The sequence below is a fragment of the Colias croceus genome, chromosome 25, assembly GCF_905220415.1.
Source record: "Colias croceus chromosome 25, ilColCroc2.1".
In the NCBI taxonomy this organism is placed as follows: domain Eukaryota; kingdom Metazoa; phylum Arthropoda; class Insecta; order Lepidoptera; family Pieridae; genus Colias; species Colias croceus.
Window position 1 is genome coordinate 3,049,728 of NC_059561.1, and position 72,089 is coordinate 3,121,816.

Here is a 72,089-nt window from a genome sequence, read left to right on the forward strand (position 1 = left end):
TGTTCTCTGTATACTATGATGGAGCCTTTAAAACTCGTTTCACGGGGATTTTCAGTGACAATGGATTAAGAATTCATAAAAGGGTCTGTCGGACGTAAACAGGGAAATCTGATAGAAATGAAATGTTCCACTGAGCCTCACCACGTTTTTCACGAGGTAAAGGATTTTATAATGTGGGCGGAGTTTTACATAGATTTGGGAAAACAAGGACATGAATATGCTTAGAATATTATTGGGAAATATTTATATTGAGTCGATAATAAACATCCTAAATTATATTTCATAATTGACATGTTTTTAAAGTATTTATTAGTTTAGGTTTACGCAATTACGTTGCTGGAAATCACCTGTGTTTTTGTTTTGTGTCATTTTTAAATTATATTGAGTAGTAATAGACTCTTTGTAACAACGTGGTTTATTGAATAAAACAATTTGGAAACATTCAACCTTCTTATTTTATTAATTAACTAGCTTTCCGCTTGCGGCTTCGCCCGCTTTGTATAAAACCATATAAAATATATATTAAAACCTTCCTCTTGAATAACTATCTATTAAATATCGCATCAAAATCTGTTGTGTAGTTTTATACATAGGGACATAGAGACTGAGAAAGTGACTTTGTTTTATAATATGCTGTGAAGTAGTAAATATTAAGCCATTATATTACGGAAAATACGCATTTTTCGTGTCTCTAAACAATGTAGTATGCTATTAAAGATAACGAAAGTTAGGTGAATCTCAATAATGCAGCAGTACTGGAATTTCCTGAGCTAGTGTTTGAACTAGCCGAGGTTTGAAATAGTTTTGACAGGTCCCTTGGGTGGGCGAAACTGTTTATCATATTGCAATGATATTGCAGGAAAGTTAGTGAAATTTGAAACGTAGAGGTAACTATTTATTTATTGTATTCGTTATTATATTGGATTAGACATTGATGTATTCTGTCCGAAGCTGATAGAAAATTGCTGTAGTTTTCAATTAATTTCTTATATTACATACTCTTCTACGTTTAATTGTATCGTAAATCCTAGTAATAAGAGAAGAGTCACTTTAATACTCATTTGCATTTGTATTTTTCACTGTTATTTCCAGTTTATTTTATCGCTTTATTTGTAAAAGTTAAATAATTAACAGGACAAAACACAGCTATGTTAAATTTACATTAAGAAATAAAATACAGGTATTCTAAATTTTCATGACGAGTTATAAAGCGTAAATGAAAGCAATATTGTTCTAAAAAATATGAGCTCATCTATTTAAATACACCTAGAATCCATAACAAATGCTGATTGTAAATTAAAATCAGTCTATTGAAGCTAGAAAGCTTAAAAAAGCAATCTATTTCAGTTCATTGTTGGTTCTATACATTCGTTTTCAATATTACTTCTTCAATGAGGTGTAAAATATAAAATGTTTTGTTGTATAATGAAGGAATATTGAATGCTTGTGCTGTTAATTTTTGTAATGTTTTGTTACAATAGTTTTTCTATTTTTATTAGAATTTGAAAATAATAGAACAATGATTACTGTTTATTTGTATGATATAGAATACGATGAATAGAGAATTTTTTAATTGTTGTACCATTGCTGTAAAATATCATTAAAAAAAACAGTATTAAGCGATAGAAATTGTCATTATTATATTATGCATGTTAAGCTTTCGTGGTGAATCAGTTTAGCATATTTGATGAGATTTTATCATTAAGATGAGCGATTTTTTTAAGGAATCACAAATCAGAAAATGAAGTTGAAAGGGAAGTTTTCTAAGACAATATAACGGTGCATTTACATCAATCGAACATAGAGCTGGAGCAAGAGCATTCTTTCGTGATATTTTAGTATACACAAAAACTCGTATTCAGTGTTGTACAGTATTAGATTATTGCGTAGAATCTTTTCGAACGCAATAAGAACAACGAAAGAATTCTCTACGCCTGTTTACACTAAGAATTTGACATAGTGAGGTTAGAATGAGCATTCGCTAAATGTACCGTAATATAACAGACACAAACATAACTTAGTTTTGGGTAAGTTTTTTAATACTCCAAACTTACTTCTGTCCTGAATCGCGTTAAAAACATTAAGGTCCAACAAAGTAAGGGGTCTTATCAAATCTCGATAACTCAATACCCCGGGGAAGGAAGAAAACACCTCTTTACAAACTATTGTTTGCAGTTCCTTGCTATATTAGATTTAGTGTTGACAGGTGTGCCGGTGTGTGCGTTGGATTTAGTAGCTTTTATGTTGTTGTTTACGTTAATGTTTGTATGTTATTTATTTATTAAGTAGAAGATATAACAATAGGAAATACAATTAAGATAATTTAGTAGCAATTTGATTATTCATTGCTGCCTGATAATTGATGACATGTTCGATTATTATTAAAATGTACAACATTGACATATTGAGCATTTATATATTACTAGAGGTCCACCCCCGCTTCGCCCGTGGTACATATTTCGCAATAAAAGGTAGCCTATGTCCTTTCTCGGGTATCAAAATATCTCCATACCAAATTTCATGCAAATTGGTTCAGTAGTTTAGGCGTGATTGAGTAACAGACAGAAAGACAGAGTTACTTTCGCATTTATAATATTAGTATGGATTATTTATTTGTGAAAGGAATAGTGTTGAATTTTTTTATTTTACAGTAAATTAATAATGATATAAGAAAGAAAAATCACTGTTTATAAATATGTGTATGTGATTAAATTAACCATATTTTATTCAATGTTTGAAAATGATTTAGTGATTGAAAAATCAAATTACACTGCCTAAGAATATTCCAAGAATGCCTTATTAAATTTCTTGTCACAAAATCAAGTTTGAGTCTTAATAAAGTTAAATAATATTAACTACCTACAATATATTGATAAGAATTAGAAAAAACAACATAATTACATAACAGAATATAAATGTTAATTTATTTTGTTATAATATTCCGAAGTTAGTACGGGATCAAGATAACAAGTATCTTTCTCTGAAAAAATGTAGGTCGAGATAAATCACATTTAAATATATATTTTTATCAAGGATATATAAATATACTAGCTTACCGCCCGCGGTTTCGCCCGCTTTCTCTTAAACGATTTGAGATTTAAACTACCCTATCTCTCAAGTTGGATCGAACTGCACGTGGTGTGCGAATTTTATTATAATCGGTTAAGTGGTTTAGGAGTCCATTGAGGACAAACATTGTGACACGAGATTTATATATATTAAGATTATTAATTATAAGTATTATATAAATAATAAAAATTATTGATAATCTTTTTGATATTTATATATTTTTAAAGTAGTGTTCTACAAATCATATACTAGTACATAAAAGTGAAGTCCCATGTCCCCGTAGTGGGGTAAGGGGCAGATGCATTATGCATACATCTGTTTCACTGATCGATTTTCATTTTAGGGACAAGTAGGTGATCACTTGATCAGCCTTCTGTGTCCTACCAGACCGAGACATTTTTTTTTCTTCGTCTCCACCGGGAATCGAACCCAGGACCCCTCGGTTCTACGCTCACGCGTCAACCACTGTACCAAGGCGGCGGTATACTAGTACATAGTTGGTGAATAATCGTTAAAAATTGTGAGAATGTAGTTCTTATCTTATCTATGTGAGTATTCTTGCAAAAATTGATGTATTATTTTGGCACAGTCATAAATAATGTTCTGAAGTAAGCTAATAAATTGATAAATCTAAATAAACGAAGTTTTTATTACGCCGAAAGAAATATTAGTAACGAGAATACTGAGATGAAAATATTTATTATTGCTGTAAAAGCAATTGACCAATCATTTTATGATATCTAAGAAACTACTATCACGAATTTAGTCCTAGCTAAATATAAAGGCACTCAAATTAATAGATTCGTGTTAAATATTATTTTATTATTTTATGTTATTCTTATAATTTAAATATTATATTTGTATCTGTTGCCTGTCTTCAGAGAAAATCAAAATGCTTTTGCTGCTTTTTGGATAATAGACAATACTTTTATAGCTAACTAGATTTCCGCCCGCGGCTTCGCCCGCGTTTGTAAAGGAAAACCCGCATAGTTCCTGTTCCCGTGGGATTTCCGGGATAAAAACTATCCTATGTGTTAATCCAAGTTACCCTCTATATGTGTGCTAAATTTCATTGTAATCGGTTCAGTAGTTTTTACGTGAAAGAGTAACAAACATCCATACATCCATACAAACTTTCGCATTTATAATATTAGTAGGATGAAAATGGTTTATTTTATTAATCACATTTTCAGGGCACATGTAGGTAACTAACATTGCATTTTGTCAAATCTATACACATATTATTATGATTTTTTTAATAAATTTTTCCTGTTCAGGATGTCCAGGGGTACAAATGTACAACCTTGTCTACTCTATATTTTCTGATGTTATTATTCTTTTAATTAATCGTGTGCGTAGTAGATAGTATAAAAATGAATGTTATCAATGGAATGAATATTTAAGAAATGTTTGACATTTTATAAACAAGCAACACCGCGCGAGGTTATTAAGCTTTCCCATATTACATATACCTACGCTTATAAACGATTTAGTATTCAATCAAAACTAATAACACTTCCATTCGAAATTAATAGTACAATTTTGTCAATTATATGTTTGTTAACGCACATCTAAGCAATGACACATAGTTACAACTAATATCAATATAATTGATCCGTGGTGTTCAAATAGCAACTTCGATAAGGTACGTGCTTTGAATACCAATCGGTATTGCCTTATCAAAACAAATAGGGGTGTAAAATTTGATTGTGAACCTTTCGTTACTATTCGAACGATGTAACGTTGTTAGGTACTTGCAAATGGTCGGGTTATAGTTTGGATATTTCGAATGCGCCGGATGAATAAATTTGAAAAGATATAAGTAAAAATATGAGGAAACTTGTTAAAATATCTTTTGAAAATGTGTACCGTTTACACTAATTGTGACACGATTGACGAAGTAAAATAATGTATCTATGATTCGTGTACAAGTGAAACTGAAATACGATTTGAAAAAGATCTTAGTTATCCTTAATACTCGTAGGGAATTACAACAAACAGAAAACTAATCCTTTACAACGGTGAGTCCGACTCCGTTCTCGTTCTGGTAATGTCTCGTTCTGGAAGGACACAAAAGGCGGACCACCAACATGTCTGTAAAGAAAAAAATACTGCCCCATACCCCAAAATGGGACACAGGAATTCATTTAATGATATTTATTAACGACTAGCTTTCCGCCCGCGGCTTCGCCCGCGTTTTCAAAGAAAAACCAGCATAGTTTCCGTTCCCGTGGGATTTCCGTGATAAAACTTATTCTATGTGTTAATCCAAGTCACTATCTATATGTGTGCTTAATTTAATTGTAATCGGTTCAGTATTAATTGCGTGAAAGAGTAACAAACACACACATATACATCCTCACAAACTTTCGCATTTATAATATTTGTAGGATACAATCATAACGATATAAAAATACACGATTACAGTCACTTAAAAAATGTACGTTGTATCGTATAAAATATTCCTCAAAAACATAGCGGACAAGCCCAGGGAACAATCCCTCAAGATTTTATTCACTTTATTATCTCGTCCCTGTTTATTGCCTTGGACAAAGTTAAGAATTGCGGGTTTAGTGTTAGTCGAATTTCAGTGCTTTTGTTAGGATTTAACTGGTAAATAAGGACAGTTTTTATTGTTCACACTTTTTGGGTTTCGTAGATGAAAAGGCAACGTTATATTTTGTTATTGTTGTCCACGGATATAATGTGGACATAACTTTTTTAATGAAGTGATTGTAACAAAAATACCGGCCGAATTGATAATCCTCCCTTTTTTGAAGTCGTTTAAAAATGAACAATGCGTTACAAGTTGTATCTAGATTAAAGCGATGAAAATTTCAGACAAGTATAAAAATATGGGACCCTATGTGAATATGTAGATGCTAGTAGGTTTTCCGTTTACTCTTTTTTAACTGTTAACGACTGTTGTTTTATGTTATTGGGCTGGTTGCAGAGCTTGACCGACCATCACCACCGACCGTCAGTCGCGCTTGTCATATGTATGGAAATTCATAAAATCTTTCATAGCTAGACCGACCATACGCACGCGTATTGTCATGCGTATTAGTGTCATCTTCATACATTTTGTTGATGCGTGTCGTCAGGACCGACGGTACGCACTGATGGTCGGTCAAGCTCTGCAACCAGCCTTATACCTTGGGAATCGAAGTAAAGAGCTTTCGACTTAAAGTTGACCGTATGACGTTCATAAACACTATTTTGATTCGCTAAATACAGTTGTAATTACGTTATTTTCAGCTCAGAAACCTTGATATTTTCCTACACAATCAATTTTGTTTAACTCTTAGTGCCCTTACGCACTAGCGGTTAACCGCGGGGGCGGCTAACCGCGCGGTTGGCCGTTTTCCCATTTTAATATGCAACCGCTTATGTTTGTACGCACTAATCATAAAAGCGGTTGCATATTAAAATGGGAAAGCGGCTAACCGCGCGGTTAGCCGCCCCCGCGGTTAACCGCTAGTGCGGAAGGGCACTTAAGTATTATGTAGTTATAAATAATTTTCTTTTGACCTGAAATGCTTAGATAGTAGACTATAATAGTCAGGCTTATTATTGTTAACATAATTTCAGCCAAAAGCAAATATGTAATTATTATATTTTGTAATGAAAATAAATTCTCAGAAACATCTATTAATACTCCACACAAATAAGAAGAGATATCAAAATTCATCCAATGTTTCTGGGAACTGGACATCAAAACATTTCCTATATTAACTCCTAATAAACTAGTAAACAACTTATTAAATTTTATTTTAATTTTCACGGAAATGTATACGAGATGTTGTTTTATGTGCTAAATTATGCTCACCTGTATCCTTCCAAGTGCGATTTTAAATTATAATTTTGATCAATATTTATCTTTATGTATGCTAAATTTCACCATAACTTGTTCAGAAGTTATTGCGTTATTATGACGTCAATATGCATCATGAAGGCATCATGTTATATAAATACCAATACTTTAATATATAAAACTTGTAGAATCAACACTATAAATAGCATGTAATATAATGAGAAAGTTCTTACAAAAAGATAAGTTTTTCTACCTTTTCAAATCTATAAAATCGTATAATCAACACAATAAATAGCGTTTTTCTTACAAAAAAAATACATTTTTGTTATCTTTTCACAATAGAGACTACGCAGTAATCGAATCAACACCATACATAACCTATTTCATAAAGACATTACTAAAGGACCTCTTAAATATGAAACTGTAATGTACTCGGTTGTGTCAATTCTTTATCTGGTAAAATGCAAATTTGTGAGAATGGCCGTGGGACGTTCCAATTGTCTCTAATGACCGTTAAACTCCCATCGCTTACAATTGGAGTTAACGCTGTTTGCATTTCTTTACAAAATGTAATTTTGAACGAAATTGTGTCTCATTTAATGAAGACGTAAGTTTTTGGTATTCTAACCTCGTATTTGAACGTATTTCCTTGTTTATTCAGTTTGTGCATAATTTAATGGTGTATTGGTTGGACGTTTTGGAATAAATAATTTTGAATTGTCGTTTAATTAGAAAGGTCTTATAATAAATACTAGTTGGTACCCGGAGTTTCATCCGCATTGCCTTGTTCCTATTGGTCTTAGCGTGATAATAGGTATATACTCTATAGCCTACCTTAATAAATGGGCTACGTAATACTGAAATACTTTTTAAAATTGGACAAGTAGTTCCTGAGATTAGCGCGTTCAAGCAAGCAAACAAACTCTTCAGCTTCATAGTATATTGATTTTAAATTGGCACGTAACATTACATTCTCAGCTTTTTAAGTCTATGTTTCCTTCGCACATAAAGTAAGGCTAGAAAAAGTTAATTCCACAGAGCAAGTTAGATTAGATTGCCTAACAGTGTGGCTAATAGTAAAGTTATAAGCAGAGCCGTATGGAAACGCCCCGGATATGTTAATTTCCTAGAGAAGTATATCGTGTGCAGTTTAAAATGCATTTTTAAAGGAAAATCGTCTTTATGATGATAACACTATGGATATATTTTCAGTGGAGCTAATTTAAAAGTTTGATTGTATGTTTTATAAAGACGTGTCTGTTATAAAAACGAGGAATTGGAATTATGCTTGATTTATTGCTTAAGTTTTCTGTGTTTTGTTTCAGACTTTGTCTTCAATAATCTAACATGTGGAATATTTGATTAATTAATGAGGCCTTTTAAAATTGAATAGAAGTTTCTAAATAGTTTTTTTTGCTAAAATAAATATTTGACGAATCTGAAGTCGTATAATACCATATAGCCAACCATTTCTTTATAAATCCCCAACGTAACTGTATAAAAAGGTGTAAAAGCCAGTGTGTTAAAAATATTTAAGTAAAAAAATGATATTTGTTTATATTAGCGATTAGTTCTAGCAATTAGATTCTAATATTGTAATGTATATTGACTGAAACTAGAATTAATTAAAAAGAAAAACGCTTTCCAGAATCCAGACCACTTTTCTGTGAAAATGTTTACTTATCTTCTGATGAAAAGACATTGTGACAAATTTCAAATATTTTATATAAAATTGCTCTTAAATCCTTGTTCAGAACAAAAACCAGTAGAAGACGACCTAATCTTCCCTGACACTAAGCTTCTAAGCTAGTAACCTTAACTAATGCTCTCCGGCCATAATGTTGTGTCCTTTCTAACTATGTGTACTTGAAAGTACACCTTTTGTTTATTTACTTAAAGTATCATTTACTTTGGCATCTGAGTCTGGAGTTAAAGTAATTTAAATTTATAGATTTAATTGGTGTAATCAGATACTTTAGTGTTGAACAAAGTTCGTTGCTTTAAAAATTAAATAAACACATTACTGGTTCGAACAAACAAAAACTGAATAGTCATATACGTTAATTCATATTAATCTGGTCCAATAAGTTGAATTTAACCATCAAAATTTGACCATGTTAATCTAAATGCATCCATCTTTTATTCGTAAAATATTTTATAGCTTTCCACGTTGTCTAAATCTAAATAAATTATGAATCACGCTATCCATTCGTAAAAATAGAATGAAAATCGGTATTTGAGTTTATTAACAGACAGAAACGACGGTAGACTTTATTATTAACACGCTTATATTAGCTGCACCTGTTTATTAAGCTATTGCATAGCTTCTATCGCGGGCCTTGAGCGCGGGGACCGAATCGAGAAATTCCGTTACGAAAAAACCTCACGCTCCCCACTCCGACGGGTTCGGAGGTGTGGCTTGAAGGCATGCTATGCAAAAGCTTTACCGCGGCAGTCCCCGAGTGCCACTCGACTTTTTTTTGTATGTTGGTATGTTTGTATGTAACCGATTTATACGTAGTCCATTTTGACCACATTTTGACATAAAGGATAGATGACGTTGCAAGAGCTTCATGAGCTTAATAATGCGTGTCGTTTAGTTGTTTTTTAACTGAATTAATTATTTTATAATACATACTAGAAGCCAGAACTAATTACCCAACAATATTGTAAATACAATAGTTTCGCATTTCATTAGATTAGCGTCACGTCCGTAATTGCAATCAAAGCAAATACAGTTTCCAATGAGCTCTAATTAGCACGTGTGCAAACATGGAACATGTTCACATGTCACAAGGGAATATTTGAATTTCAATGAACAATTCGAAGGACACGTGGAAGGCTATTTGTATTGATTCTATGAATTAATTAAGGGATTTAATGTATGGGGAATTGTGTTTTAATTGTGATGACGATTGATGACTTATATATTATGTGAATGAAATCCCAATTTGGGTGCGCTTAAATCGGGAAAATTTATTTTTATCCTGATTTAAGCTTTAGTTTACTTAACAAGCTTTTGGTTTACTAAGATTTAAGCTTTTAGTTTACTAACAAGCTTTTAGTTTACTAAACAAGCTTTTAGTTTACAAAGCTTTTAGTTTACTAAGATTCAAGCTTTTAGTTTACTAAGATTTAAGCTTTTAGTTTATTAAGCTTTTAGTTTACTAAGAAGCTTTTAGTAAAGATTTAAGCTTTTAGGTTACTAACAAGCTTTTAGTTTACTAACAAGCTTTTAGTTTACTAACAAGCTTTTAGTTAACTAACAAGCTTTTAGTTTATTAAGATTCAAACTTTTAGTTTATGAACAAGCTTTTAGTTTATTAAAAAGCTTTTCGTTTTCTAAGCTTTTAGTTTACTAACAAGCTTTTAGTTTATTAAGATTCAAACTTTTAGTTTATGAACAAGCTTTTAGTTTACTAAAAAGCTTTTCGTTTTCTAAGCTTTTAGTTTACTAACAAGCCAGATGATCTACATAGTTCATCATCATCATCATCATTAACAGCCCATGTTTGTCCACTGCTGGACATAGGCCTCAGTCATGGCACGCTATTGAGCCATTTAGTTAGTATGGTAACAAGAATAACAACATTTAAAAAGGAAAAAAATTACTTCACAGATAACTTTTTGAAAGCTCTACCTATCTATAATTGTCCTAAATTGGGTCGAGTTTACTATTAGAATATTAATTATTGTATATTGAAATTTAGGTATAATATTATGTTCTTAAATTTATTGTTTAAACTTTAATATACATTCATTATAAATGAGAGAGTTTATTGACAAAATATTTTCAAAACGTGGGTATCGAACTAACTTGCTTCGTCGCAATCTGGTCGTCAAGTATTTTCCATTATACAATAGATGTCTTCAATACATTAAAAACTTATTTATAGAACAAACAAATTACACAAAAATATACCTCTAAAGCCTGAAAGATATTTAAGTGAATACTAAAAGAAACATTCATAGCTGTTTCCAGAAACTTGAAGCAAACTTCGCTTACTTAAAATTCATGAAGACATTTTTCTTCAACAAAGGAACGGAATACAAGAACTAAAATGGGTTCAATTATCATTAATATTCGATTAATTCATTCATTGTGGAAAATGTTCACTGTTAATTTAATTATGTGACATTGTAATTATTTTCTCTACTCTCTTGAACTTAGCCTTAAATGGGTGCCACTTATATTTTTTTATTGTTAACTAATAACTAGCCTTGTGACTAGCCTGCATAATAGGATAGTTAACAATAAAAAAATGTAAGTGGCATGTTATAATTTTAAGTTTCTATCGCGGGCTTTGAGCGCGGGGACCGAATCGAGAAATTCCGTAACGAAAAACTCACGCTCCGACGGGCGGAGGTGTGGCTTGAAGGCATAGCATGCAATAGCTTTACCGCGGCTGGCAGTCCCCGAGTGCCACACGCCGTTTTTTTTATTATGTTATAATTTTTGCGAACTAGACGGAAAACTATTAATGTTAATTTTAATTTATATGTTAGGAACTTGGTTAGGAACAAGAAATTTGGAATAAATGTCAACTAAACTAGACTGACAGGAACATTAGAAACCTTGTTGGAAAGTCATGGAAAGTCAACTAAACAAGACTGACAGCAAAGTCAAATCAAATGAGCATAATTACATAATTTATATTATTTTTTGAAGAATTTTCTTTTCCTATTTACTTTAAATAATATTTAAATGTATAAACTGATGAAATCAAAGTTGTAACGAATGCATTTTAACTCAGTCGCTGAAATTATTCGAAGTGATATTAAAGTTAATATATTTTTGGAGGACGAAAAGAAAAAACATTATGATGATAGAAATAAATCGAAAGAAGATAATAAAGAACCGCTTACAAGTAAAGATGTTCACGGTGAAGAAACTGAAAGTAAAGAGGTTAAAAATAAAGAAGAACGTACAGAAGTCCAGGTTAAAGAAAGTCCTTTCAAAGATGGAATATTTGAAATAGATGTTGAAAAAGGCTTACCTGGTAGAGATGGAAAGAAATCAAAGAGAGACCAGCGGAGACAACAGACAACGTGGGTTCAATTCAATACAGGTAATTTCTTTTTCATATGTCAACACATAAAGCGGAATATCACTACATAGTATAAAACAAAGTCGCTTTCTCTGTCCCTATGTCCCTTTGTATGCTTAAATCTTTAAAATAGCGCAACGGATTTTAATACGGTTTTTTTAAATATATAGTGATTCAAGAGGAAGGTTTTAATATAAAATTCATTAGGTTTTAAGACAAAGCAGGCGAAGCCGTGGGTGAAAAGCTAGTACATAATATAATAAAGAATTTTTTTTTATAAATATTACCCACGAAGTAATGGCATGGAGAGAAACAAAGAGATAGGTATACAATATGGATTTTGAGATACCTAGGCGCTTAGATTACAAAATAAAAGACAGATGGAGCGTTGCCGAACTAAACCGAATGATTTATCGTCATTTTCAATAAAGCTATGTGTGCTGTCATTTCGCCGCTGCACTGTACGTACACGGTGCTTCTGTGTGCGTGTAATGTTACCGGATATAGAAAAATTTCCCAAATTTTTCCCCGACTACAGAAAAAAGAGGGTTATGTTTTTCGAGTTTATGTATGTATTTGTTGCAATCATCTGAATATTATGTTAGTGGCGCGTAGGCTATATACATAAATTAGTAGTCAAGTTTTAATTTTTATTTTAATATAATTTCGGGTTTATGATATTTTTTTTGTAATATTGTAAAAATTATTTTATTATATAAAGTACCTGCCTACTAAAGTTATATATGGACAAAATAATCACATAAAAAAAGTTTCAATATTAACTATAATAATTATATTATTTTTTATTTTTCAAAATATATGAATGCGAATAGCGATAGTTTTTGGTCGAGAATACGGGACATTTTATTTTCATCATGGAGTTCACATAAATTAAATCGCTAGCGAAAACGACTATGACGTTTTTAAGCTTTATAAAAGTAACAAAATAATGTATTATGCTTATTAAAATAATCTAATTATGATCATGAACCTTTAGTGCACTATACAAATAATCACATTCACGATCGAAAATTAATCCAACAGCATTACCCTGAAGATCTTTTAACCAATTTACCGTTTTACCAATAAAAATGGCAAATTCATTTTCAAAATACTGGCAACATACGTTGAAGTTTTGTATTCCTTCATATCTGTAAAATTATTATTCGTATAAAGAAATAAATCAGCCAAATAATCTACAGAAAACCTGTGAAAAGATGTTTCAATTTTTTTTTTGGTTTCGGGAACAAATTTTACAGCGTTTTATTATCACAAGACTGCATTTTTTTACTAAAATTGCAATCCCTTTTTGACGTATTACATGACACTATATGCGCTATAGCACTGGTGCAGCGACGTATTTGCTTTTGATTTCGTATTTTCTTTGACAAGGGCGACGGGCGGTTGTCATGCTCCATCTGTACTTTATTTTGTAATCTAAGCCTAGGCGTCTAACTAATGTTTTAGACATACGGTGTAAAACGAAGAATATAAAACATATTCAGAAATTATTTATCTCTACCTTGCTTTCTGGTTTTCCATTTCCAGAAACTACAAATTTCGTATTCAATTATGAAAGAATTTTTTACCTATTTTCGCTTAAACGAATGCTATGTCCACTGAGTAATATAATAAATAAATAAATAAATAAATAAATATTATAGGACATTATTACACAAATCGACCTAGTCCCACAGTAAGCTCAATTAAGGCTTGTGTTGTGGGTACTAGGCGACGATAAATATAATATTTAATAAATACATATATAGATAATAACACCCAGACCCAAGAACAAATAATTGAGTTCATCACACAAATATTTGCCCTGACCGGGGATCGAACCCGGGACCGTCGGCTCAGTAGGCAGTTACTTTACCACTGCGCCAACCGCGTCGTCGAATAAAATGGAATAAAAATACACAAGATATTTATTAATTATGAATTATATGTACAAGAATTGAGTAAATTAAATTCATATTTATTTAATCAATTTGCTCGTAAAGGGATGAATTTCATTTCGTAAATTAAATCAAGTTGTGTTAATAATAATCAATTTGTTCAACTGTTAGAACAAAGAGCTCTCTAGTCTCTAGTGTACAAACAGACGAAATTAGGCTTTGACAGTATATAATTAGTTTTCCAATGGTCTGGTTCAAATTCATATTACAGGAAGGTTCACTCGTGGGTAAAAAGTCTTTGTACTAATCTTGACTAATAACTTAAAAATACTTTAAAAAGTTTATAAAATAACAGAAAATTTAACAAAATTGTTTTCTATTAATTCTGTTTTTATTATTATTTTTGTTTTCTAAGGCGAAGAACCGACTTCTCTAAATAGAACATCCGCGTCTTAATTGATTGTTTACTGTTGAATTATTCACGTTTTTTGCTTTTTCATAGATATTTCTTAATATTTTCCAACCGTTGATACACTAGTGTAATCTTAGAGCGAAAATAGACTAAATTGAATTGTATTTCTTGTACTATTCTTTTAGACCATACTTATAAATCTTTAGAAGAACCAGTATACTTAAAAATATGGTAAGGTATTAAATTGCCTGAGAGGGGTCGTTAATAGCTGCGTTTACCTTACACTAGCCAATGGATACATAGTATCTTACTAATCGTCTTTCAGGGTACGGTGGATATGGAGGCGGTGGAGGCGCTGGAGGGGGGTACGAAGGTCACGGCGCGCCGCTACACTACGACCCGACCAGTCGGAACTATTTCGTCAAATTTGTGTTCACTATTGTACTCATTATGCTGTGTATCACCGCTGCTTTCACCGCTTTTGTATTGGCTACGTTAGTTTTTTTCTTGGTTTTCTGCACCTGTTATGTTTAATTGGCCTCTTTACGTTGGGCAACGTTGGCCCAACAAATGATCGTCGATGTTTGCTGCCACTACCGCGATTATGCAAAAACAACGATCATAGACATGCCCTCTACACTATCGTGATTGCCTCTACTCACCCAACTCTGTCCATTGTTAAAAAGGCCTATTATATTTATTTTATAGCAACTTGCCGCTATGCCTGCAGTTCTTACAAAATTAATATCGATGACCATAATTATTATTGAGCTATTAGCAATCCTATTATCCTTATCAATGGCTTTATCTATCCTTTAAAGTCTGCACAGTTATGTTTTGTTATCGCTTCTTGCTTTACGTTAGTCGCTCTAGAAATGATATTTATTAAGTTACTAGCGGTCCGCCCCGGCTTCGCCCGTGGTACATGTTTACGTTTTCTCTACATAAGATCCATCCTCGTACTTCAAGAAATATATTAAAAAAAGAATCATCGAAATCGGTTCAGCCGTTCTCGAGTTATGCGCTTACCAACACATTTTGCGATTCATTTTTATATATAAAGATATTGTATACTTTCAGGCCAGATATAAAACAAACGTTTCGGCAGTACAATTTGTTTTTCCTTATATTGGCAATGTAAGTGAATTTTTTAACTGTTTTTGTAGACAACAAAATTTATTTACGTTATAATTTGTTGCGTTTTTGCCTAATAATTTATAAGAGAAATATTAAATGTATCTAGTTATCATGTAACTGTTATATCTATCAATTCATAAAACAATATTTATTTTCAGCAACAGATAAATATAAGTACAGGTTCAATCATCTTTTATACAACTAGCTTTTGGCCCGCGTCTTCGCCCGCATTTTCAAAGGAAAGTCGCATGGTTCCCGTTCCCGTGGGATTCCCGGGATAAAACCTATCCTATGCGTTAATCCAAGTTACCCTCTATATGTGTGCTAAATTTCATTAAAATCGGTATAGTAGTTTATGAAAACCATACATACATACAAACCTTTCCTCTTTATAATACATATTAGTATAGAAGTATAGATTACGTTATACCTATTTATCTTTTACAAAAAAAAAATGTCTGCTTTCTATGAGCTCTGAAATTAAATTACTGACTACTTAATTCATGAGCGAAAAGCTATTGCTATTTTTTATATAAATATAATATAAATAATTTTATGTAATCCATACTAATATTATAAATGCGAAAGTAACTCTGTCTGTCTGTCTGTTACTCAATCACGCCTTAACTACTGAACCAATTTGCATGAAATTTGGTATAGAGATATTTTGATACCCGAGAAAGGACATAAGAATTTTATCCCGGAAATCCTACGGGAACGGGTTTTTCTTTGAAAACGTTGGCGAAGCCGCGGGCGGAAAGCTAGTAATTAATAATTATATTGAATTGTTTCAGGTGTATTGTAATACCTTTAAACTACGTAATGTTCTGCAGCGAATGTGCCAGACGACCACCTTGTAACTTCGTATGCCTTATGTTTGCGGTAAATTGAATTTTAGTTTATTTACAATAAAAATCGATTTTTTTTCGAAATTTTTGTCGCGCATAAAAATTTCAACAGCCAGTATATCTTCCCACTGATGACCAGCGCACGAGCCTCCTATACCCTCATAGGCCATAAATGCCGCATTCATATACGTACATCAAATGTTGAACAAATTTGATTACAATATCTTCAATAAAACAGGTAGGTACCCCAGAATGTATAGAGCAGAAAGACTATAAGAAATATGATTGCTGGGAAGGGATCAAGGTGGCCGAGTGATTAGGCAATGCGGTACGGCCATAGATCCGGGCTTAAATCCTGCCTTGTGATCAAATAACGAAAATCATTCCAAGGAATAATTCTTTATTTTACTAAAGACACGTGCTTTATTCTTTATTTTATTAAAGTCTCTATGGTTTATTTTATTAAGGGCCGATTTTTCAAAGCTTGGATAAAAATTATCCATCCAATAAAGTATTACATTATTCGACGAATAAGTTTTAACCAAGGATTGAAAAATCAGCCCTTAATTTGTCCTTTTCAGGTCCTAGGTATGAGTATACTAGTAGCTGCGATCACATGTCGGTATAGAACGAACATCGTACTCTACGCTGTAATAACTACGGTGGTCGTTGTTGCTGTGTGCGTGATTCTGGCTTGCACTAGTGTGAGTGTAAACGTTGTTGGCTAGTTGGTCATTTAATGTATTAAATATAAATGCATGTGTTTTTAAATTGATGATAGATGCCGGGACTAAGAAAGAGTTAACATTATTTTTGTGTTGTGTGTTAGAATTTTCACCATAAAATATTTTCATTTAATCCAAGACCTCATCGAGTTATTTGTTGCAATCTCGAAGTCTTGAAGTCTTTACCACCCTATTTAAAATTGTTTATCAAATAAAGAATCGTATAAACGTGTAAATGTTATGCACGGAATTAATGAAATAAATGATATAGTGATCTATCAACGCACAGCCCAAAGCTCTGGATGTATCGGGCTGAAATTTGGCATGCAGGTAGATGTTAGGACGGGATTCTTGCGGGAACGGGAAAAAAAGGGGGTGCACGTACAAAGTCGTGGGCGGAAGCTAGTAATATAATAAAACACAAGATAAACCAAAAGTATCCAATAATCACTTTTTCAGTTCGACTTCACAGCCTGGTATCTATACGTGGTAGCTATCGTGGTAGCGTTTGCTGTTGTATCGACGATCATATCTGTCACGATGTTGGTTATGAATATACGGTATAAGCCCTTGCATATTGGCCTACTCTTCGCGGGGGCGATACTTAATGTTATTGTAAGTTATTAATAAAGAAATGATGATAATTAATTATTTATTGGCCCCATAATAAATTACATGCTTTTGACCCAGGTTTCATATTAAAATAAATAGTAAATTATGATAAACTGTTAACCAGAAACATACGTCACCTATCAATAGATACCAATATAGAAAGTTTCGTGGTAAACATTTGTTTAGTAATAAAGTTGAATCGACATGGTGAGGAGTTGCTATCAACATGTTGCTGGCAATACTGTATGTTGTATAGTTAACGCATTTCAATATGCAACAGCGTCAACAATACAAAGTTTTCAGCAGCAATGTTCATCAACTTGTTGCTCAACAAATGTTTATGAAAACTTACTTACGCTTTACAATTAAGTAAATTGTTAATTTTTATGTGCTACTTTAATCAGCACAGCAATTAGAGATGATATAGCTATTATGGCCTATAGCATTCCTCGATAAATGGGCTATCTAACAACGAAATAATTTTTTAAATCTGACCAGTAGTTTCCGAGATTAGCGCGTTCAAACAAACAACTCTTCCCCTTCATAATATTAGTATAGATTGTCTCGCAGATTACCAAAAACAAAATAGCAAACTTCTTTTCATAGACAATAACGCTCACGAAATAAACTCATTCGTTTGTATCGGCACAAAAGCGTCCCTAGTGTATTCCCTATGTATTTATCCAGTCAATTTCTTGCAGGTGTTAATAATGGAGTTGCAAATGATCCTCGGAGGAGGGAGGATAGAGATTGGGGAGAATGATTACACGCTGGCTGCGTATATGTTGTACACGAGTATTATTGATATTTTCCTTAAAATTGTTCAGATAATGGGCTTGATGGATGAGTGAAATTATATAATGGAATGTGGATGGTGTTTTATTTTTTCCTTCCTAGTGATAGTAAAAATTATGAATACGGTATAGTTATTAGGAATATTTATATTATGAATGAATTGTTGTACCTACATGGAAAGTCTACAGTGTTCTAAACCTATGGAATATTCTCCGGGTAATAAATTATATATGAAAGTTGCATTATCTATATTAAATACCTCTGTTTCATGCCACGCAAAGCTGTAAGATATGTCTCTTCTGTCTGATGATAATAAATATGTTAAACAATATATTATATATATAAACCGGTCTTTTAACCAGGAACAAAATTATGAAGGCCACCTACTTTTTAAAAGTAATATTATTTTCTCCCTAAAAATATTGCAAGTGATCTGTCATCATTCGAAAATAATTTTCCACTTTGTCACAACCGTTTCGCCGGGGTTGGTCCGGCCTTGGGGGAAGTCACGTACGAGAGTAGAGGTCCGATGGAATGTTAATTTTATTGGTCCACTAGCTTTCTGCCCGCGGCTTTGCCTGCATAGTCAAAGGAAATTCCCATGGGAATGAGATTTCATTAAATATTAAGGATGTGAATTGATATTCGTGGTAAAAAGAAGGCTATGTCAAAAAATCAGATCGATGCGTAAAATAACGCAATAATAATAGGAACGCATCGACAATATATTAATAAAAAAGATGTCAATTAAATTTTATTGACAGAATAATCAAACTCAGAGAATTTATATTATTTGTCAATTTTTCTACCCATTTAATGAAATAAATTTTCACTATATTTCTGGTTTATATTGATTAAATAACACCTAATGAATTTAAAAGCAGTTGCTGAAATAAGGCAGAGTGAATTTAAAGTCAATATATTAGAGAAAGAAAAAAGTCATGAAACTGATAAACCAAAAGAAAGTAAACCTATTACAAGTAAAGATGTTGAAAATGATGAAGATCTTAAAGAAGAACAGTTTGAGGAAGTAAATGGTGATGAAGAAAAAGAAGAAAGAGCGGTTAAAAAGGGTGTACGTGATAAAGATAGTGGGAAGAAATTAAAGGGGGAAAAGCAAAGTCAACAGATAACTTGGGTGCAATTTGGTACAGGTAAATCTATTACAAAATTTGATACGTATTGTAAATAGTAATCTGTGCTTCCAATATATTTATAATTTAATTAAATTGGCAAAGTTAGGAATATTACCCATTTTATTATAAGTACCTATACTAATATTTTAAAGCTGAAGAGTTTGTTTGTTTTTTTTTTTTTTAATTTGAACGCGCTAATCTCAGGAACTGCTGGTCCGATTTGAAAAATTATTTCGGTGTTAGATAGCCCATTTATAGAGGAAGGCTGTATATTATTATCACCCTAAGGCCAACAGGAGCGGAGCAATGCGGGTAAAATCGCAGGGCACAGCTAGTTAGAAATATTTAGCAATATGGCTGTAAACAGTTTATTTTTAATTAGTATAATAGGACAAACTGCTTCGTACCGGTTTGTTTTATTCGTGACTATTATTGGGTTCCTTTCTGTAATTTCTCTTGGTTGCAGGATTTGGTGGCTACAATAGTGGTTACGATGAGAGAGGTTCACGGTTCTATTACGAATCAGACAGAAATGATTATTTAAAATATCCCCTGATAATCGTCGCTGTTTTACTGTGTTTAAATATTGGTTATTTGTCATATATCGTCAATTCGTTAGTATTTTTTATTGGTAACAATTTTTTTTTACTTTCAATGTTTTACTTAATTCAATCTTGATTCATAATAACGCTCAATAATTGTCCGAAGCAAAGGTCTGCATACGCGTATATGAGGCAGAGTTTTGTAAAGAGCTATACAATCGACTTTGAACATTACTATCAAGAAATAGGGTATAAATTTTAATGAATATTGAATTTGATATTTTTGGTTTTAAGGCATTCAAATGCTTTATTATCAATGAATATTGACAAACTTTTGATATATTATGGGCATAATTACAGAGAAGAGAGTAGAGCAAAACGACTGAATCAATAAAAGTTTATTTAATACCTGCATAAATTGACTTTTTCAATTTTTTTCAGAAACCATATACGGGAACCACTTATAGAATTAGATTTTTACATGTATTTCTTTATTGGACTGTAAGTGTATAACTGATAATTGTTATAAATAATATCTATTTAATAAGGAAACTTTTTTCTAACTATGATTATTATTTATCTTCTAATAAAATTGTTTTTATAAAAATGAAATAAAACAGCAGGTCTTTTTTCTTGTTGATTACTTTCTCAAAGTCACAATCCAATCACAAAGTCAAATCACATTTCATTTATTAATATGGAAATTGCGTTTATTTATAATATAAATGTATAACGGCTTTGAAATTCCCTTATTTACCTTAGTTAGTAATAAAGTTAACGATTAATAATATTTTTTTTGCTAAAATACATTTTAATTGAAATAAGAAAATGTAAACAAAAACAAAAGAAAGATTCTTCTTTCAACTGACTTAAAAAAAGGAGGAGGTTCACAATTTGGTATTGTTACTACTCTACTCTGATCCGATATTGATGTTTTTTATTATTTGAAAGCAAGTGCCTAGTCTAGTCTCCATTTAAATTTTGTCCAGTTCTAACAATTTTAAGGAAGTTTATGTTTCTGTTAAAAATTATTATATTTCAATTGTTGATATGATTCTCAACTATTGATTGATTTCAGACTGCTCCTCGTACCACCAAACTGTATTATGTTCTGCAGCGATTGTTTTACACGGGTTCCTTTTCATTATTTATTTTTAGCCATGGCGGTAAATATTATTTATGTTTCTTTTATTGTACAATATACTTTATTTTTTTACAATTATATTGAATGGAAAGCGAAAAAAAATTGGCAAGGTCTGACGTAAATTAAAGTTCATACTTATATTTCAATTTCTGTGAAATTCAAACACAGCCATACAGTTTTGTCTCTAATTTTGGTATAAAACTTTTAGTTTAAAGAAAGGATAATATTATGTGAAAGAAATGCAGATTTTTGAGAGGATTTTTTTCTCTGTAGGAAAAATTTCAGTTTGACTATATAAAGCAGTTAATATTTTTAAAATATATTAGTATTTTTAATAGTGTTAAATAAAAATGATGACCGCCTCCTTGGTACAGTGGTTGACACATGAGCATAACACCGAGGGGTCTTGGGTTCGATTCCCGGTTGACAAAGAAAAAAAAATGTCTCGGTCTGGCAGGACATGGAAGGCTGATCACCTACAGACTTGTCCCTAAAGAAAAATAAAAGAAAAAAGAAGGCAAAAAAAGAAGGCTGATCACCTACAGACTTGTCCCTGAAGAAAATCGATCAGTGAAACAGATGTATAATGCATCTGTCCCTTACCCCACAAGGGGACATGGGACTTCACCATATAAAAAAACTGCTACAATACTTATAAAAGCAATCGAAAACGAAACTCAGAATAAGCAATGAATTAATAATAAGAATAAATAACTTTGACGAAGAAACGTGGGTTTCAAACTATTTTTTGTTTTGAATTTTAATTCTTTTATTAAGCACATCTTGAATTTGATTTACATTATGTATTGACTTATTCCAATTTATCCACTCTATGACGGAACTTTACCTTAAAATAAATTTAAGCTTAGAAATTTATTGTTTTTAAATCGTAGGAAAGTCAAAACATGTACATTGAATATTTTTTAAAAGAATACTTGAAGCGTGATCTACAATTGATGTCGAAGCTTTTTTTTTTTTTTTTTTTTTTAATGTCAGAGCAAGCAAAGGAGCAGGTGGGCCACCTGATGTTAAGTGGTCACCACCGCCCATAAACACTTGTAACACAAGAAGTGTTACAGGTGCTTTGCCGGCCTTTAATGGACAAATACGCTCTTTTCTTGAAGGCCCCAATGTCGTAGTTGTTCGGGAACACCGCAGGTGGCAGATCGTTCCACAGTTTCACCGTACGCGGAAGGAAGTTGCGGGTGAAGCGGACAGTGGTGGAGCGCCAACCATCCAGATGGTGCAGATGGAACTGGTTTTTACGGCGTGAGGTCCGGTGGTGGAACTGTGCGGCTGGTAAAAGGTGGAACAATTCCTCAGAGCACTCCCCATAGTAGATTCTGTACAGTATACACAGAGACGCAACGTCTCTCCGCACTGACAGTGGATCGAGCCTATCGGAAAGCCTACGGTCATCGACAATTCGAGCTGCTCGACGTTGGATGCGGTCAAGAGGAAGGAGTTGATACTGTGGGGCTCCGGCCCAGAGATGAGAACAGTACTCCATATGCGGTCGCACCTGAGCCTTGTACAGCTGAAGTCGGTGGGCCGGCTTGAAGTACTGTCTCGATCTACTGAGCACACCAAGTTTTTTCGAGGCTAGTTTAGCCTTCGCTTCCAAATGACTGCGGAATTGAACGTCACTCGAGATTTCAACTCCGAGGATTCCGATTTTCGGCGATATACTAAGGGGAGTACTCTTAAACCGAGGTTCTACGACAAATGGGGTCTTTTTAGCGGTGAACGCGCAAACCTGTGTCTTTAGGGGATTGAACTCGACAAGATTAAGTTCGCCCCAATCCGAGACTTCTTGGAGAGAAGACTCGACTTCAGACACAAGTTTGTTTCGACTCTCATTGAGGCTTTCCTTTGAGGTGTTTGCACGGCCGGGATAAAGAGCATCCCCCGTACTGTCGTCTGCATAGCAATGAATGTTACTGATTTGTAACAAATCATTGATATGCAGAAGAAACAGTGTAGGAGATAGCACGCAGCCTTGTGGGACACCAGCGTTCACATGAAGAGGCTTAGAGCAAGAACCGTCGATAACGACCTTAATGCTCCTCTCTTCCAGGAAGCTGGCAACCCAATCGCATAACCTCGCAGGAAGTCCGAAAGATGGTAATTTCGCTAGAAGTGCCTTGTGCCAGACCCGATCGAAGGCTTTCGCTACATCCAAACTTACAGCCAATGCCTCCCCTTTACTCTCAACCGCCTCCGCCCATCTGTGAGTGAGGTACACCAAAAGATCACCAGTCGAGCGACCACTACGGAAACCGTATTGCCGGTCGCTTAACAGCTGGCTCTCCTCCAGATACCTCATGAGCTGGCTGTTAATAATGGATTCCATTATTTTGGAGAGTAAAGAAGTGATGGCGATCGGTCTGTAGTTAGACGGATTTGAGCGATCGCCTTTTTTAGGGATTGGGTGGACAAGAGCAGTCTTCCACGAATTCGGAACAATGCCTTTGGCGTAAGAGAGCCGAAAAAGACGGGTTACAACCGGTGCCAACTCAGGAGCACATGTCCTAAGCACAATAGGGGAGACTCCATCCGGCCCTGTCGACTTATGGATGTCAAGGGAAAAGAGAGCGTTTCGAACGGCACGTTGTGTGAAACGTATATTCGCCATTGAATGGTTGCACCGCGGGATGGTCGGCGGTGTCTTTCCCCTGTCATCAAGCGTCGAGTTCCTAGCAAAGAGAGCGCCCAAGAGTTCGGCTTTCTCTTTAGCGGAATGGGCCAGAGAGTCTTCGTCCTTGTGCAAAGGTGGAAAGGATGAACGACAGAAGTTACCTTGGATGGCCTTGGCGAGGGACCAAAACGCCCTTGTTCCCGAAGGAAGTCGCGTTAGTCTATCGCCAAGTGCACCAATATAACTAGATTTAGCCCTAGCGATTTCTCTTTTGTAGGATCTGGAGGCAAAGTTGTACTTCTTCCTGATGAGACCAACGCTTGGATCGCGACACGCCGTTGCTGCAACCCAGGCTTGAAAAAGTTCCTGTTTCTGGCGAGACGCCATGTTACAGGAACGTCCAAACCAAGGCTTGGATTTGCCACCGACGGGCACAACAGAGTATGGCACAAATAGTTCCATACCCTGCAGTACCACGTCAGTGATAGACTCAGCACAAGCGTTGGGATCCTCCGAGGAGAAGCAAACATGCCCCCATGGGTAGGAAGCGAAAAAACCACGCATTCCGTCCCAGTCTGCCGACTTGTAGTGCCACACACGGCGTCGAGCTGCAGGTGTCTGCTGTTTCGAACCCGTAAGTGGCACCATACTCCGTATCAGGCAATGGTCTGATGACCCCAGTGGGGCCACGATGGAGACCTGATAGTTCTCGGGATGTGTGGTCAGCAGAAGATCCAGAAGAGAGGGAGTATGGGCCTCCACATCCGGTATTCGCGTAGGCGATGAGACCAGCTGTGTTAGGCCATAGGCTAGAGCGAAATCGTGCACAGTTCGTCCCGCGTGGTCAGTTGTACGCGACCCAAGCCATTCAACGTGGTGGGCATTGAAATCGCCTAAAACCACAAGCTCCGCAGAAGGGAACTGTACAAGCAAAGTGTCGATCATCTCTTGGATGTGCTCAAATAAACGGTCGGTACCAGTATTCCCGCTGTGGGATCTGTACAGGCAAGCATAGACGCGAGGGTGGTCGCCGCAGTCAATATGCAGCCAGATAATGGACAGATCCTCACCTTCAAGGGTGCCAAGACGTCGACAACAGATATCTTCCCTAACGTATGCGCATACCCCGGCACGCGGTGCAAAAGTATGCTCCAGCTTAAAACCAGGGTATGTGAGATAAGATACGTCGGCCGGAGTTGATATCTGAGTCTCAGTCAGGAAGAGCAAGGCCGGCTTAGCCGTCTCAAGATGGTAGTGGACGGCGTTTAAATTAGTGTGCAGCCCCCGGATGTTACAAAAGTCCACCGTGAGAGTGGAGGGGGGTGATTTTCTTCGCTTGCTCTGCGAACCCCTTGGCACATGACCGAGCGGAATTATGCCCGCCCCAGAATACGACGGGCTGCCACAGCGCAGGCGCTGCGGGAGGGATTCTCCTGCACCGTAGGTGCCGGTACCCTCCTGGGGTATTCTGCCTGATAACACCGCGTTCATATTTGGGGGTTGTTTTTGGGTCTCCGGACCCCTCACTCACCGTACGAAACACGGTAGCATACTGTTAATATGCCACCATTTCACGCCGGTTTTCTGTGAGGGTGTGGTAACTTCCCCGGTGCGAGCTTGACCCATTTCGTGCCGAAGCAATGCTCGACTCCCACTATAAAATATAGTTTTAGAATTTTAGTCTGTTTGTCTGTATGTATGTCCGGGCTAAACTTAAAAAGTACTACATGGATTTACTTCAAATTTTGCATGAATATTACTAACAGGTCGTGTCAACATATAGGTTTTATAGCATCACGCTAAGACAAAAAAGAGCGGAGCAATGCGTGTAAAGCCGCGGAGCACAGCTAGTTTCGTTGATGTAGTGATAGTAATGCAATGTTTCGACTGACCGGTTGGCTTGGTTGGTAGTGACCCTGCCTTCCAAGCCAGAGGTCGTGGGTTCGATTCCCACCCGGGGCAAATGTTCGTGTGGTGAACATAGATGTTTGCTCTGTGTCTGGGTGTTGATTATCTATATAAGTATTTATTTAAAATTATATATATGTATGTTTATCAGCCATCTGGTTACCATAACACAAGCGAAAGCTTAGTATGGGATCAGATCGTGCCGTGTGTGAAAATTGTCCTGAAACATTTATTATTATTTATAATGTTTCAGTTCGTTGGTGCTTGTTTTCTCTCATTCGCATATACCTGCTGGCATTTATCCCTGGTCCCTATGTTCGTTGCCATATCAATCCTCACTGTGGTGGCTGTGTGCACAGCTCTCTCTTTCACTGAGGTGAGTGTAAATAATCTATCTATCAATACTATCTTCTATAATATAAAATGAATCCCAAAATGTGTTGGTAAGCGCATAACTTTACAGCTGAACAGCTGAACCGATTTCTTTAATTCTTTTTTTATTATATTCCTTGAAGTGCGAGGATGGTTCTTATGTAGAGAAAACGTGAATATGTACCACGGGCGAAGCCGGGGCGGACCGCTAGTATTAAATAAAGCTGGAGAGTTTGTTTGTATGTTTTAACGCTCTAATCTCAGAAACTACTGGACCGATTTGAAAAAATTTTTCGGTGTAAGATAGCCCATTCATCGAGGAAGGCTATATATCATAACTAGCTTACCGCCCGCGGCTTCGCCCGCTTTCTCTAAAACGATTTGAAATTTAAACTATCCTATCTCTCAAGTTGGATCGAACTGCACATGGTGTGTGAATTTTATTTTAATCGGTTATGTGGTTTAGGAGTCCATTGAAGACAAACATTGTGACACGAGATTTATATATATTAAGATATATAGCCTCTAGCATCACGCTAAGACCAACAGGAGCGGAGCCATGTGGGTGAGACCGCGGAGCGCAGCTAGTTAGATATATAAAAATGTTTCATTCTGAGGCCTACCTACAGTTCTACACAAAATGACTGTTTCAGAAGAGTTTTAAAAATTTTCATTAATAAAGCCGTTTCGGAGTAGTTTGGTTACACAACTGTGACATGAGAATTTGCCTTATAAGCATTTAGAATATGTATAACACTCTTTATTAACCCAATATAAGAAATTTATATTCAATTGCCTTATCTTTAAAAGCATTTTTCATAGGCACTAGTAATATATATTTTTTTATTATACATTCTTCTTATTTTCAGTTTGACTTTAGACGGTGGTATCTTTACGTGATTGTTATAATAACAGCATTTACTGCGACCTATATTATGATGTATGTATCAAAAAACAGATACAAAATACCATTGAAATCGATTACCTGGACATTGCTGCCCGTTGGTACTGTACTACATGCAATAGTAAGTCATCTATTCAGTATTCTAATACTAATACTAATACTAATTACTAATATATTATAAAGCTGAAGAGTTTGTTTGTTTAAACGCGCTAATCTCAGGAACTACTGGTCCGACTTGAAAAATTCTTTCGGTGAGATAGCCCATTTATCGGGGAAGGCTATAGGATATATATCATTACGATAAGACTAACAGGAGCGGAGTCACGCGGGTGAAACCGCGAAGCGCAGTTTGTTTGTATGGTAACAAACATCTAGACATGAATATAAAACGGTATAACAAAGACTAAACTTCAGTAATGTTAACCATAAAATTGCATAGATTATGGCATTGTATATGTATGTCGCCGTCATATGGTTTAATCTGCTATTTGATTGAATGACTAGCGCGTTCATTGAACGACGACATTCAATTGACACATGGATGACTCGGCCGAGCGTTGATTGAAGCGTCACTCAACGTTCAGGTAATTAGTTATCGGATTGTAACATAGCCTGGATATAACGCTCGGCAAATTGTTGAATGACTAGTGCGTTCATTGAATTACGACATAATGTACTTTTGTCAAACGTCCACTAGAGAACGGTTGTGAGGCAGCTTCATGTGTCTCGTCTTTCAAAAATACGACGAATCTAACTTAACCCACCCCCTTATTCATATCAACGTCTATGCTAAATGAAGTTAAGTCAAGACATTGAACGTTACATTTAACGACTTGACAAGGTGTCATTTAGTCAATCAATTAAATGTCGTCATTCAATGAACGCGCTAGTCATTAAATCAAATTGCAGATTCAACTACATGACTGCGACATATCTATGTTCATATTATTAACGTAGATAATTCTTTACAGATGTTCATATTAGAGTTGCAATTAATCATCGGTGGAGGGAAGATAGTTATGGGTGAAAATGAAGTCGTGTATACTGCATTCCTGCTATACACGGCTCCTGTTGACGTTTTCATTAAAATATTCGAAGTTATTTTTGGGACTGAAGACTGAACGAGTTAAAACGCTGAATTTTTTAATGGTTTATGTGATATATTAATTCTGATAAATCTATATATAAATATATAATGTTAATATAATGAGTTGAAAAGGAAGAGTTGTTTATTTTCATTTTATTAGCGAATAATTCGTATAACTATTTATCTTTCAGGTTATATAGACGCGAATTACCCACTTTAAGCTATATAGGTACACTGTATATTTATTATATAAATTCTTTGTAATATCAATTCGTCTAAACTCGAAACTACGCTACGAATAGAATTGATAGATATGCTTCAACAATGTTTTTTACACCGCTCTATGAAAAATATTTATTCTGATTTGTATGCAAAGCTCCACTTAAATAGGTTGAAGGCTTATTGTAAAACAAATTATATCTGTATTTTTATACAGCTTATGTATGCTGATAAAAGTATAAGATGTTGTGATGTATAACAAAGTAATACAGGTGTAAAATAATATAAAATAATAATAATAGGAACGCATCGACAATATGTTAATAAAAAAGATGTCAATTCATCGTATTGGCAGAATAATCAAACTCAGAGAATCTATATTATTTGTCAATTTTACTTCCAATTTGATGTAACAAATAATAATTATATTCCTGATGTATACTGATTAAATAACACCTAATGAATTTAAAAGCAGTTGCTGAAATAAGGCAGAGTGAATTTACAGTCAATATATTAGAGAACGAAAAATATCATGAAACTGATAAACCAAAAGAAAGCAAACCTATTACAAGTAAAGATGTTGAAAATGATGAAGATCTTAAAGAAGAACAGTTTGAGGAAGTAAATGGTGATGAAGAAAAAGTAGAAAAAGCGGTTAAAAAGGGTGTACGTGATAAGGATAGTGGTAAGAAATTAAAGGGAGAAAAGCAACGTCAACAGATAACTTGGGTGCAATTTGGTACAGGTAAATCTATTACAAAATTTGATACGTATTGTAAATTGTAATCTGTGCTTCCAATATATTTATAATTTAGTTAAATTGGCAAGGTTAGGAATATTGCCCATTTTATTATCAAACCTTCAAACGTATTAAGTACCTATACTAATATTATAAAGCTGAAGAGTTTGTTTGTTTGTATGTGTTTTTTTTAATTTGAACGCGCTAATCTCAGGAACTACTGGTCCGATTTGAAAAATTATTTCGATATTATCACCCTAAGACCAACAGGACGGAGCAATGCGGGTGAAACCGTAGGGCACAGCTAGTTAAAAATATTTAACAATATTGCTGTAAACTGTTTATTTTTAATGGGTATAATAGCTTGCTTCGTACCGGTTTGTTTTATTGACGTGACTATATTTATTGGGCTCCTTTCTGTAATTTATCTTGGTTTCAGGATTTGGTAGCTACGGTAGTGATTACGACGAGAGAGGTTCACGGTTCTATTACGAATCAGATAGAAATGATTATTTAAAATACCCCCTAATAATCGTGGCTGTTTTACTCTGTTTAAATATTGGTTATTTGTTATATATAATCAATTCGTTAGTACTTTTTATTGGTTACCATTTTTATTACATTAAATTTTTAAATTCAATATAGATTCATAATCACGCTCAATAACTGTCCGAAGCTTAACTGTGCCTACGCGTATAACGCGGCAGAGTTTTCTAAAGAGCTAAACAATCGACTTTGAACATTACTTCCACGAAATAGGGTATTAATTTCAATTAATATTAAATTTGATATTTTTACATATTGATACATATAGATATTATTGACAACCTTTTGATAGATAGTTGTGGATCAAGTTGATTTCAGTACTTCAATCTAATATATATATTATAAAGGCGAAAGTTTGTATGGATGTATGGATGTATGGATGTTTGTTACTCTTTCACGTAAAAACTACTGAACCGATTACAATGAAATTTAGCACACATATAGAGGGTAACTTGATTTAACACATAGGATAGTTTTTATCCCGGAAATCCCACGGGAACGGGAACTATGCGGGTTTTCCTTTGCAAACGCGGGCGAAGCCGCGGGCGGAAATCTAGTGGGTAATAAATATTTAAATTATGGGCATAATAGTGTAGAGAATAGAGCAAAACTACTAAATCTATAAAAGTTTATTGAATACCTGTATATATTTGTATAAATCAACTTTTTACTTTTTTTTTCAGAAACTATTTGCGGGAACCACTTATAGAATTAGACTTTTACCTGTATTTCTTTATTGGACTGTAAGTGTATAACTGAATTGTTTTAAGATAATATCAATTTACTAAGGAAGAATTTTTCTTTTTTTCTAACTACGATTATTATTTTATTTCTCTCCATAATACACGGGTACCACCAGAAGGAAGGTACCCGGTCTTTTGGGAGGGTTACGTGGGGACACAGGTCCAACACGCAGAGGCCCTTTAGAGAATTTTAATGTGTTGTGGGACACCAGCCGCAGCCTGCCCATGACTGCACTATAGAGATACAGCCCTGGGCAGTCCGCGGCCGATGCAGGACTATTGTAAAATATGGGAATTAAAAATCTGGGTTATGGAAGGAGGTGTTCAGTGGATCGGTAGGTTGGGTCTATGGGGACTATGGACGTCTGCCTTTTCAATATTAAATTATTTTATTTATTATTATTTCTACTAATTGAAATAAAAACAGCGGGTCTTGTTTCTTGTTACAAGATTCTCAAGTATTGATTGATTCCAGACTACTCCTCGTACCACCAAACTGTATTATGTTCTGCAGCGATTGTTTTACACGGGTTCCTTTTCATTATTTATTTTTAGCCATGGCGGTAAATATTATTTATTTTTCTTATTTTTTTTTTTACAATTATAAGTGACTAGCTTTCCACCCACGGCATCGCCCGCGCAGTCAAAGAAAAACCCGCATAGTTCCCGTTCCCGTGGGATTTCCGAGATAAAACCTATCCTATGTCCTTTCTCGGGTATCAAAATATCTCTACAAATTTCATGCAAATTGGTTCAGTAGTTAAGGCGTGATTGAGTAATAGACAGACAGACAGAGTTACTTTCGCATTTATAATATTAGTATGGATTCATGCCTGACCGTGGCACGGCCGGAGCCAGGGCTAAGCACGTCGTTGAAATGTGAATGGATATTGTTTTATTTGTTTCCTGCCTCCAGGATGGTCCGTCTCTGGATCTGCTAGACCGTATCTAGCGTGAATCATATATTTATACTCTGCCCTATTCCTCTCTAATTTCCTTCCGAATCCGGTTGTCTGCAAGAAATCGCAATTTAGCGATAAGACCGCCATTTGTTTTACTTTGTAATTAGATTATGTTAATATTTATCTAAGAGCAATCCATACTAATATTATAAATGCGAAAGTAACTCTGTCTGTCTGTCTGTCTGTTACTCAATCACGCCTAAACTACTGAACCAATTTGCATGAAATTTGGTATGGATATATTTTGATACCCGAGAAAGGACATAGGCTACCTTTTATTGCGAAATATGTACCACGGTCGAAGCCGGGGCGGACCACTAGTAAAGTATAAATAAATAAAATAAATAATGCTTTGCACCAAACTGTATTATGTGAGGCCTTTATCTATATTCTATACTAATATTATAAAGAGGAAAGGTTTGTATGTATGTATGGATGGTTTTCACGAATAAACTACAGGACCGATTTTGATGAAATTTGGCACAGACAATCTATAGACCCTGAGAAAGAACATAGGCTACCTTTTAATGCGAAATATATACCACAGGCGAAGCGGGGGCGGACCGCTAGTGTATAATAATATCATTATGTAGTGACAGAATACAATGTTTCAGGTCGTTGGTGCTTGTTTCCTAACATTCGCATATACCTGCAGGCATATAACCCTGGTCCCTTTGTATGTTTCCATATCAATCCTCACTGTGGTGGCTGTGTGCATAGCGCTCTCTTTTACTCAGGTGAGTGTAAATATATTACAAAATATACCGGCCGAATTGATAACCTCCTCCTTTTTTGAAATCGGTTAAAAACTGAACAGTTTGTTTGTTTGTTTAAACGCGCTAATCTTAGGAACTACTGGTCCGATTAATAAAATTCTATATATAATCATCACCCAACAGGAGCGGAGCAATGCGGATAAAACCGTGAGGCACAGCTCGTATATTATAATCTATAACTTAGTTCTTTAGCGTAATTATCATGATATATGTAAATATTGTGTAAAATTAAGATGTAAAATTGATGTAAGTCTAAAAGAGTTTCTTGCCGGTTTTTCTCTGTAGAAACTGTCTTCTGACACTGTAGTGAATGGTACAATTATGCGTCAATTCATACCTACTAGCGTAGAGACGATAAGCGCATCGAAGCGTCAAATTCCTCATAATAAGGGCAGAAGCGATTCAAAAATTAGGTAATATAAATTTGAGAAATATAAAAACAGGTCATTTCCAAAGCTGCCGAATACCAATACACAAAAATTTCATTAAAATCGGTGGGTTGCGCGATCGCACGAAATTGTAGATTAATTTCCCTAATAAAATTAAAAATGTATTAGTAGTACCTGTAATAATATATAATATATAGATTACAGGTACAATTAAATACATTTTTAATAATTATTTAATATTCTTCTAATTTTCAGTTTAACTTCAGAGCGTGGTATCTTTACGTGATCGGTATAATAACAGCATTTGCTGCGACCTGTATTGTGATGCATGCATTAAAAAACAATGACCCATTAAAAGAAATACCATTGAACTCGATTTCCTGGACGTTGCTGCCCGTGGGTACTGTACTACATGCAATAGTAAGTCTTTTATACTAATATTATAAAGCTGAAGAGTTTGTTTTTTTAAACGCGCTAATCTCAGGAACTACTCATCTGATTTGAAATTTTTTTTCGGTGTTAGATAGCATTTCATTCATTTCATAGCATTTTCCCATTTATCGGGGAAGGCTATTTATCACTACGCTTAGACTAACAGGAGCGGAGCCACGCGGGTGAAACCGCGAAGCGCAGTTCGTTTATAATACTTCTCATCATTGCAGTTTGTAAACAAAAATGTAGACATGAATACAAATGGTATATGAAAGCCCAAAGTAGTGAACTGTTTCAGTAATGTTTACCATTACGGTGGATCAGACGCTTGCGTTCAAAGTGACATCCCACGAGCACAAGCACGGGCACAAGCATGTTAACATGTTGTTTGTGCATGCGCCCGTGTTTGTTTGTTTGTACCGTATGCGCACGGGTTGCTTGCCGGGCTGCTGGCCAGGCTGCTTGCCAGGCTGCTTGCCAGGCTGCTTGCCACGCATCTGAACGTACCATTAAATTCTATCCCTTCTTTCTTCATTTAAAAAAACGGTAAAAATCCAAGTCTCGCAACTCAGTGTGTCTAAATTAAAAAGTTGTGAAATCCATGTAATACCAAGTCGGTTAATTTTTTAGTCCCTACTTAAGAGACCGTCTGGCTTAAGTTATTATCATATCAATTATACAAATTAGCAAAGCACACGAGCAAAGTGACTTACTTCCCCATAACAGACACTAAGCAAGTGACAATGGACACTCTCTTAGAATAAGTTATTTAGAAATTTAGGTTAACATAAAATTACTTATTAGTCTTGTAGGCTAGATTGTAATTTGTATAAGGTGCTATTTAATTAGCAACCTTATTTAATTAAAAAAAAAATAAAAAATAAAAATTATACAAATCCTTTACGTTTTAAATCAATTAATTTTAATTCAGTGCCGCCTATATAGTATGTGTGTATATTATCTATGTTCATATAATTAACGTAGATAATTCTTTATAGATGTTCATATTAGAGTTGCAATTAATCATCGGTGGAGGGAAGATAGTTATGGGAGAAAATGAAGTTGTGTATACTGCATTCCTGCTATATACGGCTCCTGTTGACGTTTTCATTAAAATATTCGAAGTTATTTTTGGGACTGAAGACTGAACGAGTTGAAACACGGATTTTTTTTTTAATCATTTATGTGATATTTTTTATATAAATTTTGATAAATCATATTGTTAATATAATGAGTTGAAAAGGAAGAGTTGTTTATTTACATTCTATTAACAAAATAATTTATGAAAATATTTTATTTTTCTGGTTATCTAGTGAATCATCTTTAAGCTATATCATTTTTTTACTATAAGAATATAGCATACAATGTTAATATAAAAGATTATCTACTGAAATAATAATAATAATGTGCTCTATTCGCTATTATTGCCGCGCTAGAAAGTTTAGTAAAGCAAGCAATCCTTCATAAGTCGGCACAATAATTTTCCACTTTGTCAAAATCCTTTTTGACCGGGTTTATCCCGGTTTCGAGAGGAAGTCACGTGCATGCCTAGAGGTCAACTGAAATTATACTGCATTCAAATTTTTCTATTGTTAAACGAAACGTGGGTTTTTCTATAAGTTTTTGAACTGAACACTTTTAGGTGTGTTGAGTAATTTTTGGTAGAAAATCTTGGGTTTGCGTCACTTTCCAAATTTCAATACGAACCTATACTTATAATATTATGAAGCTGAAGAGTATGTTTGTTTGAACGCGCTAATCTCAGGAACTACTGGTCCCATTTGAAAAATTCTTTCAGTGTTAGATAGCGTGTTTAATGTTTATCTAGAAAAGCTAATATCACCACGTTATATATTATAAAATAAAGCGGGTGAAACCGCGGGGCGCAGCTAGTTAAGTTACCTATATGTTTTCATTTCTTACGGCAGTACTTCTAACTGATTATTATTTATATATTGATGTCCGAAGAGAGGGGGAGGACACGGTAACCCTGACGTCTGGTAATTTATTCTTCTACCGGGAGGGCGACCAAAAAGCCCAAGGTGGAATAGGGTTTATCGTTCGCAGACCCCTCATCAACAACATCCTAGCCATCGAAAGTGTGTCGAGCAGGGTAGCGTACCTGATCCTCAAAATATCAGATAGATATTCTTTGAAGGTCATTCAGGTCTACGCGCCGACCTCGACACACTCCGATGAAGATGTGGAGGTAATGTATGAGGACATCAGTAGAGCCATACACACCTCGAAAACACATTTCAATGTTGTGATGGGGGATTTCAACGCGAAACTGGGCAAAAGAGGCGATGATGAGTTGAGAGTGGGGCAATTTGGATTTGGGCAGCGCAACCCGAGGGGTCAGAGGCTCGCTGAGTTTCTGGAAAGAGAAGGACTCTTTATGATGAATTCCTTTTTCCAGAAATCTCCGCATAGGAAGTGGACCTGGATAAGCCCCGACGGTAAAACGAGGAATGAGATTGACTTTATCATGACAACAAAGAGACATATATTCAATGATGTTTCTGTGATCAACAGGGTGAAAACCGGCAGCGATCACCGTATGGTAAGAGGCACATTGAATATAGATGTAAAACTCGAAAGGTCTCGCTTGATGAAGTCAACTCTTCGACCGTTCCGCACCCAGATTCAGAACCCCGAAAGCTTTCAACTCGAGCTCCAAAATCGCTTCGCTTGCCTAGGCGATGACGTATCTGTGGACGATCTGAACAACAGGCTTATCGAAACGATTCGTACGGTAGGGTTGCATCACTGCAAGATTCCCCGTAAGAATCAATCACAAAAACTTTCCGACCATACCCTCAAGCTCCTGGCAGAGCGACGCTCTTTGCTACTGAATACTTCCGATGATGCGAAGTCATATAGGCAGCTCAATAGACGAATTACTAAGTCCTTGCGACACGATATCCGCTCCTTCAATACGAAAAATATTGAAGAAGCGATACAGCGAAATAAAGGCTCAAAAGTGTTCGCAAGAGATGGATCTATTGGGCAAAGCCGGCTGACTAAGCTGAAGACGGAAAGTGGCAAAATTGTTTCGTCTCAACCGGAGCTAATAGGAGAGGTCGAGAAGTTTTATGGACACCTTTACACCTCCGTTGCTGAGCCTGTTGCGAGTCCGGCGAAAGGTCCTAGAGCCCGACTAACCCGACATTACACCGAAGATATCCCGGACATCAGCCTGTACGAGATTAGGATGGCTCTCAAACAGCTTAAGAACAACAAGGCGCCGGGTGAGGATGGAATCACCTCTGAGCTTCTGAGAGCGGGTGGCAAACCAATCCTCAGAGTGCTACAGAGGTTATTCACTTCCACCTTACTCGAGGGCACAGCGCCACAAGCGTGGAGCAGCAGTATGGTTGTCCTTTTCTTCAAAAAGGGAGACAAAACCCAGTTGAAGAACTACAGGCCAATATCACTGCTGAGCCACGTTTATAAGCTGTTCTCGAGAGTCATCACGAATCGTCTCGAACGCAGGCTAGATGACTTCCAGCCCCCCGAACAAGCCGGTTTCCGAAGAGGCTTTAGCACCATGGACCACATTCATACGCTGCGGCAGATTATACAGAAGACGGAGGAGTATAATCTGCCATTATGCTTAGCGTTTGTGGACTATGAAAAAGCCTTTGATTCGATTGAGACTTGGGCCGTATTGAAGTCTCTCCAGCGTTGCCGCATTGACTATCGGTATGTCGAAGTGTTGAGAAGCTTGTATGATAACGCCACTATGTCAGTCCGGGTTCAGGAGCATTGCACGAAGGCAATTCCTCTGCAGCGCGGCGTCAGACAAGGAGACGTCATATCTCCAAAACTTTTTACCGCTGCTTTGGAAGATGTCTTCAAGCTCCTGGACTGGCAAGGATTTGGCATCAATGTTAATGGCGAGTACATCACTCACCTTCGATTTGCCGACGATATCGTAGTCATGGCGGAGTCCCTGGAGGACCTCAATACAATGCTCGGTGACCTCTACAGAGTTTCACAACAAGTGGGCCTTAGCATGAACATGGACAAGACGAAAATCATGTCGAATGTCCATGTTGTGCCCACTCCGGTTTCAGTTGGAAACTCTGTTCTCGAAATCGTTGACGAGTATATTTACCTGGGACAAACTGTCCAATTAGGTAAGTCCAATTTCGGGAAAGAGGTCAATCGTCGAATCCGACTCGGATGGGCAGCGTTCGGGAAACTATACAACATCTTTTCGTCCAAGATCCCGCAGTGCCTGAAGACAAAAGTCTTCGAGCAATGTGTGTTGCCAGTGTTGACCTACGGATCTGAGACGTGGTCCCTAACCGCAGGCATTGTGCACAAGCTCCGCGTCGCTCAACGAGCTATGGAAAGGGCTATGCTCGGGGTTTCATTGCGTGATCGAATCAGAAATGAGGAGATCCGCAAAAGAACTAAAGTCACCGACATAGCCCACCGGATTAGCAAGTTGAAGTGGAGCTGGGCTGGGCACATAGCCCGTAGAACCGATGGCCGTTGGGGCAGAAAGGTTCTTGAATGGAGACCACGTACAGGACGACGCAGCGTAGGACGGCCTCAAACTAGATGGACAGACGACCTGATCAAGGTGGCGGGGAGCCGCTGGATGCAGGCCGCTGGTGATCGGCCGTTCTGGAAGTCTTTGGGGGAGGCCTATGTCCAACAGTGGACGTCCAATGGCTGACGACGACGACGACGACGACGATATTGATGTTTAGCTTCTTTGGTTTATTTAGATTAATATTATGTAATTTAATAGTAACAATAATATCTAAATTGTCCTTTAGCTGGTGCTCACTATTATATAATATAACTGTTTAAGCTTATAAATAAATGCAATATTGGAAGTTATGTGTAAAATAGCAAAATAATAACTTTTATTTTTGTTTTAAAACATTTATTTGTATTCATTCTCACTCCTTTTCAAAACCCACGCTTTAGGAATAAGCCCAAGGGCGTTCCTAAAGAGTACAACTTTGATTTTTGAGCCAAGAATATTGGATTATTATCTAAAAATAACTGAAGGCCAGAAGATGTTTTTTATAATCCAAAATATACATATTTATAATAGGGCGGAACTTCAGCTTTATAAGGTCACTTTGCTTTTATTCAATAGATTTCTAACAATAGCTATTTAAATATAATAAATAAATAGATCTTTATTTCAGATACCAAAATCCATATAATTATATAATTACAATTACATTTATAATTTTGCATAATAATCATTAAAATTATGTAAATTAAAATTGCTTAATTCTACATTATATTTTGGAGATCCATTCATTACATTTAAAATAAGAATGGGAAGATCATTTTCTGCTATTACTTGCACAATATAAATAACTACTAGCCACTTTTTTTGTTACCTTCTCTTGACCCGTTAGAAAATAATGTGAATGATGAAGAAAGGGTGAAGCTTATGTTACTACATAAGCTCCTAACTCAGTAAGTTAAAAAGTATATTTGTTATTTAATATATTGGAATTCAATCGGCACAAACAAACAACCATTCCTTTATAATATCAGTTTATTTACTCATATATCGACATCTACGAAACAGTGACAGCTCCGGGCGAAGTTAATAAATCTGAGAAACGTAAAAGTTGGATGAAATTGTAAGTTTCCCATGAAATATGTGCAGGGAAATTGAATTCTGAACGCCGCTGCCATTTCGGCAAATCAAATGTATTGTGGGTTATTGCGTTTTTGTTGTGCTTTGTGGTATGTTTACGGTATATTATATAATTGAATATTTATAAGTTTATATATTTAAGTATATGGATTACTAGCTGTCCAGCAAACGTTATTCTGCCGTACTCTTGGCAATTAGGGGTATGAAAAATAGATATTGACCGATTTTCAGATAAACCCAATAGGCATACAAAATTTCATTAGAATCGGTAGCGGTTCAGCCGTTTCGGAGGAGTATGGTAACTAAAATTGGGACTCGAGAATTTTATATATATAGAGATTAAGATCAAAATAAGTAGTTTTTTCTATTCTTTATAAATTTATATCAAAATAAGTAGTTCAACAAGTAGATAGCTTTGCGATTGTTTAAAATTTATAAAATACACAACTCACTATATATTTTATATAATTTTATGTGGCATTCAAATGAGATAATATTTATTTGTTTTTGTATGGGATAATACATAATATCTAAAAGTTTAAATGCTTTCATTATTCAACAATCTCTCATAAAACACAGTCATGTATTCTTTGATAAAAAGTACACTTACATCTTTACTTATTTGAAAGTCTAGCGTTCTACACGTTGAAAATTGTGAAAATTGAAAACGTGTGTGGAATGAATTAGAAATTCAGATAGCGAGCGAGTTTATTTATGATAATCAATGTGTTCATAGCTAGTGGTGAGGTTAAAATTTAGTTTGCGATTTATGCATGATATTGTCTTGCTTTATTATAACTATAGTGTAGTTGAGATATTATTATGTAAATTAAATGGGGATCAATTAATTCAGGTATATTGAAATAAGTATAGTATTGTTTTAATGGAAGAAATATAATCTAAATTTTTGTACAGACATGTTTAAAAAGTGCGTTATAAAAAAAGTGAAGTCCCGTGTCCCTATGGAATGGATAGATGCATTATGCATACATCTGTTTCATTGGTCGATTTTCTTTAGGGACAAGTACCTAGGTGATCAGCCTTCCTACCAGACTCAGACATTTTTTTTCCTTCGTCTCCACCGGGAATCGAACCCAGGACCCCTCGGTTCTATGCTCACGTGTCAACCACTGTTCCAAGGAGGCGGTCAAAAAGTGCGTTATGGATTATTATTATTTCAAAAGTTTTATCCATTTGGATAAGATTATAGATAACTATATTATTTTTTAAAAAGTATATTGTCATAAAAATCAATATTGCCCGCTCAGTATATGTTTAGTATGTATTTTCAATATTCTTAAAATATAATATTGTTTAATAAGTTTCGCTTTGATATATCTTAAATAAATAAGACAAGCCTAAATAAATAAAATAAAAGCCTACAAACGTTTTGATAATACAGTCATGTAGTCAAACATACGAGACAAATAAGGGCAAATGTGTAAGCTAATGTTTGCGTTTCTTTCCCTTTTGAATCCCTTACGTTTATACTGATTTTATTGGCTGATATTTTTCGCTGTGAAATATACCACTTTCATATAAAATTTCTATTGAGGGAGTCAGGAAGATTTTGCTGAGCAATGATTTCTAAAATTTTAATTCAAAATGATCTTTAAGATCATAGAATTCATGAATGAGAGGAGATTATAGTAATCGTGATTTATAACAAAATTATTCGATATGTAATTTTGTATTATGTTCTTATCTCAAAGTTCTAGCCATAGCAGTACGTCGTAGGTGAACATCAAAGTTTTACGACATGGGTCTACGACATGGGTCTACGACAGGGGTCTACGACAGGGGTCTATGACATGGGTCTACGGCATGGGTCTACGGCATGGGTCTACGGCATGTGTCTACAACATGGGTCTACGACATGGGTCTACGACATGGGTCTATGACTTGGGTCTACGACATAGGTGTACGCCATAAGTCTACGACATAGGTCTACGCCATAGGTCTACGCCATAGGTCTACGACATAGGTCTACGACATAGATCTACGCCATAGGTCTACGCCGTAGGTCTACGACATAGGTCTACGCCATAGGTCTACGACGTAGGTCTACGCCGTAGGTCTATCACATAGGTCTACGCCATAGGCCTGAGTCGTGGGTTTACGTTGTAGTTCTACGCCGTAGGCCTGTCCCGTGAATAATGGGTATACACCATAATATGTTTACTATGTTGCTCAAATGTGTAATTACTTTGACTTGTTTTAAAACATTCCAAGTATTTATTTATTCATGCATTTAAGATAACATCGCGGTCGTTGCAAAACTAATTTCGGATTAACATTTGTAAGTCTCTGGATAATATGCGAGCAGAGTTATCGGAAAGTTAAATTGCATATGCTAAATGCGTTAATGTTTAGTAACGTGGTGGGATTATGTGGTATTAAGGTTATTTGTATTTGGGGATCGAGATACGTTGCAGCGGTAACAATGAAAATAGTATTGTAGATTTTGGTCAATTATAGCGTGGCTTGCGTGGTTCTTGTATAAAAAGTTTGTAAGTAAAATTCAGTAATAAAATTTATTATTAAATTGCAATATTCATATTTACTAGATCGGCTCAGTAGTTGTTGTAAAAGAACAACAAACATATTTTATAAAATAACTTTACCTTCGAATAATTTATAGCTAAGTAGGACTTACATAATGATCAAAGGTAATATTCATATGAGGACGATATGCTTGAACAACGTTTCCTGTATAAAACATATTGATTAATTCAATTTTGTTCAAGTCATCCAATATTTTACTACATTATAGTTGACATTATATTATATGTTTTCATATTTGTGATATATTTTCATTTAATGATGTACTTCAACTAAAAAATATTAATACAAAACTAAAACTTAACTTGTAAACTTTTACAAGTGTTTATGAATAGCCTTTTTCTTAAGCTACCACTGATTTGGAAGGTAGCTTTAGAAAAATAGACAAGAAACTTGATATAAATATTCCTATTTAGTTCCTCATTTATCTTACTGTTTATTATTTCAAAACTAGTATATCAGACGTAGGCTTTAGCATAAATATGTGAACAAATATGGGTGAAGGCTAACAATGTAGGTCTTGTAGACGCTTGACCTGAGACATTTTTCGTGATTTACGTTACTCGTTGTGTTATGCATGTTTACCACGTATTTTAGTGTTCAATTTTAAGGAAAACTTTAACATGATTCCTTCAACAAATGATCGTCGATGTTTGATGCCTTTACGACAGTAATTATGAATATCCTACAATGACGGCCGATGATAGACATTTACGCCCTCTACACTATCGTGATTGCCTGTACTCGCCCAACGAAGTGAAGGAATCTTTTTTTCCAATTCCATTAGGAAATGAAGAATGAAAGTAACATTGTTAATATATCTGGAAGAACTTAAGACGACCGCCTCCTTGGTACAGCGGTTAACGCGTCAGCGTAGTATCAAGGGGTTAGGACCACCGGTTCGATTACCGGTGGAGACGAAGAAAAAAAAGTCTCAGTTCACCCGTCACCTACTTGTCCCTAAAGAAAAATCGATCAGTGAAACAGATGTATGCGTAATGCATCTGCCCCTTACCCCACTAGACGACACGGGGCTTCACTACACTTAAACCGATGGCTATAAAATTTCAAAAGAAAATGAAATTTTACGCAAAAAGGAACTTTCATTATTAATAATCTACAAAAAAAACATTATAGGGATTAAATCCGGACAGATCTAATTAAAAATGCATTAAGCTCATTATGAAAACACACGTGTGGATTCTGTGTTTAAAAACGACGCGACGATTATGAATATTATAAATATGTCGGAGCAACGACGATAAACAACAGAACTACTAAATAATTATAACTAGCTAAAGTTTACTTTGATCTTTTGAAATAAGTGGTTGATTAATGTAATAAAATAATTAAATTAACGAAATAATTAATGTTTGTTAAAAATGATAAAAATTCATTGCAAAAATTAGAGTGGCAACACTCTCAAACTAATTCTTGTGAGTCATGGTTTAATTTAAATACGAGCGTCCGACGGCTCAGAGCACATTCACGCGCCGGCCGTTGGAGCGTTCGGAGCTCTGTCTATAATTACGACGTGAAATAAAAGGGCAGTAAAATACCCACAGGCGTTCTACTTCGAGTATGAGCGCCTGCCCTGATGATGGTGACGTCAAAATTGCTGACGTCACTCTTTTTAAAAATGGCCTTTGGGCCTCTTCTTCCGTCAAATATTATTGTAACAGAATGTACACACACAAACAAGGTTCATAAAATGTTTTAGCTGACTAGATGGCATAAGTTAGCGTACTAGTTATACAACTGATCATGGAACTTCACTCAGTGTGATGCATATTGTATAAATATCAATCAGAAAAACTACATTTCAGTAGGTTCAGAATTCTCATTAAAAAAGTTATTTAGAATATTCTTTTACGTTAATCGAATCGAATCAATAAAGGTAAAATAATATTAACATATTGCATTACGAATGATTTTCATCGTAATTCGTAACAGGAAATGAAATACAAGGAAATCGTTAAATTAAAATTGTTTGATGAACTGTGAAGTGCGAACGACTCGTTTCTTTAAATATCTTGTTCGTTGAATGTAAATATTCATAAAGGTATTTATGAAGAATAATATGAGTAACTCCTACATTTTATATTATAATAAATACATATATTATAAATAGGGGAAAGTGAAATAAATATAATTGTGCTCTATTTTCTGATCTATATCTAAATATATAGATCAAGAGCCCACGCCGGCCAGACTTTCCTTTCTTTAGGAAAGTTGAAAGTTTCTCTGTATATGTCTCCGATACAGATAAGAACGACTAGCGATTATCAAGTCTGGGTTGTGGTTACTTTGGCAGGAAACAGGTAGTAAAGGTGTATAAAATTGTACCTAACTTTCATTATAGTTTTAAAGCTAAATTTTATATATGTTACTTGGAGACGTATAAAAATATGTTAACTCAAGAGCCGGACAGTTTTCATGGTTCCTACATCTTGCCAGACACATTTAAAAAATAACTAACATATCATCAAATTAACGTACTACCTAAAAGTGTATCAAATATGAAATAACCCACTAAAAACATTAGTTTACTATAATTAATGACTAAAAAATAATAGTATAATATAAGTGTATAATATATAATATAAAATAATAGTATAATATATGACGACGCGGTTGGCGCAGTGGTAAAGTAACTGCCTACTGAGCCGACGGTCCCGGGTTCGATCCCCGGTCAGGGCAAATATTTGTGTGATGAACTCAATTATTTGTTCTTGGGTCTGGGTGTTATTATCTATATATGTATTTATTAAATATTATATTTATCGTCGCCTAGTACCCACAACACAAGCCTAAATTGAGCTTACTGTGGGACTAGGTCGATTTGTGTAATAATGTCCTATAATATTTAATATTTATTTATATATTTATATTTAGTTATAAAGTTATTACTTATCTTTTACGGGGACTTATGTTGATGGAATTTCACGTATCTCGATGACACAATAACAAAATCATCGAGATACGTGGATTTCCATCGACATAAGTCCCCGTAAAAGATAAGTAATAACTTTATTACTTATATTATACTATTATTTTTTAGTCATTAATTATAGTAAACTAATGTTTTTAGTGGGTTATTTCATATTTGATACACTTTTAGGTAGTACGTTAATTTGATGATATGTTAGTTATTTTTTAAATGTGTCTGGCAAGATGTAAGAACCATGAAAACTGTCCGGCTCTTGAGTTAACATCTTTTTATACGTCTCCAAGTAACATATATGAAATTTAGCTTTAAAACTATAATAGCGTTTAGCTACTATTATGTATTCTGTGCTATAATGAAAGTTAGGTACAATTTTATACACCTTTACTACCTGTTTCCTGCCAAAGTAACCACAACCCAGACTTGATAATCGCTAGTCGTTCTTATCTGTATCGGAGACATATACAGAGAAACTTTCAACTTTCCTAAAGAAAGGAAAGTCTGGCCGGCGTGGGCTCTTAGATTAATAGCAAATCCTATATACAATCATACATTTCCGGTAGTATCAACTATTTTGCGAGAAAGTGCAAAAAAAAAAACCAACAATCCATCTGAACAAATTTTTTATTTTAATAATATGAGTCTATGATTGTATGGAATCAAAGTCTCGTGCATAAAAAATATTCAAAAAAGGTCGCGTTTTTATGCAGTTATTGATCTGTATAATTCTTTATGTATAGGAAGGAGGGATAGCAAAGGTGTCAGTTTCCATGTTATTAATGGTTGGACTTATTAATTTCCGAAGTCAGGTGTATTTAATGAAATACATTTTGATTTGATTAATATTTTATTGATTGTTTTTGGTTTTCGGTTGATACAATTATCATAATGTTAACGTTATCTATTGTTAAAAGGGTTAATGTTTTATTTTATTAATTGTTATTGAGTCTAAAATGGGCGTTATTTCAATATTAACAGTTCACTTGTACATTTCAATTATCCATACTCAATTCAATCCTCTCACGGTGCATTTACATCAAACGAGCGAATGCTCAATCTAAACCCACTATGTCAAATTCTTTTAGTGTAGGCGTAGAGTATTCTTTCGTTGTTCTTAATTGCGTTTGAAAAGATTCTATATAATGTTCTACTACTGAAATGATTACGAGTTTTCGTTTACACTAAAAGATCGCGAAAGAATACTCTAGCTCTAGCTCTATGTTTGCTTGATGTAAATGAACCGTCAGAGAATATGGCAAAATTGTTCTAACGCGATTATTACAAGGCGTTTCGTAATTAACTGAATTTAGCTTTTATCCTCTATTCCAGTTAGGTCAGACAAACTAAAATGAAATTATGTTATGAGATTTTATTTTTAAAAATTTAATGATATATCTAATGGTATTTGTATGTCTATTTACCAAATTTACCTTAGCTTACGATATTCCAGTAAGGTAAAACGTGGTAAAACTAATATAGAACTGGATACCTATTGAGATTGTTTGACAGACTTGCCGCGCTGCAGTGGCATATCCAAAAGTGTTTAATTGGATGCGACATGCATGTGTTTGGGTTTTGGTGCAAATATTGTTTAGTATCTCTATACTAAGTTATTCACCCTCTGGTGAATAACTGTTTTGAAGTTTATTGAAGTAGATTTATTTCTGATTTTATTAGGTTGGGTAAACTTTCAACTATTTTGAAGTAAAATATGTTGGAGTAGAATAATAAATATAAATAAATATTATAAATTTTATAGGACATTATTACACAAATCGACCTAGTCCCACAGTAAGCTCAATTAAGGCTTGTGTTGTGAGTACTAGGCGACGATAAATATAATATTTAATAAATACATATATAGATAATAACACCCAGACCCAAGAACAAATAATTGAGTTCATCACACAAATATTTGCCCTGACCGGGGATCGAACCCGGGACCGTCGGCTCAGTAGGCAGTTACTTTACCACTGCGCCAACCGCGTCGTCAAAATTTTTTGATAGTTTTTTAAAAGGTTGTGTAAAATGGCAAGTAGGAAGATTGAAAGTTAGATTTTACATTGCGTACATGAACATTTTAGAAATTAAATCAATCGTGAAAATCAATGTGGGAGGTGTTGTGTCGCAAGAAAGAAGAGAAAGTATATATTTCGTATACTAAAATGAGATTAACGTATAAGTAAAGTAAATAAGATCATTTAAAATCGTACTATTTTCAGGATTTTCATATAATTATTTTATAGGCAACTTATGTATTCATGTTATTTATTTATAACGTCACTTGTACCTTAAGGTCCTTTAGACGGTCTGTAAGTGTTCCAATCAAAGATAACAAAAATAGCAAAATATTATGGTAAGTTATTCCAATTTTGTTTAACTAAAACACACCACAATATTGGCGATACCGGATATTACGAAGCAAATTTTTAGTTCATTAAATTTAATTATTGTATCGCCTATCGCCTACAGTTCACCTCAACTTAACCCACTAAAAGGTCAAAGGGACTCAGGTACACTCAAACGGTAAGTTTGCCTCCTATGTTCATTGTAAACAATTTTTATAAAAATTCCAACAAAAGATAACGAATAAAAGACAAAAACTCGACCTAAAAATCATAATTTTTGTTTAGAACAAGACTACGAGTATAATTCATAAAAATTTGTGCGTGTACTAGTGTACACACGTAAGAAGTGAAACTTCTTTATGACCTTATTTTTTCAAAAAATAATCTACTATATGCAACTTTACATAAATACGTCGAATCACGCGTGGTAGGAATAAGAAAAAGATGGCGCGTAACGGAAAAATGTCACGCGTAATGAAAAAATGTGACACTAAATTTTTTTCCAACACCGATAAAGAAGTTTCACTTCAATTCATCTTTAAAGCTTACTTAAATTTGTAACTGAAATGCTCATAAATTTATCGAATACATAATTAAACAATATCCAAAGATTTGCTCAACGCAATAAATAAACTAAACCGGATTATACTCCGATAAATAAACAAATTGAATAAATTTAAAACAATAAATTTTAATTTATTTGTTGTTGTAATTCATGATACCTGTGTAAATAACAATTTGAATGCCGTAAATCAGTTTATTCTGTAAAAAAGGAGTAATTTTCGACCCGATTTCATGAATCAAGTCGGAAAGATTTATAGGATGAAGGTATTTGCGTTGTAAGAAAATATAAAGGGGTTTGTTAAGGCATACGTGTAAAGTCGTTTTTCTTTGTAATAAGACATAATAAACTCGTGTGGGTTGCTTTAACAGTTGTTTTAAAACAAATGAATGTTAATTGCCGATAATCATCTTTCCGTGTTGAAATGAAATCATTATTTTTTTACATTCATTAATTAGGTTATTATTTCAATTATAAACACGTTATAATGGTAGAGAAATTTCGCACTTATTTTGTGTGATAAGTTCTTATGAAACGTAAACTTTTATCAAATACAAGAAGGTGCATATTTTATCTTTTACTAGCTCACCGCCCGCGGCTTCGCCCACTTAGTCTAAAACCTAATAAATTACTAAAACCTTCCTCTTGAATCAGTCTATCTATTAAAAAAACGCATCAAAATCCGTTGCGTAGTTTTAAAGATTTAAGCATACAAAGGGACATAGGGACAGAGAAAGCGACTTTGTTTTATACTATGTAGTGAAGTAGGTAACTAAATTAAAGTCATAATAAGTATCAAAAGTTCGTCTTTATCTACATTAATTACTTAGAAGTCTTCTCTAAAAGCAGCGTATAGAACTAGTTTCAAATAGACAATACAATCTTTTAAGTTCATATGAAAAAAACATTAATAATATTCGTTCAAATAAAATTCCACTATATCTCAACACGTGCTTAGAAAACAAAAGATCCTACGTTCCAAGACATCTCGAATAAACTTTGACTAGGACATAACAACTAATTTAAGTTCTGCTGTCCGAGTTATTCTCAACTGCAATAACAACTGACATGTTTTCGAACGTGTTTAATCTAATATATCTAATATATATCTATATTATAAATGCGAAAGTTTGTATGGATGTATGGATGTTTGTTACTCTTTCACGTAAAAACTACTGAACCGATTACAATGAAATTTAGCACACATATAGAGGGTAACTTGGAACCCACGGGAACGGGAACTATGCGGGTTTTCCTTTGCAAACGCGGGCGAAGCCGCGGGCGGAAATCTAGTAGTTAAGAGAAGCCCTGCCTCCTGGATAGGTCTAATGATGTGCTGAATGGTAACTGGTATGTCCGTATGTCCTGGCTTCTAAGAAGGTAGCTCAAGATTATATATAAAGCTTCTTCTTACCTATTACTTAGGCAATTATGGCAACTACGACTTAATTTACGATTCAAATATTATTAACTAGCTTACCGCCCGCGGGCCGCGGCTTCGCCCGCTTTGTCTAAAACCTAATAAATTATATACTAAAAACTTCCTCTTGAATCACTCTATCTATTAAAAAAAACCGCATCAAAATCCGTTGCGTAGTTTTAAAGATTTAAGCATACAAAGGGACATAGGGACATAGGAACAGAGAAAGCGACTTTGTTTTATACTATGTAGTGATTTTTAGGCGGTTTATAAAGATGCAATGATTTTGATGCTTTGATTTACACGTAAAATTCCGCGTAATATTATAATTACTTGCTAAATTATTTTTGTTAATTGATTCGGAAACAGATAACTGACCGTAACCGGGTGACCCCGGTGACGGTCAGTTATCAGTTATCTGTTAACAACGTTGTTGCTATACGGAAATAGCGTAATTTCAAGTAAAATACATTAATTGTTTTTTATATTCAAATGATTTATTTTATATGTTGTTTTTAATATTTAAAAACGATACGATGTCTGCAGTTTATAATAAAAATGATGGTAGGTACCTACTCTTGTACCAACATCGAATGCCCTCTCTGCCTAAGAGTGCACTATATTAATAAAAAATAAAATATAACCAAGAACTTACTACTTTAATATTAACATTTTTTTAATCCAAATTTAACAAACTTATTATCATTATTTTATTACATTACTAGCGGTCCGCCCCGGCTTCACCCGTGGTGTATATTCACGTTTTCTCTACATAAGAACCATCCTCGAACTTCAAGGAATATTATAAAAAAAGAATTAACGAAATCGGTTAAGCCGTTCTCAAGTTATGCGCTTACCAACACATTTTGGGATTCATTTTATATTAATACATAATTCATTGCATACTTATCAATCCAATTTTCTAAAGCATGAATTTAAAAGGTGCTCATAAAATATAAATAAATCACTATCAATATCAAATATTAAAATGCCTTACAATATAGCCATAGTATAAAGAGAACAAGTAGGCCAACTCCCGGTGTTTAGGAGCGCACGGTACATAAACTCACGAGGCGCAGGGTTGTCACTTGTCATCTTGCGTTTGTGTATCAAGCTTGCGCACGTACATGAATTGGTGGCGTGGGTAAGTGCTCCTCGTACATACAAACGGCGCCATGTCCCTTTGTTCGAATACAACATACTGGTTATCTTTATACTATGGTATAGCTATTGAATTTGCCCCATCTAATATTCATGGCAGCCACAAAGAAGCTAATTTTAATCTTAATATCATCGGCGGCATTGGAAATTTAAATTTCTCTTTAGATATTAAGATTCCTTTATGAATGATTATTATATGCGCCATTTTTACAAACGAGGTTGGAATATGAATGTTTTATAAGGTTTTCCTTGTGTGTGCTGATCAATATTTCTTAAGTATATACGGGTATGTTGAAAAGGTTATCTAAATATATATTATTTTAATTTTTATTCATTCCAATATTAAAAAGATTTTGTAAATGTGATTCGTGAACATATTAAGGTACGAAATATATAGGCATAAACGAATTTAAATACCTATATACCATCCTTATACCTATTCCCATACCTACCTATGTGAATATGGTTTTCAGGCATCTTTTAGTGAGCAGATTTGTCAGGCTGTCTTAAAAAGGTATATATAATAGAATCTATTAAGAACGTTATTTATAGACAAAAATCTTTATAGCGTAAATTTAATATTTGTAACAATGAAACAAACGTTGTGAAACGTAGCGAGATCATGATAGTTTCAACGATAAATATCACAGAAATTACATTTTATGATTAAAAAAATATATAACAAAGTACGATGTTAATACCAACGTTTTATTTAAAAAGGTACACGACAGGAGTTTTTCCGGCGATAAATGCAGTTTGTTATACGTTTCCACAAAAGTTTTATAAACTCGTAACAGAATGGGAATAAAAGCGATATTAAACAGACGGCCAGGGTGTTTTTGTTATTATGTTTTTATGGAGAAAATGAAGGTTTTAAAGGTAAACATTTCATAATGGTTTTATTTTTGGAAAAGCCTTTAGGCAATCGATAATTGAAAAAAATACGAAGTTACAGGAGGCGTCTTGTATAATATATTTCTTTACAAGACAAAAGAATTATATGAAATAGAAACAATGCTATTTTTATTTGGAAAATTTTCATTCGTCAGCTCAGCAATGTAATCAAAAGTTCAATTCCCAGATTATTTTCATACATTTTTGTTATTTTATTGACAAGAAGACCAAACATTAGAACTAGAAGCTATTCAATCAGCCATTATTTATTTGCAAATTGTTAATAATTTTTACGAAGATAATCTAAAACCTGAAGCATAAGGTTTAAAAAAAAATAGTAATCAAATGACAGGCATGAAGGTCATTGACCTTCCTATTTCGATCGTTCCTAGTGTTTATACCCAACACTCATGGTGTGCATAATTAACTCATAACAGTATACTTAGACTGGTTATTCGCTTCACTGATCCAAGGAATTACCGGTCGCTCCTGTCATTTCATTTTATTTATTCCCCCGTATTACTGACACTTTGAGATTGCTGGTATAATTACTAAAGTTAAGAGGAAAAAGTGGACGTGGTCGGCAAATTACAAGGTAATTTTGTATGCGTTGTAATTAAGTAGAGTATTCTGTGAGAGTATCTGGGATGTTTTTGTTGACGATAAAATTAATTGAAAATTAACCATTTATGAGTAGTGGCTACCAATTTTTAAGGTAGGTGGAAAGATTTAATCTATGAAAACATCTGTGTGACTTAATATTGAGACTTGGAACTAACCTATATATCTTCGTCTGATTGCTTTCGCAAAAAAGTGTCAATAGATTTAAAGTGATTCAGAATTTTTTTGTAAAACTGAACCGTCCCTATAGTACTAAAAGTTAAACGTAAAGCCTCGTTTTCTGTATAAAGAAAATTATATGTTTTCGTGGAATAAAGGCGATAGACGAATTTGCCGCTCTATTGTAATTTTTTTTAGGTGAGGACTTAAATGTAAGTCAGGGCCAGTCCTGTGGGTAACAAAGGAACGTTATAAACATGACTGCCTGATGATTTAGGGAGCTGATAATTTGAGAGATATCTATATAAGTTATGGCTGTAATATATCTAAAGATAAGATAGACTCTTCAAGAAGGACCATTAGAAACGACCACAAAGGCGAATGGCAGCAGAAATCATCTTTTGGTGCTCGTAAAAAACCTTTCAGGTGGCCAATAAATTATTACGTTTGTCGTTTCAATCGTTATATCTTTTTATATGTATTTGTTCGGTTATGGCGGTTGTAAAACGCTTTTTTTTGTTGAAGATTTTTTTATAAGTATTATATTGCGTTTCTTCTGGGTAGCAAGAACAGCAAAAAATCTTCAAATTTTCGTGTTCTATACAGCTGAGTAATAAAGTAAATATAATAATAAAAAAGAGTGTGGGTGCCGAACACACATGTCAGAAGTGAAACTTCTTTGGAAAGATTCAAAGATATCAAAATCGTCGCCTTACTCTATGACTGAGCGATAGTATTGCCAAAACGCGACCTTGAAATTTTACTGTTAACTTTACTTTACTTAAAGCTTTTGAAATCGATTGCGAAGCTTTGATTCTATTTATATGAAATACTAGTGGTCAACCCCGGCTTCGCCCGTGGTACATATTTCGCAATAAAAGGTAGGTAGCCTATGTCCTTTCTCGGGTATCAAAATATCTCCATAGCAAATTTCATGCAAATTGGTTCAGTAGTTTAGGCGTGATTGAGTAACAGACAGACAGACAGAGTTACTTTCGCATTTATAATATTAGTATGGATTAAACCGACAAGGGGACAAATTTTACTTTTTATAATATTTGTCATAATTTAATCAGCGATAGAACTAAAAAAGATTTACTTTTTATAATATTTGTTAAACTTATATGCAAGCAACAAACCTGCAAAAGATTAAAACATCATAATATAGATTTGAAGTCACGTGTATTAAAATATCTTCACAAAACACGGACTCAGTCGAGATTTTCTTCGAATGAATTCGTTAATGTTCCTCACTTTCTTGTCTTTTGTTTACATTACCTGAGTGCTTTTTAGGAAAACTCAATTTTTATGAACAAATTACTGGAACAATTGTTTTTGTACGTACCTTGTTAATTTGGTGAATTGTCTTAAGTAAGGACTGGGGGAATTTTTTTTGAGATATTAATGAAGGTGTCTATTGCGAAGAGTTTTTAAAATGTTTTAGGATTTAATGAATTGGGATGATCTTAATAACAGTTGTTGATGTAATAATAGTTACTTAATTTGTAGTTTGAGCTTTGAAGCCTAAGCTAGATCATTTGTATTGATTTTACTCACCGTTATAATATGGAGTAATAATGATTATGAAGACTTGCAAAGATTATTATTAATGCCATTATGTTGTTATAATAAATAATTTAAAAATTAAGTTTTCCTTATCCATTTTAATACTGTGTGATTAAGCAAAAGACGACAAAAATTTGTCTTTATTATTAAATATACATATAATACTAGCTGCGGTTTTACCCATAGCTCTCCTCGATAAATGGGCTATCCAACACCGAAATATTTTTTTTAATCGGACCAGTAGTTCCTGAGATTAACGCGTTCAAACAAACAAACTCTTCAGCTTTATAATATTGGTATCGATTTGAATATTTATTGTAAATGAAACAAACTTAACTTACTTATAAATTAAATGAAAATTAACATAATTTCTAATGAGATGTAGAATTAATTGTGACAATAGTTCAAAGCAGATTAACAATATTTGGACATAAAAAAATGTTTTCTAAACTACCTACGTTAAAAATATCAAGTGACCCAACTTTCCTAAAAATAAAAATTCTTTTAAACACGATCTCTAATATAGATGCAAATTACAATGAAGGAGACAACTTTAACTCTCAACAAACTACCATAATTACTGAACTTTGAAAACTTTCAAAGATTGCGCTGTTTCTATTAAAATTAATTATTTACTTACAAGCGGCTTTTGATTCTGTCCCTGCTATGAAAAATAATAAACAAGAATTTTATGAATTATTTATTTTGTCTCCAAGTTATATTATACGATTATCTTGTAATAAACAAACATATTTAAACGTTATTTACAACGTTACAAACATATTTAAATGTTATTTACAATGTGGAAGTTTGTCATAAGTATCTTTTCTTTTCTCAAAATGGTTTAACTATATTTTATGTAGATAAGTTACTCATAGACATTATTTACTATGCCAAGGTAGCGGTCTAGTTATTAGAGAAACCTAAATGTGAATCTAGAACATTCTAGAACGCAGTATTATAATTGATTGATTGATGATATTGCAGTTAAGATAATTAGTGTATCTAGTATAGTTATTTTATTTACTTCGTGGAAAATATTATTAGGGTCACGACTGCGTCAAGGCCTTTTTCTAGGAAATTTTGTTATTGTAATTCTAACTGTTGAAGTACTTAATTTATGTTTCGTTCCCTTTTTTTGCTTTTTCAATGAACAATAAATAATCAATCTGTTATAAAATTCAGAGATATTGATTTCTGAATTACTTATTGATTTATTAATATCACTTAAATTTATAACACACTTGAATGAATAGCATGAAAATTATCAGAACTAACATTTTAAATGGGATTAGCCGGAACGCATTAGCTAACGAATAAAAAATTGATCATCGAATTCGGTTCGTCCCGTCGAAAGTTGACAACAAACCCAAAAAATACAGTCGAATAGAAGAGCCTCCTTCTTTTTTGATGTCGGTTGAAAACGAAGTTCTTTCAATACAATATCTAACAATAACAAACCCTCTATTAATATCAATCGATTAATTATTATAATGAATATACCAGCTCATTTAATGATGGATTATGTTTGAGGACTCCTTAAGTCATTAGGGATGGAAAACCTTTTGTAACATGACTATGAATTATATATGATGATGTATTAGTGGACTAGTTATACGGGTTATAAATATTTTGTTCCACTAATAAGATCGGAACGAATATAGCTTAGTATAGGGACTGTATTATATAATAAAAGTTCTAATTGTTGAATCTGATATTTAGTTTTATAACATGGCTAGGCGTTTCCCTGGAATGGCAAAAAGAGGCGGGTTCGAATCCTGCCTGAATGCATGTTGTTCAATTCTTTTAAATTGCTCAGTTCCAATTATTATTTACAATTGTTAAAGTTCGTTCATAAGTTCGGTAATCTAATAAAATATAAAGGACTGTTCATAAGATATTATAATCAAGAGAATATCTCCAATTGTGCCATCTACTTGTTAAACGTTTATCAGACATATATTTGGAAATTTACTATGAAATGTAATATTTTAAAACAGTTGAATAGGTATATTTTACGAAACTTTTTCAAAATATTCCATCCATCCTCCGAACTACAATCACTAACTCAGCCACCTCAAATGAAACGGTCTCCGTGATAAGGGTAAAATAGTGTCCGCAAAGCCCCATAAATAAGGTAAAAATTCCACATTCCCAACCTTCAAATTGTCGGTCACGTGAATATATTACTGTGAAGTGAAATGTGAATGGGTTGGAAGATTTAAAACTGTCCATTGCAACGGTTTGCCTCTAGTTGACGGTTTTGATAGCGGCCAGAGGTGAGTTTTGTGGCCCGTACTAGTTGTTCGTTAGTATCGTTCTGTCGAGGTTTCTTCGTGTTTTTAGTGTGTTTGAATGAAGGATGGTAGGTGGTAAAAACGAATTCTGATATGAATTAATGATGAATTAATGAAAATGCAGTGCATGTAGTCATGTAATTTAATCTAGAGTAATCGTAATCCACGCAATTTAAAAAATAATGTTGTTACCAGTTTAGTATAATAGTATATTTCTCACTGATGCCTTTATCCCATATTAATATTATGTAGATTGATATTTTATATCAGACCGGCTTTTTCGATAAATGGGCTATCCGGTCACCATTATCTATTCTTATGAACTATATGAACTCTCTTGCTGTTAACATGTATAAAATACTAGCTTTCCGCCCGCGGCTTTGCCCACGTTTTCAAAGAAAAGCCGCATATTTATCTTCACAAACTTTCGCTTTTATAATATTAGTAGGATACAATGTCATTAAAGAATAAAAAAGTTAAGTTTTGTTTTTAATACATTTCATTTTGTCAATCGGAATTTTGAATTTTCTTGAAAAAGGTTGTTAAAATTGTTCATCATCATAAGCCACCACTGTAAGGACACGAGCCTCATACTAATGTCGCTGTCGTTGTTTTCTCACGATGTTTTCCTTCACCGTTTCAAGCAGCGGTCATATTGTTATAACATACAGAGATAAATATCACAAAAAAATATTTCTTGTCACTGCACTGCTCTGCAATCTGAAAAAAAAAATTCTATTATATCTCGCCTTTATTTTATTGTTTGTTAGTTTTATACTGTCTAGTTAACTTCTAATTTCGAGTTTCTTTCGAGTTACCATCTTGTTCAAGTGGTAGGGGACAGTGGTGGCCCCTCGTTAGGTAACCGCTGGTTTTCTATTTCTAAAATCTGCCATCACTTGGAACATGTACCGAGTTTTGCCTATTTTAAATCATAATGGAATACTTGTAAGCACTTTTGTGATTATGAATACAGACTAAAGTCTAGGACGGGACCATCGTTTTGTATATTTTGTAATTGAGTTGTGAAATAAAGATATTTTTTTTATGAATATGGTTTATATTAGGTATATTTCCCTATTACCTGTAACGCTAGCATCGGAGATTTATTGTAGACTAGCTTTCCGCCCGCGGCTTCACCCACTTCGTTTTAAACCTAATAAATTATATACTCAAACCTTGCTCTTGAATCACTCTATCTATTGAAAAAAATACAGTAAAATACATTGCGTAGTTTTAAGTATAAAAAGGAACATAGGGAAAGAAAAAGCGACTGTGTTTCATACTATGTAGACTTAATACATATTAGGTACCTATGATAAATTTTAATTGTTATAAATTTATCTTTAATCACAGCTTAAAATACGCCGATTTTATTATAATTACCTCATCATGTGACAAATAATAACTCACGCCATATTATATTATTTGAAAACAATTAAAATCTTTCTGAAGTCGCCATAATAAAGATGGTTTTAAAACCCATAAGAGTTCCGTTTACAGTCAAAGAGTCATAAAATAGTGTTAAAACGTAAATCCTACTCGGAAAATATCATCAAAAATATTATTTGTTCCCAATAAAATATTTTATTTCGTTCAGAATCAGGTCGGGCGAAACATTGATTAAATTAAAAGAAATTTTATTGTGTGCTCGCACCTAGATATTGGATTTAAAATAATAATCTTATTATTGTGTATGTTGTGTTGTTAGTGCGTTATTTTTGTCAAAATAATATAGTCTAGACTCTAGTGGTTAAAATAGTGAGTTATTTCATACTAGCTTTCCGCCCTCGGCTTGCCCACGTTTTCAAAGAAAAACCCGCATAGTTCCCGTGGAATTTCCGGGATAAAACCTATCTGTTAATTTAAGATACCCTCTATAAGCGTGCTAAATTTCATTGCAATCGGTTCAGTAGTATTTGCGTGAAAAAGTAACAAACATACAAATACACATCCATCCTCACAAACTTTCGCATTTATTATATTAGTAGGATAGGATAGGATAGGATGTCTAAAGGTAGGTAGGTACTTATTTTATTTACATTAGTATTGGAGTTTTTTTACGATAGATTTTAAATAGTGATATTAATTATTAGGTAAATGAGTGAGCAGGTATATTAACTTTATTATAATTATCATTTATGGGAGTTCACTGCACCAGCGCTTCTTAAGACGAGCCGCCTCTAACATTAATTAGTATAGATAAGTAAATTATTCCAATAACAATTTTTAATAAAAAAATCTTAACCAATAAACTACCACTCAATTTAACAAAGTACTTAGTAACATAATGCTGGAAAAATTTGCTTTATGCGGTTTCACAGCTATCCATTACAAGTTTTATAAGTAAAGTTAGGGTTAGTTCAAATATATTACGCCGTGTGTAAAGTTAATTCACATACTTGGACTAGAGAGACGCCAAGTGTAAACCGCGATAACTTAAGGCGGGGGACATACTGTATTTTATTTTTAATATTATGGGATAGTTTTATTTTGCTAGTTGAAATAATGCGCTACTTATAAAAACTTGAAAGTTCACCGGTAACCAACAGATTGTATATTTATACTAGCCACTTGTCCTGGTTTCGCCCGGGATAGCAGAAAACGCCTAACGCCCGGGATAATATAAAATGTAGCCTATTTCATTTTAATTTAATTTATTTCATATTAATAACAAAAATAGGTAAGTACCTATGTAAAATGTAGACTATTGTAATATATAAACAAGTGTAGATATAGTGATAAGTATAACAACATTTGACGTAGGTATGTAGTATGTCAAAATAACATAACGAATTTCAAGTACATATTCCCGGAATGCCTTATTGTGAATCGTTAAGGCAACAAACAAGCAGTGACAGCTCTTCACACTATAGAAAAGGATTTCTAGCGAATCACTCGCTTCTCAAACTTATATGCTCTCATGGTCTATTTACTACAATGATAAATAAATGATTATTTTCAATAACATTCTGTGTATTTTCTTCTTTACATGAATGTGAGATTGAATGTTGAAATTTTTGTTTAATCGTAGAATGAACAACAGAGATTAATGAAAACAGTTTTATAATTAGGTAGGTACTCGTCTTTCTATACTAATACAATTTATTATTATAATTTTAATACTGGCACTTAAGTTCATTCGATTCCGTATTACGTTGGTCTATACGCAATTAATTCTTCGTGAAAAAATTTCACTCCATCCTATAATTTAAATACACGATCAATATTATAAACATGCAAAGTTATACCAACTTCGAGTTAAAAGAAATTTTGTGAATAAGCTTATAAAATACAAAATAATATCAATGTGCACTCCCCTTAAGTCTCAGTTTCCGAGTAAATTGTCAGGAAATGTAGCGAATAGAGGCGAAGCACGGTGCCACTATGACGTTCAATTGGCTCCTTTATTAAAATTATAAAGGACTTGCAGACTGTCTTAGAACTACGGGCACGGGTGGTTTTGACAATTAATTTGTATGAATGCTGTTCTTGAACGTAATCTTCCTATCTTACACTTATTTAGTAAATGTAATATAGAAGGTAACATCTTCTGTCCATTTCCATAACAGTACCTATTATTATCTAATGAGATATATAAATAAAACTAGAAATATAAATTACTACGACGATATTTTTTTTCCATCAGTTGAAAGCACAGACCATTCAATGTATAAGCCGATATTCGGTTTTAGATTTAACAAAACGATGTGAAATGATATTAAATATTACCAAATAATATATCATCCCTTTATTATTATATTATTATTTTTATACACTTGTTGCAAATATAATAATATCAATATCAAAAAATAACTAACACTTTTGGAAGACTTACCTATACTAATATTATAAAGCTGAAGAGTTTGTTTGTTTGTTTGAACGCGCTAATCTCAAGAACTACTGGTCCGATTCGAAAATTTTTTTCGGTGTTCGATACCCTATTTATCAAAGAAGGTTATAGGCTATATATCATCACGCCAAGACTAACAGAAGCGGAGCCACGCGTGTAAATCCGCGGAGCGCAGCTAGTTTAATGATAAAATTAAAGCAAGGAAATGAAATTAACGATAAAGCGATTTATTAAACCAAATAACACTGTCCAAATGAAAGGAACAAATTGCATCACGCTCTAATATTTTCTTTCTAATTGAATCCCCTTGGAACTAACTATAGGGAATATTAAATTCGGCCACAGTATGGCATTCCTATGGGGTGCGGTTTATTAGAGGGTAGATCTGATTGTCGCTACTGTTTACGGTAGCTAAGGGTTGTTATCCACTGAATTTGAGAAAATATAGTCTAAGAACGTTATCCGTCTTTTTACAAAACACGGACTAACTTAAAACCGAGTTTAAAACGTATTAAAATCATGGTCTATGTAAATGTCGTATTACAGAATATGATTTTTCGTAAAATAAATCGCTATTCTAAATTTAAACCACGACTTATTAGTCTGGGTTTAAACCAGGTTTATTTATAGTATTTCTTGTATTAAGTCGCTATGAGTTTCTTCAACTGTAGTTTAATTAGTGAGAATTGCTCTCTAGAAACGCTCTTTATAACCGTTAAATGGTATTAATTTCTAAGTACTAGATTAGCTTGTATTCAAAGAATTGCTCGTAACATCTCATGATGAGTCTGTTACAAATGACCTACAAAATTTCGGGTCATTTTTTTGGATGGCGGTTCTACAGGGGTCTTAGTACGCAATGAGAAAAAGAAAAATGATGGTCAGAACGCTGATACCGGATACCTTAAGATACTATAACGTTTTATATAAGAGAATCTTAACATAAAATATTATAGTATCTTCACCGTGTGTGACGCGCTTTATTCATAAAGAAAAAAAAGCATTTCACAACATTTTCTGTTACAAAATATCATAGCTATCCGTGCATTAGGTGCCTAAGTAATGACATTATATACGGTGATTACATCTGTGATTGCTAGTGGCATAGATAAGGGAGCATTTGATGGAACTACGCGTAATAAATGGGATTCCTTGAACACTTGCGTAATATTGGCATCTATTTTCTAAAGATTATGTGATCCGAGTTAGATGCAGTTATATTTAACCGACATTTAAACGAGGTTATAACCTTTATTGACGTGACAACGTCTTATAATTCGATAGAGCCGCCTGCACGCACGAAAAAACATGACTCATGCGGCGTTACCTCGCTCTGAGGCGTTCCATGTATGGCTTAAAGTGCGAGCGAGAGCGCGAACGAACGACAAAGAAGCACAATCGGACGTTGTCACGTTCACCTATCGTCAGTAAACCGACTTTACAGACAACCAATTTTTTTTTTTACGTCGACTATAGTTTTTGACGTGACAACGTCTTATAATTCGATAAAGCCGACTGCACGCACGAAAAAACATGACTCATGCGGCGTTACCTCGCTCTGACTCATCTGAGGCGTTCCATGTAAGGCTTGAAGTGCGAGCAAGAGCGCGGAACGAGCGACAAAGAAGCACAATCGGACGTTGTCACGTTCAACTATCGTCAGTAAACCGACTTTTTTTAATGTAAGTTATCTACTTCATAAACTTTCAAAGGGTAAGGCAATTTTAACAATTATTTGTTATCTTACATGCCGTAATCATTGGGATATCTCCAATCCTCCAGTAATGAGTAGGCAAGTACTTTATTAATAATATACCTACAAAAAAAAAGAATATAGTCTTTATATTCTTGCAATAGATATGAATTGAAATCAGTCACAGTTAAAAATATTTAGAAACAGGTCTGATGCAATGAAACATCCTCATTTATGAAATTAGCTGATTTATTTTTCGACTTTTCAGAAGTAATTATGTATGTTCACGTTAATGTCAGAAACAGCTTGAACTTTTAACAAGCTTCGCATCCGCTTGAGAAACTTATATTTTGAGTCAAGTTGCTTGATTGCGTTTAAATTTGGTTTATTTTTAATTATGACATATACTAGCTTTATACGCCCAGCTTACTTCGTGTTCACTTAAATCACAGAATACATAATAGTAGCTAAACGCTACTTAAATGATAAAAATGACATCTATACATATAATAAATCTGTAGAAGGGTCAATTCTGTACATTGAAAATATTAAAAAAATAAATAGCAGGGGGTGTTACTGGATCGATACCAAACCCAAATATGTGATTAAAAAAAATTTTGTCTGTCTGTCTGTCTGTCTGTATGTTCAGGCATCACGTGAAAACTAACGGTTCGATTTCGATGAAACTTGGTATAATTATACCTTATTATCCTGGGCATAAAATAGGATACTTTTTATCCCAGAAAATTACGTAGAAAAAATAAATCTTCATTTTTCCGCGCGGACGGAGTCGCGGGCGGAAGCTAGTCTTATATAAATCTCGTGTCACAATGTTTATCCTCAATGGACTCCTAAACCACTTAACCGATTATAATAAAATTCGCACACCATGTGCAGTTCGATCCAACTTGAGAGATAGGATAGGTTTTATCCCGGAAATCCCACGGGAAAGGGAACTATGCGGGGTTTTCTCTGAAAACGCGGGCGAAGCCGCGGGCGGAAAGCTAGTATATTATAAGGTGTAATTTAAATTAACCCATTGAGCCCCAAGCGGCTCGATCGGTCCACGACACAATAGATTATCTATTGTGTCTGTGATTCCGGGGCCTGAGTTATTTAAAAAATCTTCTATTAGAAGATGAATGCGCTTAAAACAATAAATTTATTATGAACTTATAAAGTGATTGCTAAAATTTTATTTAATAAAAGTTGTCGTAAAATTTATAAAGCTGTTCGTATTTACTTAATAAGTTTAATTAATTTTGAATTAAAATCGAATAACATCAATTTATTGAATCAAATTGTTTATCTACCTACAATGTAAATTTGCTAAAAGCTTGTAAGAGAAAAGCTTACGAGAATTACATTTTAAGCTATTGCATAGCTTTTATCGCGGGCCTTGAGCGCGGGGACCGAATCGAGAAATTCCGTAACGAAAATACCTCACGCTCCCCACTCCGACGGGTGGAGGTGTGACTTGAAGGCATAGCATGCTACCGCGGCAGTCCCCGAGTGCCACACGGAGTTTTTTATGAAGACAAAATTGTGTAACTTGATACCCAAAAACTTTTAGTTTCACTCCACAAAAAGTAATATTGACTTCATGAATATCACAAATGAGCAATCCGTTTAGAAATAGTGTAAAAAGGATAGAAAAGGCCAAATATGTCCACCATTAGAAACATGATCACGTCTCGAAACCAATTCTTCAAGAAACTTCCGAATAATGATGTCTTTGAAAATCCAAGTTATGGAGTGAGATTTCTTCCAATATATTGGCATTGTGTTACAATTTACATGAAATTCGTAACCTCGTTACGGGATGGATTTATTTGAATGTATTCTGTGATTGTATGGTAATTTTTTTGGGTCAATTTAGGTGCAAATTTTGCAGTCTGTTATTAGAAATAAAACATCGTCTATAAATAAATTAATGACTTTTTAACTTGAGATTTTTTTCCGAATTGTGATCGAATTTTTTTCTATTCTTAAATGTAATAATTTTTTTCTATTCTTAAATAAAGCATTTGAATGCTATAAAAAATACCAGTTTTTAATACAATTTTATATCACTAAAATAATTAATTTATACGCTCTACCAAAATAGCCATTTATTTTAAGATCCTCTTTTGTAACCGACGTTTTTCTTCTAATTTTTCCTTAAGGTTTCTTTTTAAAATGTCTGTATTTTAATGTCATAGTCCTGATTTATCTCCTTGAATATTTGCTTAAAGATTTGAGGGAATTTCTTTGTAATTCCTTTCATAATTTTAATTGAAAATGTTTTGTTGTACTTGTTTGAAGATTTTAAATTTTATTACTAGCTTACCGCCCGCGGTTTCGCCCGCTTTGTCTAAAACCTAATAAATAATATACTAAAACCTACTTCTTAAGCCACTCTATCTATTAAAAAAAACCGCATCAAATTCCGTTGCGTAGTTTTAAAAATTTAAGCATACAAAGGGATATAGGGACATAGGAACAGAGAAAGCGACTTGTTTTATACTATGTAGTGATTAAAAAGAGAAATATTTTTTACTTTATTCGTAAAATTATCCGTGCAACATTATTTCACAAGGAAACAAGAGGAAACACAATTCAGAAATAACCGGCGATATAAGAGTCCATTTATCCCATATCAGGTAGATCTGGTTAATACCTATGAACTTTATAGCGGTCCCTAAGGAATACCTAGTTAATATGCCAACCGTATTTACCCAACAAAATTACACGTTTCTATATTAATACGGTTAATTAGAAATTTTAATGATTAGGCCGAGTTATTTGGACTGCATATTATTTATTATTATTGCCAAAGGGAATTCAGTTTTAAAAAAATGTATTACAAGTCATAAAATTCAAATATTTAAAAAGAAAATTCGAATAAATGGTAAAATAGTAGTCAATATTTTGTTAATACATATAAATATTGACTACCACAGAATATTACAAAACTAATAATTAACTACCTACCACATTTATTACGGACTATGATATTGATAAGATACGTAGCAAACTAGCCTTACGATTTCGCTCACGCCCATCGAAGACATAAGAAAAATAATGTCCGCAAAAATAGCCGTCGAGGTGAATATAATATTTATTATGTTAGTTATGTCATCGTGGAGCAGGTGTCTCAACCCACATCAAAGTAACTACCGACCCTTTAATGCCATAAATGTCAAAATGCATTACCATCAATGTCAATTTATGGTTCGTCCTAATTGACGAACTTGACTGAAGAATATAAACCTGGATTTCGTTGGAGTTGTACGACGGATGTTTAGACCAAATTTCATCGAAATCGGTTTCAGTGGTTTAGGTGTGAAGAAGAGACAGATAGACAAAGTTTCCTTCGCATTTTTAAGTAAAGATTCCTAATAGAAATAGCGTAGAATTAGACTTATTGTGTTGTTGGCTGTCCAGTGGGCTGTTTTACAACCATATATTATAAGGAATTTTTAATTTATACCTGTAAAGTTAATATAGAAAGATACCTTAAATATAATTTTCGATAGTGAACAATTAATAATAACTATTTTCCATACCAGTATAGTGAATTACGTAATAATTCAATACATATACAAATATATTGTCCGCATGAAATCGGACATTCGTCAAAGACTATAATTTCAGAATACAAATTATATTCAAATTCAATTTCAAATTGCACCTTAATTTTGATTTGTTATATAACTATAATATAAGGCTTATAATGAAACGTTCTTTAATTTTTCAATTAAAATTTAAGGATATAAAAATACGAAAAAATCTTTCATCGATTTAAACGTAGATGCTACATAGTACGATAAAAACATAAAATTAATATATTTTTCATTTAAAAACGACCTGTTGAGGAAGTTAGCGTTACTCCAGGGGAATATTATTCAACGTTTCCTAAAATTCATCCGATTGTTTACGAATTTTAAATGTAAACATTTTCAGTTGCTAAATTACTTATAAATAATTGAAAACATGAATTTTCGCCGTTTCAATTATCAAGGGATACTTTTAATTCCAAAATGTAAAATTAGATTTGGATTCTTTTAATCATGCCAAGACTGATGAACATCAGAATAAATAATAAATTGATGCATTATTCAGACTTAAAGTGTACTGTCGGTCTTTAATATCTAAATATGATTTTTTAATCGTGATTTTGTCTCCCGATAACATATCACTACAAAGTATAAAATAAAGTCGCTTTCTATGTCCCTATGTCCCTTTGTATGCTTAAATCTTTAAAACTACGCAACGGATTTTGATGAGTTTTTTTTAATAGATAGAGTGATTCAAGAGGAAGGTTTTAGTATGTAATTTATTAGGTTTTAGACAAAGCGGGCGAAGCTGCGGGTGGTAAGCTAGTTACCTACAAAACAAAATAGCTCTATTAAAACATACAATACAAACGTTGTTTCCATCTACAATATCATCTGATGTACAAACTTTTTACTCAAAGAATGAAGTTAAAGTAACGGAAAGACGCTAGTTTGATAATTGCAACTCACAACTTGCAGACTAACAGAAAGTTGTTAGTTTTGATGGAGTTCTCATCGGGGTTAGATATTTTTACTTAAAAGGATCCGTGCGCAATCATCATCTAGAGTTCTTACAATTCGCTGGTAACAAGCTTGGAGCAAATTTAATTATAGTGGACTTAGTGCGATGAACTGAATTCAGGTTTAACCCTAGATCACTACCCTTCGTCGATTCGACGACGCGTCACCAAAAAAATCGCTATAACTTTTACGCGCGCGACCGTATGGTTTTCTGACTTCAGCTAATCTCAGCCAACCCGTTGCGCTTGCGATGGACGGTAGTGCTTTGTACGTGGAAGGTCCACACGCGCTGTTCCAGCAACCATGGCTCGTCACATCGACGAAGGTTAGTATTAACGTAACTTTTCGTACTATTTAGTTAACACGTTCACTGCGGCACAGAAATATCTGTACTTTCCATTACTGCGTTACGGGTCGTTTTATACCTTGTCCTATACCAGAGATTGTGGCGGCACGAGGCATATTAAACCCCACCGCTCGTAGGAGACCAAAATCGTTTTTTTGGCGCCAAATAAGACAAAGTGTGCGGCTTTTGTCGTGATTATTATTAACAATGAGTTCCTTAACCTAAATCTACCGTCGCCCGTGGTTAGATTAGTTAGTTTAGATTCTAGGGGTAAAATAAAATGTGGGGTCTGATGTACCCCATACCGCACTGAACAATAGCAGTTTTTCATATAATTTAGTGATGGGAAAAGAAATATCGATTTTATTTAATTGTATTTATTTATCAAACTTATGGATGTTTTTCATTAAAACAGGCCAAACAATAATAGTTGATTCAATGAACAAACACACTAATAGTAATCATGATTATCAACCTATTTGAAGAAAGTTACTCAACATGTCACATTCACGATTCTATTAACGATATTTATTATAACGAGTAATTAGGATGTTTGAAAATTACCTGTATCCACATTCAAGTCCTTCTTTGTAAAAGCTTCAATAAGTTGTTCCATAAATAGTCTCGAATGCGTTACACAACACTAACCGCGTGAAGCTGGCTTAGGGTGCGGTACGAGGTGCGTGGTGGTACGAGGTGTTCGCAACCTCGTTCCGCACTGTATTAGAATTTTTATTTGTTCAGTGCGGCACGAGGTCTAAGAAACCCGGTATTAAGGTCGGTATACCATTGAACTAGGAATCAATAGCACATCTCAGATATATAGATATCACTTTCCTACACTGAACCAGATGGAAGTTATGCCTCCCGCACGACAGAGAAGTTTAAGTTTTTTCCTACCGCTATAACGACGAGACACGGACAGGGTGTTTCAAGCCCTGTTTCGCAGCTAACGTGTTAAGTTAAAATTACGTTATTTTATCTTTTATAATGGTGCCTATTATTTTATTTTTTAGATACGATTCATACGTTATTTTTAGAAGTTGAAAGCGATGAGGAAAATTCATCTGCGAGAGAGCCTGAAGACCACATTGAGGCTGAAGAGGCATGAAACGGAGGGTGATGATGAAGTTTCTACTGTCAATAAAGAGCAATTTCCAGATCAAGATTATGAGGCAAGTAGTAATACATCTCCCCACGTTCTATTGAAGATGAGACACCTAGCACTACAACTGACCCTAGCGATTTGATTATAAGACCATCGCGTACCATTCTTCGTGGTAAAGACAAACACATATTATGGTCATCACAACAGTCAAGGTCACAAAGCAGAAGACCTTCAAAGAACATAGATATATAGTACGTGGGCCTGTACGCTTTTTTCAAGATATTTTAGATCCTCAATGTTTTTCAAGTATAATTACTGGTGACATTACTGATACTCTGCGGAACTCAATCACATAAATTTTAAACATACCAGGAAGAAACAATGTGAAAGTTATAAATGAGACTGAGCAAAGTAATGCTGCTAATGTACCTCCATAACAAAATAAAATAAACATATATGTTATATGTCCCTCCGTATAGCAAAGGTAGACCAAAAATAGGTGCACTAGGTGCAAAAAATCGTTGTGTGGGAAACACAAACTTGATGTGTGTCACAAATGTTTTAGATCCTAAGCTATTATCAAAATTATATTTTTAATTAATTTTCCAGACATTATTTTTGTAATTAATAGTTTATTTCGAGCAATTTAGAGGTATATATTATATGTACGGAATTTTTCAAAAAAATTAAGAATGTTCATAAAGCGTGTAAACTGTGATCTCATTTTGATGACTATTTGAATTAAAACTATGTTAAAATAAATATTTTAATATTTTTATATGTAGATTAATACATTATGCTTAAAATAAAACATAACTACAAATATATTTTTTTTAATTAAACCCCCTCCAATAAACAGCGTAGTCGAAACGACGAAGGTTAGTATTAAACGTCGAAAAATAAGGTTAGTGTTCTAGGGTTAAGTATCTGTTAAGAGTCAGGACACTGTTCTGTAATGTTCTTTTACAGCTTGTAGATTTGACTTGATTATATTTTTCTTTTATTTAACCCAGCTCTTCTCTTGTTCTGCCTAATTTTGGTTTCAGCTTTTTACTGTGCATATAAATGGTAAGTTATGATAAACAATGAATCTATATTTTTGTCATTTTTATCACGTAAAGCATGATTTATGTATTTCTTTCCATTTATATCTTTCATCATGGGTGGACAGTTTCATATATGTGGAGTCACCCATTAACAATCACTACATAGTATAAAGTAAATTCGCTTCCCGAGTCTGTCTGTATGTATGTATGCTTAGATCTTTAAAACTAGACAACGGATTTTGATGCAGTTTTTTAATTGATAGAGTGATTCAAGAGGAAGGTTAGCTTATAATTTTTTACATTTTATACAAAGCGGGCGAAGCCGCGGGTGGTAGCTTACCACCCGCGGCTTAAAATATAAACTAAACTTCTATATTAATAAATATTATTTATAAATTCTTCACAATTATTAAGCCAATGTGCAGACTAAATTGTATTTCAATTTTATAATCGAATTAAAAGGCGAAATGTATAAACTGAACTGTTTATAGTGTATCTATGAATACATCCTATCTTAATGCACGAACATAAGCACTCAAATTTCATAAAAGGGTAAACTTAAAAGGTCAAAGGCATAAACCAAAAATCCGCATCTGCGTGCTATTCTATGCTATTCAGCGAACCGCGGGCACTTCGCCGCTTCCTGGAGGAAATGAAATGAACAACTATCTTAGCTAGCACTGGAAATTGCATGTGTATGCTCTTTGATACAAAATTTGATACTCTGTGGAAGTGACGAATTAATTTGTTCTTTGTTGCAGTGTTAAGTTGGCGGATGGTTTTCGAGTGTTGGATGCTGGTTGTGATGTTTTTAAGGGCAATATGGCAAAGCATTTGTTATGCAGATATGAGATAATAATATTATTCTTTGATAGTATTCATTTTTCTTTTTCATTCGTTCTTTTTTGGAGAACTGTATAAAGCATTTTATTCCAAAATTACATGTCGATACATTTTTATACCAGAGGAAAATTACTAGGTATAATAAAATATTATATTATACAGAAATAATCGTGAGCACTTTTTCATATTTTTGTACACATGTATCGGAATAATATTTCACGGAATTTTCAACATATACGAACTACGATTGCGAACAAAGAAATCTAGTTTTAACTTTTCTTAGTTTTTCAATCAATATTTTATCCAGTATTATGATCTGAACCCGTAATTTTGCGCTAGACAGAGTAACCACTGCACTACCAGCCAATTCAGTTTAGTTAACATGTTAAATCGTTGGCCAATTCTGAGTAGTACAGTACTTAGTGTAAACGCTTAGAAACCCATTCTATTAACTAAGTTAAGTTACAGTTAAGTGTTAAGTTAGTAGTGTTAAGTACTAACTTCTCACTTGTCATTGTTTGCTTACACTGAGTTGGTGTTAATTTATTTATATGTAATTTATTTATATTTTATTCAAATACAATGTGGAAAAAACCGCTACAAATGCAAGTCATCAAAACAAACTCCTTACAAAAATTACATCAAATAATTCTAAAAACCCAAATCAAAATAACACAGAATATAGTCTCAATATTTACCATAAAATACACCAATAAAGTTCATATCTCTGGGTCGTTAAATGGTCGTAATTTGTGAGCCACTAAGCAATGTTAGATGAACTGTTATGATAGTGCAAAAGTATACGGAAAATATATAGTTTGTGAGTAAATCAAACGTTATTTCTTGTGGTAACTGTAGGCTAATAAAATATACTTTTTAACCGCCTTTATAAAAGAGCGGTTTCTCAGTGATTCTAATTTTTATTTGTGTAGGTGAACCGATTTTTATGGTTATTTTTGAAATGAAACTTCTTTAAGCGCGTTGACAGTAAAATTTCCAGCTCGCGTCATGGCAATACCATCACGTCATGGAGTAATGCGACTATTTTGGTATCTTTGAAATTTGCCACTTTTAAGGAATAGATATGCCGTGAAAGATACGGTATTGAAAGTAATAAAATCTTGCTATTTATATTTTAATAACGCTCTGGAGAAGATGAAAAATAAAAGGAACCAATTTACTCTAATATTACAAGGTTTTATCATTTGAATAACTCCTACTTAACTTAGTCAAGGACATTAACCTAAATAAAGTCTATATATATGTATTTATGTTTATTTATAGAAACCACACAAGTTTCGAGGCAAGGTCGAAGGTGAAAATTTATGTCAATAAAACATTCCATCTTCGTATTTAATCCAGAAATAGATATGTACCTAATTAATATGAAACTTTTATCTACGTCTACGAGATAGTTGCATGTTTGATTCAGTTTTACGTAAAAACGGTTGAAATGAAATTTAGAATACAGTCAGAATAATATTATTTTACTAGTTGCGCCCCGCGGTTTCACCCGCGTTGCTCCGCTTCTGTTCATCTTAGCGTGAAAATGAGCTATCTAACACCGAAATAATTTTTCAAATCGGACCAGTAGTTCCACAGATTTGAGCGTTCAAACAAACAAACTCTTCAGCTTTATAATATCAAGTACCTATTTGATAAGTTACTATAAAATTCTTTTTCGTTTTTCCAGTAGTTACCGAAAAGTCCCAAAGCATCTAAAAATAGTAATTTAAATAAGTTGTCACTTCCGCAAGATTTAATTCTTTCTCTCACTCACAATACATGATAGCACTTGATAAATGAAACACAATAAAAACCGGGGGATGTTTTTTCCGCCGTCCCGGATTTTTCTGTAATGCCACAAAACCAGGGATTCATAATATTATCTTTTATTTATTACTGACGCGTATTATATTTCCTTTTGTGCGATGAAAGTGTGTGTTAAGAATAAATAAAATTAGATGTGGGTTCGCTTTTAAAGAGCTAGTTTATTTCGGTCCAGTTGCGATTGTTTAGATGTTATCTTTTATTATGTAGTAGATATGATTATAGGATAATTATTATAAGAATAAAGAACTTACGAATGCATACACAACTACTATGCATAGCTCTCCTTAGTAAGATTTAGTAAAAAATTCGATCACGGAGCGGGACTCGAACCCGCATCCTTTCACGTCAAGGCGTGGCGTGGCAAGGGCTCGTGATCGAATTTTTTCTATTCTTTATAAATTTATATAATATATTATATTATATAATATATTATATAAAGCATTTGAATGCCATAAAACCAAAAATATCAAATTCAAGATTTGGTAATTTTTGCATTGCCAGTTTCTGAATATGAGAATTGATTTGATTAAGGTTTGAGAAAGCTTATGTCAGATACAGGAAAATATTTAAGTTGCATTTAAGCATAATTTGAAATGTTTTTAAATTTAATTCAGAAACTGGCCGTAAATCCATTTTTGAAATTTCAAAAGGCTTTCTATGTTATGTATGGTGATTTTGAAGGCAATAAATAAAAAAAAGTTTTAACCCCTTCTTAGAATATGTAAGACAGAAAGATTTAAACCTACATAAAGAAGGATGTTCTCAATTCGACTGGTTTTTTAAACCCTATTCTTACATTACAAAATAATTATTAAAATTATGTTGTGTTTGTGTTGAATTCAATTCAAATTCAAATTATTTATTTCTTCCTTTTACAATAGGTCCATAACTAATTTGTGATTGGAACACTCCTAGTAAGCAAATAAATGCTTGTGTCAGGAGGTTCCGCTCTTCCTTAACACTACACGTGGTGAATGAAGTAACCTCTAGATAATAATATACTAACTTTAGACAAACTATATATAATAATGCTATAATAATATACGGGATATAACCTAAATAATGTTAAACCGGTCTACATGCTTGTTAATTCTATTAGATGCAGACATGCCTTACCCATGTAAATCGTTCTGAACTAGCCCTAAGTCATGATTATAATTTAGAACCAACTTGATTTAAATGTAACTGTGTTATGTTTGTGTTGACTTAAGTTAAGTTTTGTTATTCTTTTCTATTGTGGGTCATGTAGTAACGAATTATTTATTAAATAAGCTTTTCAACGATAATATTTTTTATGAAATAATAAAATTGCTCCATTTCTTTAAATCTATTCAAGAGCTACGTTGTTACATGTTACTGCGTTTCTTTGTTGAAATAAATTCTTCTTAATAAAATCTTGCTTATAACTATTATATTGTAATACATTGTAATTAATATATTATCTATTTTCATCATCAATTTAACGTAACTATTTCACACGTTTAATAGCTATTATAATAGTGTTAATCGACTCATTTAAAACGTCACACAAGGCTGTCAGCCAATTTCTTACCATAATCACACTTTGATCAGAAGGGAGCAATAATAGCCTCCATCTTCAAAGGAATTTGTTGAAAGTGAGGCATTAATACGTCCTACTAATAGCTTAATACAATGTTAATGGCTTTGTCAGACAGAATGCGTATTTAGCGCGTCAGAGCGCTAACCTGATGCCGCGCAATAATGAATTTCATTG

The 72,089-nt window shown here is 33.8% G+C and overlaps 3 protein-coding genes and 1 long non-coding RNA gene across 4 annotated transcripts; all 4 read left to right on the forward strand.

Annotated features, from left to right (window-relative positions):
- Positions 1–11,621: 11,621 nt before the first annotated feature.
- On the forward strand, positions 11,622–18,414 carry LOC123703033. Its single transcript, XM_045650902.1, has 6 exons — positions 11,622–11,952; positions 14,567–14,735; positions 16,173–16,260; positions 16,808–16,930; positions 17,411–17,566; positions 18,265–18,414. The coding sequence occupies exons 1-6, from the start codon at positions 11,622–11,624 to the stop codon at positions 18,412–18,414; spliced, it is 1,017 nt and encodes a 338-aa protein (XP_045506858.1).
- A 7,624-nt stretch (positions 18,415–26,038) lies between these two features.
- On the forward strand, positions 26,039–28,141 carry LOC123703285. The gene is made up of 3 exons (XR_006752969.1): positions 26,039–26,102; positions 26,968–27,123; positions 27,974–28,141. It is a non-coding gene; the product is annotated as an uncharacterized LOC123703285 (long non-coding RNA).
- A 626-nt stretch (positions 28,142–28,767) lies between these two features.
- Positions 28,768–34,043, forward strand: LOC123703034. Its single transcript, XM_045650903.1, has 7 exons — positions 28,768–29,053; positions 29,487–29,634; positions 30,277–30,336; positions 30,812–30,899; positions 31,913–32,035; positions 32,719–32,883; positions 33,894–34,043. The coding sequence occupies exons 1-7, from the start codon at positions 28,768–28,770 to the stop codon at positions 34,041–34,043; spliced, it is 1,020 nt and encodes a 339-aa protein (XP_045506859.1).
- Positions 34,044–34,801: 758 nt separating this feature from the next.
- LOC123703035 (craniofacial development protein 2-like) lies at positions 34,802–36,059 on the forward strand. The gene is made up of 2 exons (XM_045650905.1): positions 34,802–35,977; positions 36,042–36,059. The coding sequence occupies exons 1-2, from the start codon at positions 34,802–34,804 to the stop codon at positions 36,057–36,059; spliced, it is 1,194 nt and encodes a 397-aa protein (XP_045506861.1).
- The last annotated feature ends 36,030 nt before the right edge of the window (positions 36,060–72,089 follow it).

What these genes read in the sequence shown, in the direction of transcription:
- LOC123703033 (XM_045650902.1), top strand. Translation starts at nt 11,622, where the DNA reads ATGCATTTTAACTCAGTCGCTGAAATTATTCGAAGTGATATTAAAGTT. An exon ending in ACCGCTTTTGTATTGGCTAC is followed by an intron (nt 14,736 to 16,172) that starts GTTAGTTTTTTT and finishes GAATTGTTTCAG; the next exon opens with GTGTATTGTAATACCTTTAA. An exon ending in GGGCGATACTTAATGTTATT is followed by an intron (nt 17,567 to 18,264) that starts GTAAGTTATTAA and finishes AATTTCTTGCAG; the next exon opens with GTGTTAATAATGGAGTTGCA.
- LOC123703034 (XM_045650903.1), top strand. Translation starts at nt 28,768, where the DNA reads ATGAATTTAAAAGCAGTTGCTGAAATAAGGCAGAGTGAATTTACAGTC. An exon ending in TTGGGTGCAATTTGGTACAG is followed by an intron (nt 29,054 to 29,486) that starts GTAAATCTATTA and finishes TCTTGGTTTCAG; the next exon opens with GATTTGGTAGCTACGGTAGT. An exon ending in TAGCGCTCTCTTTTACTCAG is followed by an intron (nt 32,036 to 32,718) that starts GTGAGTGTAAAT and finishes TCTAATTTTCAG; the next exon opens with TTTAACTTCAGAGCGTGGTA.
- LOC123703035 (XM_045650905.1), top strand. Translation starts at nt 34,802, where the DNA reads ATGTTTTCATTTCTTACGGCAGTACTTCTAACTGATTATTATTTATAT.